This window comes from Pelodiscus sinensis, chromosome 3 (genome assembly GCF_052426305.1).
Source record: "Pelodiscus sinensis isolate ZL-2025 chromosome 3, ASM5242630v1, whole genome shotgun sequence".
Classification (NCBI taxonomy): Eukaryota; Metazoa; Chordata; order Testudines; family Trionychidae; genus Pelodiscus; species Pelodiscus sinensis.
The window spans coordinates 32,744,641-32,816,729 of NC_143054.1; the positions used below are offsets into that span (position 1 = coordinate 32,744,641).

At 42.8% G+C, this 72,089-nt stretch overlaps 1 long non-coding RNA gene and 1 pseudogene across 2 annotated transcripts; one reads left to right on the forward strand and one right to left on the reverse strand.

Moving 5' to 3' along the window:
* The first annotated feature begins 7,873 nt into the window (after positions 1-7,873).
* On the forward strand, positions 7,874-56,102 carry LOC142827578 (uncharacterized). Of its 2 annotated transcripts, none has more exons than XR_012902254.2 (3): positions 7,874-7,956; positions 28,383-28,489; positions 55,884-56,102. It is a non-coding gene; the product is annotated as an uncharacterized LOC142827578 (long non-coding RNA). The 2 variants fall into 2 exon arrangements; XR_012902253.2 differs by having other exon boundaries at positions 28,383-28,478.
* On the reverse strand, positions 40,031-42,745 carry LOC149524637 (uncharacterized; annotated as a pseudogene).
* Positions 56,103-72,089: the final 15,987 nt, after the last annotated feature.

Here is a 72,089-nt window from a genome sequence, read left to right on the forward strand (position 1 = left end):
ACAGGAGCTGAAATGTCCTATACCTGTAAAGGCACAGATAAATATAGCAGTGGTGGTCTGTCAGGGGTTAACCCCTGGTGAACCAGATCTAGCCAGAGGGTCAATTATTGCCCACCCCTGCCCAAGACTGACCCCTGTGGGACCTTCACTAGATATGTCCCCTGAGTTTGATAGCAAACCACTGATAATTATTCTTTGAGTATGGTCTTTCAAGCAGTTGTGTACATATCGTATAGTAATTTCATCATGGGGTAGAGAAAAAGGAGACAGCATGAAAATGACTGACTCTGTTGCTTGGTGGTTAGAATACTCCCCTAGGAGTTGAGAGAAGCAATATCAGTCCATCTGCTCCAATGGCTTTTCTTTTTAATCTCAAGCTTTGTGAATCCCAGTGACTTTCTTGATGCCTAAAAGTTAAGGGTGGTGATGATAACCACAACTAAGTTTCTTTGTGAATCTAGCCCAGAGACACACCAAGGATTCAATATTTTTAAAGGTATTAAGGTGCTCAAAAATGCAGATAGGTGGCACCTATCTGTGTGTTCAAATGCCTGAACACCTTTAAAAATCTAGTCCACGGTGACTTGCCCAAGGTTACATGGCAAGCCTTATTTTTAAGGCCAACAGCAGGTTTGTTTCAAGATTGGGCTTTGAGTGAACTTTCTGTTATAACATGCAATATATCTGAAAATGAAATATGATTTGAAAGGGGGATTTTTTTTTACCTCTATATATTCAGCATTTTCCTGCACTTGAAGTATATGGAGATACTGCTGGAAAAGGACCATAAACTCATCTCCCATTAAAAGCTGTAGAAAGTCAACCAAGTATCAAAGAGAAATTTTCAATTTTGTTTTCCTTTTTATGCTTAGGTTGGACTGTCTCCATATAAAGTTGATAGGACTATAACCTGTGCAGAAGTCTCATAATCCTTTAATTAAGGATTTCTTTATATATAAAGGTGTTGCATTGTGGTTTTTCCCACAAATTATAAAGCATTTCTCTGTGAAAATGAGGATATGATTAGCTGAAGTGAAAGAGATAAAAGTGAGATGAGAAACACACTAGCGGGTCCCCAAACACTGGGATGAATGCATAAAATAATGATGACCAGGCTCAAATAACATTTGTCTATTGCTTTCATTTTCACACACTAATTTTTAAGATGGAATAACTTGTTTGTGTGTTCAGTATTTTGCCTTTTTACTCTATTAATCCCTCCTCCCCCATTTTTAGCTACATCTGCCTAAATCAGGGGTGAGGAAGTTTTTTTTTTTTTTTTGGATCGGGGGCCATTGATCAACTGAAAATTCAGTCGGGGCTGCACACAAGTGAGAAGCAACCCCCCCAAACCCTCACTGACATGACCCCTGGCTGAGAAGGACATACCCCATCTTCCCTTCACACATCAGAGATGAGGAGGGGCAGGCTAGTAGAATTTGTGTACTCCAGCACCATGAGGGGATAATGGAGGGCCAGCTCGGGCTCCCCAATGCTGGGGAGAGTGGGGAGCCTGGAGCCTTAGGGGCCAGATCCAGGCAAGCCAGGAACCACATCCAGCAGCTGGTCTCCACCCGTAGCCTAAATCATCCATAGTATTTTATTTAGACAACATACTCTTTACCATCGTTCCTAACCTGTTGTGTTGTGTTATAAGGTGTTGAAAAAGCTAGCATCATATTCCATCCTAAAGATGGTTGCATTTCAGATGTGGGGTAAATTGTGTATGTGAAATCTTTTGCAACGAAAGGCACCGTGTCTATTTTAGGGTTTTGCACTGGCAGCAGTGTTCCCTGTAACCTGTGTTTGTGTGGCCACTCAGGAGAGATTCAGATACCATCCAGCTGATTAGCAGTGTTTTTTGTTTTGCTGGTGGTGCACAAGCACACATGCCTCGGTGCACATAAAAGTTATTCTGTACAAGAATGAAAAAAATCAGCACGTGGATGGAAAAGATTAGAGGGCAGAGCACATTGACTGTCCACTATAACTATAGTATCTGAGCATCTCAGATCATTATAAGGTTCCTGGGAGATCACTGGAATCTTTCAATGCTGTTATTTATTAGTAAAGCAGACACCGATTAATATTAACTGGGCATGGAATTCTTTCAAATTGTTATATATAAACTCTTTCATGTAGGATCTGACCCAAAGCCCACTGAAGTCAGTATGGGTATGTCTGCACTACCCTCCTAATTCGAATTAGGAGGGTAATGTAGGCATACCGCAATTGCAAATGAAGCCCGGGATTTGAATTTCCCGGGCTTCATTTGCATAAGCGGGGCGCCGCCATTTTTAAAACCCTGCTGGTTCGAACCCCGTGCAGCGCGGCTACATGGGGCACGAACTAGGTAGTTCGAACTAGGCTTCCTAGTTCGAACTACCGTTACTCCTCATTTCACAAGGAGTAACGGTAGTTCGAATTAGGAAGCCTAGTTCGAACTACCTAGTTCATGCCCCGTGTAGCCGCGCTGCACGGGGTTCGAACGAGCGGGGATTTAAAAATGGCGGCGCCCCGCTTATGCAAATGAAGCCCGGGAAATTCAAATCCCGGGCTTCATTTGCAATTACGGTATGCCTACATTACCCTCCTAATTCGAACTAGGAGGGTAGTGTAGACATACCCTATGAGTCTTTCAATTGACTTCTGTGGGTTTTGGGTCAGGCTCTTAATTCTTTTTCTTTCTAGTTATTAGGGTATTTGTCATCTAAATCAAAAGTCCCTAGCCTTAGTGGCTTGATGCAAAACCCAGCTTAGTTGTTTTAAGCTTTAGCTTTCCAGGAAAATGGTTGTAAGCTCTCTGCTAAAGCCAAGAATATATTTCATACCTCCCACCCTCTCTACTAAGTCAGAGATTTTCCTTGTTGTATCACACCTATCAAATAAACCTCCAGAATTGTTCAGCCTCCAGTGATTTTTATTTTTCACAGGAAGAATGAATAAATCAAGCCACTTGTAAGGTTCGGCTTCAGCTATCTGGGTCATCTTAGCCAAAGTAAGATTCCTAGTGTTCTATTCTGTGGAACTCCACACTTTAGGAAGAAATCAGTGGAAACACAGACAGCTTGAGCAGTTGCAAGTGTCCATTTTATTTCATAACATAGAACTAACTAGAACCAGCTCAAACCGGCTGGACTGACCCCTAGTGAACTAACTCAGTTACTATTACAACAAGATCTATATCTACAACCCAATACACAACGCCTAGGCTACATCTACACTGTAGCCTTTTTATGGAAAAGCTTATTATGCAAATGAAGCTTGTTGTGAAATATCACACATGCTTGATTTGCATACTTAATGAGCAGCCGCTTTTGCGCAAAAAAGAGCAGTGTATAAGTCTCCTTTTTGCGCAAAACCCCCCTTTTGTGCAAGAGCCATTCTTCCTCATTTTTTGAAGAACGGCTCTTGTGCAAGAGGAGGTTTTTGTGCAAAAAGGAGCAATCTACACTGTTCTTTCTTGTGCAAAAGCCTCTTGTGCAAAAGCAGCTGCTTATTAATTATGCAAATGAAGCATGGTGATATTCCACGCCAAGCTTCATTTGCATAATATGCTTTTCCACAAGCAGGCTATAATGTAGACGTAGCCCTAGGTAGCTGGTTGTCCTCTAATTTTGAGATCCCTTAGCTGATCTCCCCAAAACCCTTAGTCAGATCAGGTAGACTTTGAATGTAGCTAAGAGAGAGCAGTTTTGATATACAGGCAGTCCCCGAGTTACGTGGATCCGACTTATGTCGGATCCGCAGTTACGAACGGGGCTTTTCTCGCCCCGGAGGACTGGAGCGGCGGGACGCCCAGATACGCTGCAGTCCCACTGCCCCCGTCCTCCGGGGCGAGAAAAGCTGCTCCACGTCTCCCTGGTCTGCTGGGGGGGGGGAGCTCCCCCCAGCAGACCAGGGAGACGCGGAGTAAAGCCGCAGAGCACACCCGCAGCGGGACAGCCCGGGCGCGCCTGGGCTGTCCTGCTGCGGGCGTGCTCCAAGGCTTTGCTCCCCGTCTCCCTGGTCAGCAGACCAGGGAGACAGAACAAAGCTGTAGAGGATGCGGGCGGTCCCGCCACCCACGTCTCCCTGGTCTGCTGGGGGGGGGTGCAGCTAGTGCCCCCGCTTCCCCCCCCCCCCCCCAGCAGACCAGGCTTTTCTTGCCTACGCCTGGGGTAGAGCAGCTGGGGCGCTGCCGGGTTGGTCCCGCAGCGCCGCTCCTCGGCTCTACTGTACCAACCTGGCAGCACCCCAGCTGCTCTGCCCCAGGCGTCCTGATTCAGCCGCTGCCGGTCAGTTTCAGCAGTGGCTGAATCAGGACGCCTGGGGCAGAGCAGCTGGGGTGCTGCTGGGTTGCTCCAGTAGCGCTGAGGAGCGGCGCTACTGGAGCAACCCAGCAGCACCCCAGCTGCTCTGCCCCAGGCGTCCCCAAGTCAGCCGCTGCTGAAACTGACCAGGGGCTGACTACAGGAAGCCCGAGGCAGAGTTGCTGGAATCAGCCACTGATCAGTTTCAGCAGCAGCTGACTTGGGGACACCTGGGTTTCTTAAGTTGAATCTGCATGTAAGTCAGAACTGGCGTCCAGATTCAGCCGCTGTTGAAACTGATCAGTTTCAGCAGCAGCTGACGCCAGTTCCGACTTACATACAGATTCAACTTAGGGACTGTAGGTTTGTTCTTATCTTGTACATAAGCCGGGGACTGCCTGTATTTAACATGAGTCTGGGCTTCACTAGAAAATTAGGTTTGTTTAACTGTGTGCATCAGAAAAAATTCTCGTTCCTGAGCAGTGAAGTTAAGCCAGACAATGTCACCATGCAGACAGAACTAAATTGGAATAATTATTCAGTTGATATAGATATTCCACTTTCCCAAGAGGCAGTATAATATGACATTCTGGGGTGTGATACAGACCCGTGAGGGAAAGTGCCACTCCTGAAAACCTAGGTGCCACACAATGCTTTGCTGCTGTAGCTCTCACCTGGGCACCCACAAACAGCCTTCCAGCATGCTGATAAAACTGTGTCTGCGTGTAGCTGTTTGTTCCTGCTCCCTTTCCTGGTCAAAAGAATACCCACATGATAGATGATTACCCATCACCTTTGGCACTTGACTAGAGATGCCATCTTGTCCTGTTATGTCTCTGAGACCTAATTTCAGCTTATGTTTATAACTTTACATGTAATGTTACTACATACATTTCACGATGGTACTATTGACCAGCAAGTTACTAGTTTTCAGATGATGCCTTATAAGGCATAGTTTGTTCGAAGATTATTACAATGGTATGCAGGATGTACAGGATCCCTAGTCTGATGGGAGAATCCCTTCTGTTGAAAGAAGCAGTGTATATAAATAAGAGCTACAGCACATCTGTAGCATTTTAAATGTAGACAAGCCCTTCAACTTCTGCAAAAATATTCCCAGTAGCCAGGCTACTGCCTCTGCAAAGAGAGTTGGGGCCCATATTGGTCTCTCCCCTAAGCTTTTATGCTAAAAAATAAGTTGTTTGCACTAATCCATCTGCATTTCCTAGTTTCTTCATGTTTCCATTCAAACCAATATACCACTTGTCAGCTCTGATATGAGCATACCAGCTACATTGGCTTGTACATCTCATATTAGTTGTGAAGGCCACCTTTTCTTTTACAGATTATCGGGAAGGGGAAAGGTAGAATGGTGATGGTTGATGCATCGTAGTGGCTGTCAAGATCCTGGCTGCAGAACAAGTCTGGAAGTCCACGTCTACACTTGTGTCATGCCCAAGGGTCAGGTTGTAGTTGAGCTGTGCTAAGTCAGAAGCCCAGTGGGCCTGCCAGTGTTGGGATAGCAGAGCAGGTGTAAAGCAAGAGGCCAGTATGTAGCAGAATCTAGGTCCTGGAACCTGGAGTGAGGTGAGGCCTCAGGAAATGCAGCAGGGTCTTTTTGCCACAATGAATCAGAAGCTTCTAACTGTACAGATGGTCTCCAAGTGTTTATGCCAGACCTTAAGTGGCGTGCCTGAGCCAATCAGGGCACTAAGTAGGCACTGCCTATCAGGGAAGCCATATGTTGGGCAGCTGGTGAAGCCTGAGCCCACTGGTGTCCTATGCTGCTCTTCCATGCTCTGTCAGAGTTGTCAAATAGTGTGAACACAGCAGCTGCTAGAGAGCTAGCAGAGGTGAATCCTAGACCAGAAGATCCTCATACTGATGGATTCTTATGATCACATCTCCAGAGAGTCATGAGTCAACTTGTGAGAATCCAGTTATAGAGTAGTGCCTCTTTGTGAACTGTGGTTATATTTTATAACATTAAATTAAAATAAAGCACCCTCACACTGAGACCAGAGCTAATTTCTAAATAAATACTGTACACTACTGTAATGTACCTTTGTTGTTTAGAATGAAGATAGATTTATTTAAAACAAAATCTTCCCTGCAGCAGTTAATTGCTAACCTTTCTTTTAAAAGTTAAAGTCAGTTTCTTAAAGTGATTTTTGTAGGGTTGGTGAGTTCAGACATATTCTACCAAATCCAAGCTCTTTCCTTTAAAAAAACATCCGTAATGTTCAGAAATGCTGGTGTTTAGTATCTTTTAAAATCAGATTGCAGTGAGCTCCAGTAGGATGACTGCCATCTTGGCCAACAAACCGGAGATTGACTAGTAAAGTTCTCTAACTATGGCTATAATCCCCTTGTATACTTTGGCAATCAGGCACAAAGAAGGATTTTTCCACACTACAGTGTGTGTGGTACAAGTGTGTGTAGCCCCATTTAAGTCAGGGGTTTCCCAGAGTGAAACTATTTGTACTATCAGGTCTTTATTGAGACGTGAATCCCATTGGAACTGTGAGTTCTAGAAGCTTCCCTGGCTTCCAATTCATTTGTTGGTTCAGTGCCACATGTTGGTTTTGATCTGTAAACTGCTTCAGGGTTTGTGGCTTGTACAGTGTGTCATTCTCTCATTCCTTGAGTTTTATACTGAAAGTTGATATCAGCTGGGAATGTTCAAGAACCTGGGATGTTTATCGGGGTCTGGAAAAAGAGTATTCCTAGTGCAGAGCCCAAAATTCTAGGCCTTTCTCCTATTTTAATTCTGTCAGATCCCAAGTTTGCTGGCCTTTAGAGCTTGTTGCACAGTCATCTTTGTGGTGGTGTTTTATTCTGAGACAGTGAATGAAGGGAAAGGACTCAGACATGATGGAAATTTAAATGCATGTAAATATATATCATCACATTAATAAAAGCTGCTTGATAATTTTTTATTCATATATTTTGAATAAGTCAAGTGGTTGAAGTGATTTATGCAAATTGTCTCCAGAGCAGTTTTGGTAAGGTGACTGGGGAAATTGTTATTAGTGTGAGTCATTCTGAAACTGATAGGAGAATATAGCTCATAGAACATAAGCTGCATGATTTTCAGAGTTCAAATAAAACAATTGACGTAGATGTCCAATTTGTGGGGAGGGGAGGAATTGAAGATTAACAGACTTGTTTGTTCTTTTGTGTTTCATGACCCTGACAATCAAATCTGTTCAAAATGTGAATTTCTGAGTTATAAAGCGTTACTTTTAAAAAAAAATCAACATTTCACATCTTACATTCAAAAACCACCACATAATTCAGTAAAACCGAAACAGTGAACTGTGATTTAATCAGTACAGGATGGCATATGAAAACATATGTTTATAATAGATGAACTACTATGAAACAAAATACTTGAAACCTTTTTATGACTGTGATGAGGATGTCCACCTTACACTCAGGATTGGAAGGGTTAAGATAGGCAGACTGGCCAATTAACTCCCCAGGCTGTCTCTGAAAGGGAGCCAGGGCACAGTGAACTAATTGTTTGCATGCAGCTCACCTGTGCAAGAACATATGGGCCCTATAAAGTTTGGAAGCTGCCCACAGATGGTGTGTGTAGGCTATAGCTATTCTGAGTGAAGAGACTTGGAAGCATGGAAAACCCAAAGTGCAGGGCAGCCTGGTAAGTAGAAAGAAACCGAGGGAACCAGTAGCATGGGATAGTACTGCAGATTATGGCTGCTTGTTCTAGGGTCTCTGTACTGGAACTAGGAAGGCTGACAGCTTCTGTTGACCCCCTGAGCTGTGTGGGGGTGGGGAGGAAGCGCCACACCTATGGAAGGGATGGGGCCTGTGGCAGAGTGGATCTGGTATAGCCAGCACTGGTATAGCCAGCCCTATAGTGTTGCCTGGAGTGTGGCATTGCTTTAATGACCCACAAGTTCTCAGAGCTACATGCAGTATGGCATTTTGGTGGCAAATTAAAGGATCCTGGGATTCTGGCTGCCCTCACTGCTGCAGAAGGGGTGGTGATGGCTGGGAGCCATGGGTGCCTTGGAATTGCTGGCCCCCAGGGCAACTATCCCTGCTCCCTATTGGCAAACCTGGCTGAAACCTAACACAGAGGGTAGGCCTGGGTTCCCCTATCAGCCATTGGGAAATGGCAAGGGCATTGGCGAAGGCAGCCAGACAAAAGGCCTGGAAGGATTTTGAATTACGTGGAAGGGCAGGACCTAGGTGATCTGGTCAGAGGGTCAATCCATGAAGAAAAAACTGCAGTCTCTGAGTCAAAGGAGCTCCAGGGTGAGACAACATAGGGAGTGACACTGATGGAGGGGGAACATACATTTGGAAGAGCTAATTCTCAAGATGGCCAGCAGGAGGTGCTGCTAGTGATGAGTGAACACCATGATTCATGAATTGTGTGTGGATTTAAAAAAAATGGGATTTTAATGGTGGTGGTGGTAGTAACATGGTAACTAGGAACTGGGAAAGCATACTAGGCACCCAAGACAACCTGGAAAAATGCATGAAGAGGGAAATAGGCAGGACACTGTTACAAAAGAAGCACCAAGGCTATATCACAAAATGAATAGCACAAGGGAGAAATGTGGGGGTCACTCATGAAATTAATAGGTAGCAGGCTTAAAACAAAGGGAAATGTTACTTTACACAAACTCACACTAAGCTTGTGGAACACCTTGCCAGATGTTGTGAAGACCAGGACTCTAACAGGGTTCAAAAAAGAACTAGATAAATTCATGGAGTTAAGTCCATCAATGGCTAGTAGCCAGAATGGGTGGGAATGATGCCCCTAGCTTCTGTTTGTCAGAAGCTAGGAATGGGTAATAGGAGAGTGATCACTTGATTGCCTATTTGGTTTATTCCCCCTGGGGTACCTGGCATTGACCACTATCAGAAGATTGGATCCAGTATGGCTGTTATGTTCTTATGTAGTAGATACGAAATCTAAACTTAAGAAGTAGGGCAATGAAGAGCCAGAGAGAGGGTTCCTTCATTGATCTGAATGACAGACAAGAAAGGTCATTAAGGTATAAGATGACTTTCAGTTTTTTTGTTTTTTTTGGTCTTGAGTCCAGCAATTACATAATGGTAAGTGAGCAAGCTTTCCTGAGTGAGGCTAACATGTCAATTGCTGATTCTAGTATTTCCAGTATATTTTTAATAAAATTGCTCCCATTAGGGTCAGAACCAAAATAGACAACTAAAGGTAACTTGGAAGATCATTTTGACTTGACGATTTTTCTACTGCAAAACAGTGTTACAAATTATGAACTTTGTCAGATCACCCTAAATAAATACTTTAAAAATACATCTATTCTCTAAAGGTCAGCCCATCACAGATATATAGCACATCTTTAAAATTGTGTCCATATTAAAAGGCTTATTGCTTAAATATATGGTACTTAAATTGTGACATCCACATCACAATTTAGATGTCTCAGTTTCTGGGAATATATTAATTGGAGCATCTTAAAATAAAACAGTTGAATACCACCAACTTGACATACTTCCTCTACCCACAATAATTTGATGTGGTTTAAAAAAAAAAAAGCAATTCATGTGGTAAAAATTTTATATGCCTTATTCCCCCATTCCAAAAAAATGGATATGTATTGACACGGAGTTACTGTAGCTTGCTGGGGGGAAAAAATCCTTGTTCATTCTCATGTCTCTTTTCCTATTACATAATGCAGAGAAACATAAATAAATTATACAGTTGTTTTAAATACAAAACTCAAAGATTTAATATCATTTGGATGGAGTAAAAAGCATGAGACGCTCACCATGTCTAAAAGTGATGGAAAGGTCTAATTATTTTGAACCTAGCTTGCAACCAGGGGATTTGGAGCATGAGCTAAAAGACAGAAAATATTGAAAATAGAAGACCTCATTGTAAAACATGTAAACATGTGATCACTCATGGAATTGACAGCTACAAAAAAAGCAGTGACTTCATACTGTTTTCCTATTCTTAGCTAGGAACAGTTCTGGATCATGTAAGGATTTCACTAGAGGGAAACAGGAAAAGAAAGGGAGTAAATTAATATACCAAATGTTTTGGGATGAAGTGGAACACTTTGCTGAAATGCTGAGCAGAAGCATCTGACTAAATGAGATGGGACTAGCTATGATAGTCTAACTGGCTTAGTGTAGTTTTATTCTGGGAAAAACCCTGTTTCATAATATGGCTACTTTAATGGATATTATGTTTTCTTGAACTGGAATGTTCTCAATGAATGATCCTGGTCCAGCCCTTACTCAGGCAAAGTCCTATTGACCTGAAGTGCTCAAAACTGAAAGCTGCACTCAGGCCTGCTAATGGGGGGTAGAGGGAGAGTGGGGGGATGTGGCATGGGATAGTTTGCAAAGAGGGAAGTGATGGCTGGAGCCCTGGGCCCTTTGAATCACTGCTGGAGCACTGTGCAACATTCTCTGAGAGCGTATGTGTGGCTCACACTAGGCAGGGCTGAGGGCTCGCTGCCCCTGTCCTACCCCTTCCAGGAGCACAGAGTCATTGCCCAGAGGCCAGCAAGGCTGTCAGCTCCCTGGATATGGTATGGCTGGTCCTAGTTCCAATATCCACATTGGGCACACCCCCCAGGCTGCAACTAGGCTTTATTGCAGTCCTTGCAGGTTCTTGCATATAAGGCCAGCTCCTGAAATGTGTGCCCATACACGTGCATTGCCCTTCTCCCCATGTGCACCCAGGTGCTCCAGGAAATGCACCCTGAACTCTTGCTGGCTTGGTGCACCTTGACACTGTCATAGCAGTATGTAATACCTAAAAGGGGCAATTGATCTCCAGGTAATGGACCGTAAATTCAGGACCTATATTTTAAGGGCTTGTTTAAATTATATGTATAGATCAGAAATAAGTGTTATTCAGAACGGAAATAAAAACTTTTAAAAGAAAATACACAAAAGGAGTGGTGGATCTATGCCTTAATCTTGCTTTGTGGCACAGTGGCTTCAAGCTCTCTTGACCTGTATGTTTTGCTATTAGCTTTTAATACAACAGAGAAAATATATCTTTGTGGGCATCAATCCCCACTACAAATGGTAGCTCCATGTTTGGTTTCCATCTAGCCAATATCAGCAGCTTTTCATAGGATCACTTCTTGGCCTTGTCTTTACATTTTAAAACTGTTTCAACTGATTTATCTTTATTTGGTCACCTTCAAATGCATTTGTAGAGCAATGTGCCTCATTTGAACCTGCATCAAAGATCCAATCTTCAATTCTTCTTTTAGGGCCTAAAAATCAATGAAAATATCAGAATATCAAGTTTTCAATACACTTGCCCTATTGATGAATTAAGTGGCCATGAGCAGTTTGACTCCAGTGCCTCCAATACCAATATAAGTCCCCTTCTTCCACTTCTTGATTAAATTAGGAGGGAAAGTTGTGATTTCTTCAAAGACACTCCATACAATGTTGACTAACTTTTGAACATAAAACAAATTTCACCAACTTAAATATATGATGGAACAGTGATAGTTTTCCTTGCTTTCTCAAACTTTCTTTTTTCATTTATTCTTTCCCCGATCCCCTCCTTTTTAATCTATACCACTTTCTTCCCTCTTATGTATTGTCCTCTTTCACTTAATTTTTTGTTCTTTTATAGGCCAGTACAATGTTCCCTTTGTATGTTGTTATGCTCCTACCACTATTCTCATGTTTCTGTATTCTGACCAATTTCCTTTATGGGTTTCCCTTTTTTCCTCCTTCTTTCCATTCCTCCATCGGTGTGTTCTCCTTATATCTGGAGATCATAAACATCTGAGTTAGAGACCCTTATTTACAGTTTAACTTGCCCCACTGCTGTTCTTGCAAACACTAGTGTTGACATGGGCTGAATACTGTGAACACTGAACTCAAAACTATTGTTTAAATTTACTGGGGATTTTAAGTGTACATGGATTCCTGTATTAGGTCCAAACTTATGAACTGCTTCCTTAGAAAATATTTTTTGGGGGGAGCGTGGGAGCGGGGGCAGACAATGACAAGTAGGTAGCGTATTGTAACGGGCAGTACAGAACTTCAAAATTCCTCTGGAGCTGTACGTGAGGGAGGGTAATCTTTATAGTAATCTGATAGTCCTTTAAAGGGCATATCATATACCTTTTACAAGGAGCCCAGCTTTTTGGCCAAGTTGTTTACTAGAGAGCATCTATAGCAGTCCCATATTCTTCCAGTGCAGGAGCTGCAATTATAGTTTATATATGCTGCAATTCTTGCTGTCAATAATTTGACCGTAAAGATTACATTGAGAACAAAGCAACACATCTATGTTAACATTCGTATACAGAACTTTTAAAATCAGCAGTACTTTTATGGACAAACTTAATTATTGACACAGTTGTCAACTGATCATGAGGAGTCCAAAATTCTATAATAGAGTGGCTGAATGTGGTGTGGCAGGCTAATTTGAAGTAAGAGTGATGTGATTTAGTTGGAGTTGGTCTTGCTTTGAGTAGAGGGCTGGACTAGGTAACCTCCTGAGGTCTCTTCAACCCTAATCTTTCATGATTCCTGTGTATATTGCCAGAGTTTGCAAAGCTCATTCAGATCTGCCTAGATGAAAGACATTGCTGTATATAACTTATCCTGATACTAACAGTAGCGTGTTTTTAGTTGTCCATCATTCTTGTTCCCTTCATTGGTTGGTTATCAGTCTAAGCTTTTTTTTAACTGATTTGACCAGTGTAGGAATAATTCCAATTAGGCTGTGTCCACTTTTGTTTGCATTTTCAGAAGTATAATAAAATAAAACAAAACTTCCATTTAATTATAATACTGAAGACAGTTGGAATAATGCTAATTCCACAGTTATAACTTGTCTTTAAATCTCTAATAAAAGGTCATTAAAGGATACCATAATCATGTGCCCCCTTATAGTCTCTAAACATATCCCAGATTATGATGGCCTGTGTTACTGGCCCTTAGGATTTTTATAAGCAAGGGGTGCTATGAAGCATAATATTGCTGCTCAGCTGAGTAGACAACTAAACGTTCAAGTAGAGCAGACTCCTTATTCTCTGTAAGTGGCCTTGGTGCCAGTAGATAGGACAGTACCCTCCCCCCCCTCCACCCAGAAGGCGTTGGTTACACTGGTACCCCTAAGTGCTGACTTGACTTGAAGGCCCTGAATAATTGGAAGCTGTTTATCTGAATGTCCACCTCTTCCATTTCCTCATTGAAGCAGTTATCATCTCGCTTGGTCTTGGTGGTGATTCCTAGTGAGGTGGTGATTCCTAGTGAAGAGTTCTGGCAATGGTCTGATTCTGACCATTGAGGAGAGAACTGCAAACTTTTGAAGTAGCTCCTCGTGATGGGCCACAAACAGTGGTGCTGGAACTAAGGATACTATTGCACTTCCTGGCTTGATGTAGTAATAACAAACACCACATGGCTTCTGTTAATAGCTTCCTTACTACTATAATTGTTCCAGCTCCCTGGCCATAAGAACCTACATTTGGTAAGCTTTGGGGCTGTGATATTTCATGCCCTATCTACTGTGCTAATGGATGCTTTGTGGGCCAGATCTGTTAGTGTGTGCAACCCAGGTTTATTCTTCCCTTGACAGCCCACATATCTCTGGCTGATGCTGTGCTGTCCAAGCTCCTGTATAGGTTAGTCACTGGGCTATTCTGAATGATGCTTGCTGCCAAAAGCCTACAGAGGCCATTATAACAGATAGCAATCACTGGGGCATTAGGAAAACCTCAACTATTGTGTTAACTGTTCTGGAGAATAGATTTATTACAAGGGACAATCTGATTCAGTTCCTATTAATGTCAGGTTTGGGAATTAAAGGGGTACTGACAGAAAATATGTACCTATGGAATTTCCCCATCTTCTGATACATCTGCAGATAGTGGAGAGCTGCATTACTTACACAAGATCAGTTTGTCCACATAGGTAATTCAGACCCCTTATTATAGAGGGAGTGAACTTGTGGAGGGCAAATCTGAGGGGAGAGTGATGTGATTCCTATGTATACTGAACAGTTTGTAAATGTTTGGGTTTGTTGTCGCTCATGCATCTGGCTGAGGGAGGGGTATGTGTGTCAGGTGGGGCTGGTTTGTGCAGCATTCTCCATACATGGAGCAGTGGAAGAACTGTCTAATACTTACCTAAAAAAGTACTGAGAGCATCAACTAAACCTAAGACCAGAACAGAACAGAATCCAGCTGCAATGAAAGAAAGAACTTGTTTGCATTTGGTGTGCAAATAGAACAGTTTCCCTCAATGTGGCACTGTAGAAGAGTCTACCATGCACACGTGTATCATAACTATCTTACTGGCTTGAAATTTAAGGACTCTCTTCCTTACAAGTATAATGACATAGACATTGGGAAGCTATCCAACCCTGAGACTCTTAAAGTTCGAATGGATCTGTATGTGCTGTAAGATTGTCACCTCCTTAATTTCTAAAAAAAACAACAACAAATGGTTTTTTAGTTTATCCTGTACAGACTAACTCAGCTACCCCCGAAGCTCAATTTCTAGTTGGTCAGAGAACTCCCTCTACATTCATTGCAACAATTTAATCTGCACATGCTCCATGTAAAACCACTAGCAATTGCATGAAAACATAATGGATTTCATTTCCCCTCTACAGCTTGTTTGTTTGCTTTAGGTGGTAGTCTAAAATAACTGGGGTCTGAGTTTACAGAAAATTGGTTACAAATTTTTGAGAACTTCCCAAATGCTCCTCTCAAAAGAACTTTGACTGGAGTCCAGTACTGCTTTTATTGTAGCTTGCAATAAATGGGACAAATCCTGTTTTCAGTGAGGTCAATAGCAAGATTCTCATTAACTTCAGAACCAACAAGATTTGGTGCTGAGTTAATCAGCAATTTAGTTCTGTACTACTCAATATGTCATGTTATTTATCTCAAGTAGCAAATACCAGTAGTGTAACAGACACAACCACTGGATAAGTAAGAATTAGATCAAACCGTTATAGTAGGGAATTGAGAATCAAAATTCACTTTTCAGCTCTTTTGTGCTACATATCTATAAACACCAGCAAAACTGGTTTAAACCGGGTTTGTGATTGCTTTGCATCACTGGATGAATACAGTCCATTACTTTTTTCCACCACTGGCATACTCAATGGTCTTGTTTGAAAAGAGCAAAATATATGCATTTATGCTCATTCTTTTTGTTTCCAGCTGATAAGCCTGAGGTGGCAGTGCTGCTATTATGAATTAAATAAGATTCAGGGCATACACTGCCTTCATGAAGAATTTGAATGAAATAGAAAATCTCCTCCTCCTCCTTAGTTATAATTCAGAGCTTTACCATGCATAACATGGACAGTCAAACAGGAAACATTAAGTATTTTTCAGTATGATCTTTATTCTGCCTCTCCCTCTGAGGATTTCAAAGGATAGTTGCAATGTATAGGAAGGATTACTTATCTGAAGAGTGCACTGTGATGGAGCTGCCTTTTGTACAGCTGATCTTTTTGTGAGGCATGATGTGGTTTCCCAAACACAGTGCACAAGCTTCAGTTGGTGTAAATCAGCATTTCATATGATAGTTATGCCAGTTTACACCAGCTGAAGATCTGGCCTATAGATTTTAAAAGTTGGTTTAGTGGCACCAATAATCCATGATAACCTCATAAAGAAAGCTCTTTTTTTTTTCCAGCTGGCAAGTACCCCAAAACTAAGACTTGACTGTACTGGACAAAAGTTTTAGAAGGGGTAACCACTTTTTTTTCAATTAGACTAACACGAATAGTCCTGCAGCACCTTATTGACCTGTTTTGTTAGTCTCTGGTATCATGAGCTTTTGTGGGCACAAGCCACTTCTTCAGATGAATGGTGTTAAGGGGTCCAGGGTGCAAATAAATAGCAGAGAGGGGATAAGGAGGGAAAAGTGGTGGGGGGAATGGAGAGGAAAAAAATAGTGCTCATGCTTAATGAGGCTAATAGAGTGCGCTTTAAGTATTCTCAGTACCTGATGCTTAGCTTTTTATGTCATTAGAATGTGGAAAGTAGAGGCCCATCCAGGTCAGGTCTTTTTTTAAAAAAAAAAACAACAACCTGTAAATGAAACCAAGTTGTGCAGTTTCTCTCTCCAGGTAACTTTTGAAATAATATAGAGGCTTTTATATATGGAGATATACCTATCTCATAGAGCTGGAAGGGATCTTTGCGAGGTCATCAAGTCCAGTCCCTTCCTTCATGGCAGGACTAAGTACCATCCTTGACAGATTTGCCCAGATCCCTAAATGGACTTTTCAAGGATTGAACTCGCAACACTGTGTTTAGCAAGCCAATGCTCAAACCACTGAGTTATCTCTCCCCCGTTTTAGAGCTATTAGTGAGTGCCCAGGCAAGTTGAAATGTTCCCTAACAGGTTTCTGTGTTAGATTTCACATATATGACTTTTGTCCATTAATCTTTTGTTGTAGAGACTGTCCAGCTTGGCCAATATACATGGCAAAAGGGCATTGCTGGCACTTGGTGGCACATATCATATTGATGGATGTGCAATTATGAGCCTCTTATGTGGTGGTTTATGCGTTTAAGTTTTGTAAAGTTGCTTGTATAGATGTGTGGACTAAATTGGCACTGGAGTTGATTGCAGGGGTGGGTTCCTGGATGAGTAAGATGGTGTGCTGTGTGGCTGCTGGAAAGAATTTGTTTGAGGTTAGGGGGTTGTCTGTGGGCGAGGATTGACCGGTCCTCCAAGGCCTGAGGGAGAGAGGGGTCATTTTCCAGGATAGATTGTAGGGATCTAAGTTGAATGCTGTAGGTGATGACCAGTGGGGTTCTGTTTTCTTTGTTGGGCCTATCTTGAAGAAGATGCCTGGGTACTCCATCTGGCTCTAATCTGATTTTTTTCATTCTGAAGGTGGGTATTTAAGTTTTAAGAATGTTGATATGGATCCTGTAAGTGTTTGTGTCTGTCTGTGGAATTGGAGCAAATCCAGTTGTATCTTAGGGCCTGGCTCTAAACAATTGATTGGAAAATGTGTCTTGGATGAAAACTAGAAGTATGTAGGTAAATGTAACGGTCTGTAGGTTACTGGTATAAGGTGGTAGAAATGTTGCTGTTCTGTAATTGTACTGTAGTGTCAAGGAAGTAGATCTTTTGTGTGGCTTTGTCCAGGCTGAGGTTGATGGTGGGGTGGAAGTTGAAGAATTCCACAGGGATTTCAGCAAGGGTCTCCCTCCCATGGGTCCATATAATGAACATGTTGCCAATGCAGAGTGAGTAGAGTAAGTATGCTAGGGGGGATGAGAGCTGAGGAAACATTGTTCAAGGTCAGCCATAAAGATGTTGGCTTATTGTGGGGCCATGCAGGTGCCCATAGCTGTACTTCTGACTTGAAGATATAAATTGTCCCCAAAGTGGAAATAATTGTGGGTGAGGACAAAGTCGCAGACCTCTGTAATCAGGTATGCATTATAATAAGATAGTATTCTTGATGGCCAGTAATCCATCATGTGGAATGCTGGTGTAAAGAGCTTCTACATCCATGGTGGCCAGGATGGTGTTTTTAGGAAGATTACTGATGTTCTGTCATTTCCTCAGGAAGTCAGCGGTGTCTCAGAGATAGTTGAGTGCTGGTAGCACAGGGTCTGAGGAGAGAGTCAATATAACCAGATAATCCCGCTGTAAGTGTGCCACTGCCTGAAATGATGGGTCATCTGGGATTTCCAGGTTTGTGGATCATTGGTAGCACAGAACTCCTGGTCAGTGATTTGGGGGGGAGGGGGTTGTTGTATCAGGAAGCTTCATGAGCAGTCATTCTGGTGGGCAAAAGGGAGAATTACATTGATATATAGTTAAATAATTTTTCATAACTTATCCTAGCCACTGGAGAATTTGTTCTTATCATAAAGTATTTCAGTAATTTAAAAATGACTCGGTGGATTTATTTTTCATGATTTAGCTAAGTATACACATTCATACTTGGAAATCAAATATATGCATGGTGATCTCGGGCTGTAGGAGAGCTGATCAGATGGCAACAGCTGGAACATGTATAGTCCTTAGGAAAATAACAGCAGCCCTTTAATGACAAGATTTCATTTATATCACCTAAAATAACAATGTGCATATTTGCTTATCAACTTATTCATGATATTATACAACAGAACCCCTTTATACAGACCGAGGGAAAAGGGGTTGCAGCTAACATTTCTTAGTTATCCTCTACTCATTTCAAAATTTACCATGAGATCTTTAATTCCTAGCTGGATGATAACTCAAGGAAGGCTGAGGAGAAGTTGGGCTGGGGGATAGAACTTGTCCCCTCGTTCTTATGCCCAGCACTGAGTACTAATAAAAAGTACCAGGTTCAAGTTCCATCAGCAGTGAAAAGCAATCCCTGAAATTACAACTGTCTGGGAAACTGAATTTCAATTCCACAAAAAATGTTGTGTTCAGATTTTTTTTTCATTCTGATGGAAGTGGGGGGAGCCAAAATGCTAAATATGTTCACAGAACTCAAAATTTCCAATGTTTCATTCCAAAAAGAAATATGCTTCCTGGGACACCCCCAGCTCGTAGGGTACAGTAGAACTCAGATCCTGGAAGACAGGGGGGTGGGCTGCAGAGAAGCTGGGCAGGAATGCGGGCAGGTTTTGAAACTCACGTAGCAGGCTGGGTTGCGAAAAAAAGTTTGTTTGAAATTCTACTAATTCAACAACTTTGTGGTGGTTGTGTGTTTTTGTTGCAAATTCTGGTAGTGGAGGGAGGAATGGGTGACTGGAAATTTTGCAACCAGCTCTACTCAAGATAAGTTTATTAGCTACAGCTCTCCCTGGCTTCCTCCACTCCAGTGTTTTGCAAGAGGATATGTAGCCCTATCAGCAAGCTCCTGTCTGCTATTGTCTTAGTTGTGTTCTGGGGTTCTCCTCTAGGTAATACAGGAAGGTTTTGAGGGAAGATTCCAAACATTCTTTTCCAACTCTGGAACTCCTTGGGAAGGTGGGAGTGGAGGTGGGGGGAAGGGGCGAAAAGGAGATAGACTATGCATGGGGTCTGTGCACTAAGAATGTGTGGTATGTAGGCTTGGGTGCCCCAATCAGGATATTTCAAAGGAGCCAACAGTGGGTCAATAAATCCTGGCACAAAGGATGTAGCAAGGAAAGAAGAATTTGGCTGGTAGTTATCACAATCCAGGCACTACCTAACAAAGGAACTGATCAAAATTAAATATCATGAGTTCTTGATGGCATTTTTGACACAGTAGTTCTTTTTAATGTGCAGTTCATCAGGGAAGGAAACCAGAAATCAAACCAATGAGCTGGAAAATGGAAAGATCTAGCAGATGTCAGGTTGCCAAACAGCTTTTTCTTTGGAAAGGTCAGAATCCAGCTTGACCAAGTGCTCGTCTGCATCCCACTCAGGAATACAATTTTCAATCATATAATTGGATTTGCTGGCCAGTATCTCAGTTTAAGATTGAGCTGTGTCAATAAGGATTAAGGGACAGGAAAAGGCCATGTATCCAATCTTGCCTGTTGTCTCTTAGGGCACACCGCAGATTTATTTCGAAATAACATGAGTTATTTTGAAATAACTAGGTGAGCGTCTACATAGCAAGCCTGTTTCAAAATAATTTTGAAATAATGGGCTTCTTTTGAAATCTGTAAACATCATTTCACAAGCAATGACACCTATTTTGAAACAGTTATTTTGAAATAGGGTGTGTAGTCAGCTGAGGTTATTTCATAACAGCTGGTCTCCAGAGGGTGTCTCAGGTTCCCCAGTGACCGCTCTGTCCACTCTAATCAGAACTCTATATTTCCCCTTCAGACCTTAAAGCTGCAGCCATGATTGAAACAGTCTGTGGCACAATGCTAGCACCCGGCCACACAAGTTCCTAGCTTTACCTTCCCTGTTGCCATTGGAAACCCCAACATGTCTCCTGAGCACCCGCAGCTGCCAGCACTTCTTAATCTAGACCTAGCCTGAGACACATTCATTGGATACATGGCCTTTTCCTGTCCCTTAGTCCTTATTGACACAGCTCAATTTTAAACTGAGATACTGGCCAGCAAATCCAATTATATGATTGAAAATTGTATTCCTTGGATCTCACTGAGGTTTGGGAAGAAGAGGCAAACCTGCAAGAATACCGATTTCTAGGGACAGATGGTTGACAGCCTGGGTCAGAGGGGGAAAACTTAAGCAGGCCTACACCAAGGTCAGGGAGCACAGCTACTGTTCAGGGGCAGCACCCTAGACCTGCTCCTACTTTGACCAGCTCCACTACATCCTGGGGGGAGGGGTGTCAGTCCTTGACTCCCTCACTGTTGTGGACTTTGGGCTGGATATGACCACTGTCACCCTCCTGGAGGGCAGGCCTGTGGCTGAGGAAGAGCAGGACCAAGCCACTGAATCCATGATGCCCACCAGACAGGAGCTCAGCCTGACCCTAGGGCTCACTCCCCTCTCCCATGATGTTGCTCAGGGATCAGACAAAGCTGGGGAAGGCCCATCAGGTGAGCTCCATAACTGACACTAGACATACACGGGGGGAGGCAGTGGGTGGTGAGGGGCTACACACTCCTTGCTTGGCCTTCTTGGCCTCAGGGTCACACAGTAGCCTGTGCATGTGGAGTGCCAATCTAGAGCACACAGCCCCAGGAGGCTGCTATAGAGGATCCTTGTGCTCCTGCTCACAAGGTTTCTGGAGAGGCCTGCCTCCCTGCCACCACTAAGGAGGATGGGGTCTACGCGTGCGTGTGCACGTGTGCGCGCGCGCGCGCGCACACACAGTAGTGCCACGCATGGTCACGCCTGCATTCTCGGGGCAGCATCCTCTCCTGGGCAAGCGAGGCAGAGTACACTGAGCCCTTCCAAAGGGAGCCTGCTGTGAGGGGAAGGAAATGGAGGGGACTCCAGTAGCATGTCGCAACTGCTGTTCTCACACACCTTCCCCCATTTTCCTCTAGGGGGCAGGGATACAAGTCCTCTCCCTGCAGAATGCTGCCACTTCCAGACCTGGCATGTGCACAGCATGGAGGGAAGCTGAGCTGCCCTGTAGTCCCCTCCTGCCTGCAGGCTCCTGGCCTGGCTAGTACCTTCCCATGCCTGATTAACCCAAGGACATGGGAGTAGCAAGTCTCTCCCCAGGGACGTCTGTGACCCTGCAGGAAAGGGCCCACTGTGTAGGCCACACATGGCCTTGCTCCAAGCACATCGTCCATGTCACCGAGGAGGATGACCCTGTGCAGCAGGATGGCCCTCACCACCTGGAGAAGAAGACGGAGAGTAACAGGGTTGCCAGAGCCCTTGGGAGGCTCACACACCAAGACTAACCCCATCTCCTGGCAGGGCTTTGTGAGCCAGGACTGGAAAACCTTCCACTACCCTTCCCTAGGGACCCCCATTCCTGCAGTTCACCCCCTCCCAATAACATAGTAAGAGTCATACCTGCCCAAGCCCGGCTCCAGTAGTCAGTCTCTGAATACCAAACTGGCTTCCAATGGAGCAAGGCAAGCTTCTAAATGGCGATGGTGACCTGCTTTTGGAGGGAGATGGTGGGTTGTATGTGGGTGTTCTGTCACCTGAGGGCAGGGGCGAGCCACTCGCACCACTCCAGGAAGGTGGCCTTCTGCATGTGGAAGTTCTGGAGCCACTGCTGGTCGTCCAACCGCTCCATGATGATCCGGTCCCACCAGTTGGAACTGGTGTCCCGGATGCAGCGGCAGTGCACCGTGCACATGGGAAGCCAGGAGGGGCTCTTCTGCATGTGGAGAGAAGTGAGGAGGTGCCATGCAGGGAGAGGTGGGTCCTGGTTCTTCAGTGCCATGAGAGCAGCCTGCAAAAACTGCACCAGGAGGTGCATCATGATGCCCAGGATCTGCAGACTGCTTTTAGCAGGTACAGCTCCATGGCTGGAGCGTTGTGATGTCTGAAAGGGCAAGCAGGCAGTGGAATGGGTTTGCTGTCTCCCAAGGAGATAGGCAAAGAAGAGGAGCCTAAGGCTACGTCTAGACTATGGATTTTTATCGGAGAAAGGGATGCAAACTGCACTCCGCAATTTGCGTACCTTTTTCTGTCTTTTTTTCAGAAGAGGCTTTTCCGAAATTTGGCCCATCTACACTGGGCCAAATTTTGAAAACCTCCTTTTTTGGAAGAGCCCGTCCTCCCTGTGAAATGAAAAATACAGGGCCTTCCGACATTTTTTTGAGGAAGAGCAAATGTATTCTTTTGGGAGATGAGATGGGTTCCCTGGATACAGCAGAGTTTTCCCGGGAAAAACTTCTTAATCTAGACATAGCCTGAGATGCAACTATGCGGGGGGAGGGAGAGGGTCCCTTTAAGCACGAATTTCAGGCAGCAGCTCTAGGAAGTGACTGCTGTTTTGATGCCTTGCTTAAAGTGCTTGGGGAGTACGGGGGGGGGGGGGGAGAGGGCTTAAATGTGATTGAGGCTCCAATGAGTGTGGCTGCTTTATTTCAAAATACATCAGCACTATTTCAATGGGCATTTGCAGTGTAGTCCCACTACTTTGAAATAAGGTATTTTGGAATAAAAACTTCAAAATATCTTAAAATAATGCTGCTGTGTAGATGTATCCTTAGCATGGCTTAATTTTTAAAAGGAAGTAAAATTATGCTCCCAAATCCTTTCCTTCTCCAGAGAAGAGGAAGAGAAAATCACATAATAAAAAAGACAGGTGTCTCGTACTCCTTTACATGCTTCATTCTAATCATCTTTCCTAGTAACTTATTCCATATGTATGTTACTCTTTTTATGGAATAGTTCTGACTTGCTACTTTTTTTTTTTTAGTTCATTTCCAGTCTTTTTATGATTCAGAATACTTCTATTCATTCACATAGTAAAGTCTCTTACTTTCCCCTCCATAACCTTTCATTATAAGTATTAGATTTATTGTTAAGTTAGATTATTGAAAGATGGTATATGCTAGAGTCTCCTGTTTAGGGAGTTATTGTAGAAACATCATGTGTACTGTTATCACAGTGCACAACAGCAATATAAAAGCAAAGGACATTGCATAAACAATATTTTTTTAATTTGCTAAAGAGAACTTGTGAGGTAAGGATGCTACTAGGTATGGATGTTACAAGGTATGGATTCCCCCGCAAGGACTGTCAGATTTCAGCAAAATGCTCCAACGATATAATGAACGGTGCTGGATTTACATTAGAAGCTCTAATATAGAAGAGGTTGAAAACATTTTCTGAAATAAATTTCATGTTAGCCAATGCTCACAGATTTGAGGGTTTTTATTGGTAGGTCTTTTGCTTTTCTGACTACATGGAAATATTTTCATTCCTCCAAATAGTCTTTCCCTTTTCCTCCAAGGAAAAGTGGGATGGGAGAGAGAGGAAGTTTTGGGGACAGGGGAAAACTTAGAGTAGAGCAGGTGAAAAAATGTTTTCCAAGACCATTTTGGGTTAAAGCCTTTATTTGACAAATTTTGATGTAACTGCTCTACTCTACTCTACATTGTCTTACTAGCCTACTTCCTGTTAGTAGCTTCAAGTTTCACAGGCTTGTTCCATGTCACTCATTCCCTGACAACTCTTGAGGTAGGACACCTATGTGCCACCTCAAACAGGACTTCTACAAAGCCATTGACTAGCCCTATCCTTGCTTGGATTTTGGTTTGTTTTTTGTTTTAAAATAATTGTGGTTGGCAAGACCACAGTTACTTTGCCACCACAGCCAATGGAGGAGGTAGTAACCATGTACCCACTTTCCTTCAGAGCAACAATTCTCAATTAGGGTTCTGCAGATCTGTGGTCTGAAAGGGCTCTCCAGGCAATCATGAACTATAGCCAGGGCCGCCAGCCCTGCTGCTCAACTGCACGCCTTTGACTCTATGCTCAGCCCCAGGATCTGCACCTATGCCCTCAACAGATGTTCTATTGCAGGCAGTTGATCATCTGGTGGTAGAGGCAGCCTGGGTGATAACTTGCAGATTGTGTGGAGATGTGAAAATCAGACGAAAGCAATCCCTACCAATCTGACAGCATATCAGTGTGAGTTCTGCATTCAGGCCTACTAGCTTTGGAGGGCTGATCCTGCTCCTCCAAGAGTTGCAGAGTATGAATCCATGTGCCATGGGCAGCCAGCACTGGAGACTGGGCACACTGGAGCAGGGAGGGTTTGCCTGGGTGCTCAAAATTAAAAGCTGACACGTGTGCCTTGAAGCTCATGTTCATAACCTTGTGGTATGGCATTATGGATTGCTGGTTAAAATGTGAAAACGATGTTGACTCAAGTGAAGATGCATAATAATATTAGTGGTAACTTAACAGAGCTTTTCAAGGACATTGGTAGGCTTGGGAGTCTGCAAAGAATTTTAAATAAAAATGGGGGTCCTGGGGTTGCTAAGGTTTGAGAGCTTTAGAGCAAAGGAGACTTCCCAAGGCACTGGCAGGGCAGTTATAATCTGTGTTCCCTCTAAGATTTTTCCATCCATGAGTAGCATGAGTTTTGACCTGTGCACCAATATTGAGGTCACGTGTGCTTGTTCGGATGTGACACTGTTGCACCCACCAATTACTAACAAATCACACACGCACATGTAAATACAAAGAGCAGACTAAAAAATAATAGCCTTGATTTCCAGTATCTTGTTCTACCCACTAACTAGACACTCTCCATTTCTCCTTGAAACAATGTCCCTTGGGGATTGCACTTTTGAATGGTATAATGAAAGGCCATTCTTTCTATATAATATAAAGATCGCTTTTAGCTGTCTTGAGTAATGAACAGGCTTGATACTATGCTGATTTGTTTTTAATAACTATCATTTTTACAATCATCAGCAAAGCAGATCTATGATCTAAATCTGGACATGGGGTTTAAGGGAAGCTCCCTGTGAGCCCCTGGCACAGCAGGACCGTGCCTGCATCTCCCAGCCTGGGGGGTGCCCTGCACCCCACCCCCACTCCTGAGCTGAGCACTGCAGACTGGTGCCTTCCCAGCCCTGGAAATGCAGCCTGCCCCGCTACAGCTGTCAGAGCTCCTTCCCCAGACTTGGAGCTGGCCAGGGCTGCCGCTGCTGCCTAACATGCTCCAGCTTTGGCCCTGCTGGGTCCTCCACCACCGGACACATGGCTCGCCTCGCCTCTCCTCCCAGCAGTCCCAGCCCCCAGATCAGCCTCGCTCCATCATGCAGCCCTGCTGACTAGACCATGTGGCTGCCACAGAGCAGGAACCAGGGCCAGGGTAAGGCTGCCCCAACAGGGATCACCTCGCCACTGCCTGGTTCCAGCTACTGCACGCTGGACTACGTGGCATTCTGCCAAGCCAGAACCCACCACTCACCTTGAAGCAGGAAAGTGAGTGACGAGTGCTGCTTCACAGCTCTGCAAATGAGGTGGATGGACCCAGAATTTTTTGTGCATGGCCACGCATGCATCTTAGAGAGAGCTGTAGTTGTAACTGACATGAAGAGGTGGGGACATCATTATTTATTTGTATTGTGGCTAGAGATCTGAGCTATAACAATGTATGGTTTCAGACTCAGATCAGAATCAACAACTCAATGCAATTGACAATATTTGTGCAGTGGTTACTGCACATCTGCTACCTGATGCAAGTGTCTAAATATGGCTTTAGATAGGGAAGAGCTAATATTTTGGTCCAGATTTGTATTTGTAATTACATTCTGTGAATGTAGTTAGTACTCTGGATGGGTGTGTGCTTATAAAAATTTAAATAAAGAACAACTTGCCTGTACCAGAACTATGTAGTGTGACCATATTTATTTAGAACATTAGCCCTTTATCCAGTGCAAAGCCAGCAAATGCTGATACCTTCTTCAGCACTGAGTGTTTCCAGCTGGTGACACTGAATACTCTCCTCATGTGTAACACTCACCAGTTGTTTTCACCCCTCCTCCTCTGCATTTCGTTTCTGCTGCTGGAAGGATGTGGGTGGTGATTTATAGTGCATGTCCAATTGGCTCTGTTTGTCCGTGCTGGCCTGCTTTGTGCGGGCTGAGGTCAGTGGTGTATTTGTAGGTATCCATCCAAGGAAAACACCTCACAGTGAGCAAAAATGCTAACTAAGCAAAACAAACTCAGGAATGTGATCATCTGTTTAGCTAAGTTTTCAGCAGGCTTTTCCATCACAGTAAAGTTGCAGTCTGGCTCTAGAAATAGAGGAGTGAACTCAGCACTCAAATACCTGAGACTGCTTCAAGTATGTTGTGGAATTAGTTTCTTTGAGCTTGTTGGGTTGGGGAGGAGAAGATTATCTTAAAAATGTCAGGAATCAGCTTTAAGTAAATCAAATCCAATAAAATTTTTGTACCATACAAATTCTATTCTTTATACTTTAGAAGCCTATGCTTTTGTGTACAAGCTGAGAGGGAAAATCTCCCTCCCTCTGCACTGACTCCCAATCTGTTAACTGTTCAGTGGACCCATATTGCATATTTCATGGCTGATCCTCTGGCAGCTTACACTGCCATTACGGGGAGCTCTGCTTAGTCTGTGGTCCAAATTCCATAGCCTTCTGTATTGTGGATTAGAGACATGAATTTTGTCTCCAGTATCCTGAAGTCACACACAATATGGCTGAAACTGCCAGTTGCTCTTGAGTAGCTACCCAGGAAGACAGGTGTGCAAATCCCTTTTGCTATTTTTGTGCTCTGTTTAGAGCAAAGAACAGTTCCAGTCCTTGTTCCTGACGGTGTCCAGGGAATTACTACTTCTAGGATTCCTGGGGCACTGATCTTCAAATGTCAGTGGGACAATGGGAAGGAAGAAAGGCCCTGGCACATAGAGTTGTCTGGCCACATGTAGGGTTAGATTAATCTTTTGTGAATCCCCAAAGCTTGCATGGAGAAGAGTGCAAGTGGAGCAAGCAGCAGGCAATGCCTTGGGGTGAATATAGGAAGAGGCTGAGCATGGTGGGTGGCCATGGACTAGGTGACATGGTGCCTTCTGGGTGTGGGCCCAGCACCACTGGTGCCATTACATATAAACCTGGTACTGGTTAAATGGGTGCAGCAACTAGGATTCTGGGGATGCGGCTTGAGGTAGGTTCTACTGTATACAGAGTTTATAGCTTAGTTCAAAGGCCCCATGATATAAATTGTTCCAGTGACCTTGGCAGACTATGTGGCTTTCATGAATTATTTCTGGGAAGGAAAGGGGGGAAGCACATGAAAAGGTAATTTCATGTAAAGTTTTTATATGCAAATTTCACTGAGCATTGTATTGTTAAATCCCCTGCAAGCAGGTTCACACTTGCAATGTGTAGTGGAAGTGCCCAGAAACCGCAATATGATGGGAGCTAATTTAGCTACAACTAATCAGGAAAGATTTTGGAGTTATCATGGATAGTTCTCTGAAAACGTCCACACAGTGTGCAGCAGCAGTCAAAAAAGCAAATAGGATACTAGGACCTTTGGTCTGATCCAGTACAGCCATTCTTATGTTCTTAAAGTGACATGAGAAGTGCAGATACATGTTCTCTGAGATTTCCATCCCTTCCCCCACCATGTATTTGCTGTAACTGCCATAGGACAGGTTGAACCTTCCTAATCCATACTTCCCTGGTCTGGCATGAGTACTACAGTGCAATCTAACCCTTCTTACTAACTATCACATTCAAGCTACTAAAACATGAGTTGCTTAATTCTTTCATTCATGGGCACTTACTATACAAGTCCCTGCTGACCCCAAATGTCCATCCCTAGATCAGAAATTTCCTACTTTTTTTTTTTTTTTTTTTTTTGTGCTACTTACTTTGAGCTGGATGGCTGGCATTTGCCAATGAACACCTGGAGTTATAAAAAAAAAAAGCATATGTAATCAAGGAGGGTGGTTTTAACTGTTTTTGGGTTATAGAACGGAACATGCTGTGGTGCTATAGTAGTCAAGTCTCTTACCACTAGATAAGAAAGAAATGGATTAAACTTGAATGTTTACATGTGCAAATGAGATGTCCTAGGTGGGCTTTTCTGCTTGTCCTTGGTTTTTAAAGACACACTTTCTTGAAATATTTGTCAGGTGAATAAAAAGGATATTTCCAACTATAAATAGTGGAATTAACATAATGCATTGATTTATTATTCAATGATACACTGGGTTCTACCTTGTTTACAAAAACAGATAAAAGCATCTACATTCTAATGGGCTTTCTCTGAAGACGTGTTGCAGATGTTATTACTCTTCTACTTTGGTGGACTTCCTCCCTTCCCTGGAGCAGTGAGTATATGGTACTACCAGTTTAATTCTCTTCGTTCCTCTTTCACATACACCCACCCATGCGTGTGAACCTGCCTTTTGCCTCCGTGGTGCTTGCCATTATAGTGAGTGTAAGAAAATAAGAAAAACTGATATTTATGGAGTCAGCCTGTGAATGAATGGGCATGCCTGAATGTAGCCAGTCTCAAATAGAATTAGTCTGTTAGTGAAAATAGTACATTGCAAGGACAGTACATTCTTTGGACAGTATTTAATTTTTCTGACTATCCTTTTATATTTACTATCTGCTATCCTTAGCATATTGCATAATTTATTTTGGAAGTTAATATGTATATAATGAAAGATACATTCATTAGGCCAGATCTATACTAGCAGAAAAAAATCAATGTAAAACATGCAATTCTAGCTAGGACAACTGCATAGCTGGAGTTGACACAACCTTATATAAAGTTATCTGGGGCAGTCCAACAGTGGGAGGTCAATGGAAGGAATGCTCTCATCAACTTCCTTTACTCTTTACGAGAAGTACTGTGGTTGACGGGTGCTGTCAGAGTTCGATTTTTAGCAGGTCTTTGCTAGACCCACTAAATAGAACACCAGAAGATTGACCCCCACAGCATGTATCTCTGCAACACTGATGACTAAGAGCTTGTCTTAATAGAAGTAAACCTTGTTTTAAGGGAAGGTACCAGGGTTTGTATTAGTGTGGTATGTCCTGTGGTTGTTGGTAAGAATCATCTTGAGGTTAGGTGGTTGTCTATAGGAGACTATGGGTCTGTCTCCCAGAGCCTCTCGGAGTTTAGTATCCTGTTCCAGTATAGGCTGTAGTTTATTGATAATGTGTTGGACAGGTTTAAGTTGGGGGCTGTAAGTGATGACAAGTGGTGTTCTATTGTTGGTTTTCTTGAAAGTTGTTGGTTTCTAGTTATTCGTCTGGCTCTTTCAATTTGCTTTTTTATTTCTCCGGGTGGGTAGTTGAGGTTTATAAATAACATAAGATCATGTTAAGATACTTGTTACTATGTAACAAAGTAAAGTCAACCATTCCCAATATCATAACTTCAGGCATCATATTGAACTGATTAAACATGCTTTTAGAGGTAAATGAATCCCTGCTGCAACTTCAGTGACTTCAGTGTAAGTAGAATTGCAAGGTGGCTGTGAAGTTTAGAATATGGTTCTTTTCCCACATGGCTTGATCATTGTGAACACAGATTCCTCCTTTGAAAAATGAAGATTTGTCATTTGTAACCTGATACTTCATTTTGTGGTAATTGTAACTACAAATTAAGAAGATACTCAGCTTTCAAATCTGTCTTAGATTTTATTATTATGACAGATAATGAATGCTGCCAGATAAACATTGGGTCTCTGTTTGGAGTCTTGTGCTTTAACATCCAGTGATTTGCATAAAATTTAAAAAAAAATTATCTTCAGCTATGACAACTGAAACAATCATCATCTATATAGCAAGTCTGTGTCATCAAAGATAGGATACCTTGTTCTTTATTTGAGTTAATTGTTCTTACAGGAACATAGGAATTGCACACAGTTTGCATTACAAAAAGTAAGTTGTACTCTGGTGATGTGCTAGGGAATTATTTATTTATGCAGGGTCCTTGTTATGGAGTCCCTCTCGGTATTTGTCAGAATAGCTCACAAACATTGGAGCTGAGACACAGAAACTAAAGGTGCATCTACATAGTACCCTAGTCTCCAAGTAAGATACACAATTTGCATATCTTAATTCAAATCTATTTGGAAATTTGGTGCATCTACACGGTGCCAAATTTTGAAATAATGCACTGTTTCAAGCCATCCCTTGTGCAATGAGGTTTACTGGGATGGCTAACTAGCATGTATCCATTACTTGAAAAAATATTTCAAAATAACACATGGCTTGTGTAGATGTGGGGTAGCTATTTGGGGACATCTCAGGTATCCTGAAATAGCTGTGCAGTGTAGACATACCCTAAGGGACTTTCTCAAGATTACAAAATGAGTCTGTGGCAGGGCTAGGAACTGCACACAGTTCATAGAATCATAGAACTGGAAGAGACCTCAGAAGGTCATCAAGTCCAGCCCCCTGCTCTAGGCAGGACCAATTCCAACTAAATCAACCCGGCCAGGGCTTTGTCAAGCTGAGACTTAGAGGTGTTTAGGGATGGAGACTCCACTAGTTCCCTAGGTAACCCATTCCAGTGCTTCACCACCCTCCTAGTGAAATAGTTTTTCCTAATATCCAACCTGGACCTTTCCCACCACAACTTGAGACCATTGCTCCTTGTTCTGCCATCTGTCACTACTGGGAACAGCCTCTCTCCATCCTCTTTGGAACCTCCTTTCAGGAAGTTGAAGGCTGCTATCATATCCCCCCTCATTCTTCGCTTCTGCTGACTAAACAGACCCAAGTCCCTCAGCCTCTCCTCATAGGTCATATTCTCCAGCCCCCTAATCATTTTGGTTTCCCTCTGCTGGACCCTCTCCAATGCTTCCACATCCTTTTTGTAGTGGGGGTCCCAGAACTGGACACAATACTCCAGATGCGGCCTCACCAAAGCCGAATAAAGGGGAATGATGACATCTCTGGATCTGCTGGCAATGCTCCTCTTAATGCAACCTAATATGCCATTAACCTTCTTGGCTACAAGGGCACACTGACTCATATCTAGCTTCTCATCCACTGTAACCCCCAGGTCCTTTTCTGCAGAACTACTACTTAACCGGTTGGTCCCCAGCTTGTAACTATGCTTGGGATTCTTCCGTCCCAAGTGCAGGACTCTACACTTGTCCTTGTTGAACCTCATCAGATTTCTTGTGGCCCGATCCTCCAATTTGTCTAAGTCATTTTGTACCCTATCTCTGCCCTTAAGCGTATCTACCTCTCCCCCCAGCTTAGTGTCATCCGCAAACTTGCTGAGGGTGCAATCCATCCCCTCATCCAGATCATTAATAAAGATATTGAACAAAACCGGTCCTAGAACCGAACCTTGGGGCACTCCACTAGAAACCGACCGCCATCCTGACATCAAGCCATTGATCACTACCCGCTGGGCCTGGCCTTCTAGCCAGCTTTCTATCCATCTTACCGTCCATTTATCCAATCCACAATCCTTTAACTTGCTGGCAAGAATATTCATAGAATCATAGAATAATAGGACTGGAAGGGACCTCAAGAGGTCATCGAGTCCAGTCCCCCGCCCTCAAGGCAGGACCAAGCTCTGTCTACACCATCCCTGACAGATGTCTGTCTAACCTGTTCTTAAATATCTCCAGAGAGGGAGATTCCACCACCTCCCTTGGCAATTTATTCCAATATTTGACCCCCCTGACAGTTAGGAATTTTTTTCCTAATGTCCAATCTAAACCTCCCGTGCTGCACTTTAAGCCCATTACTCCTTGTCCTGTCCTCAGAAACCAAGAGGAACAAATTTTCTCCTTCCTCCTTGTGACACCCTTTTAGATATTTGAAAACCGCTATCATGTCCCCCCTTAATCTTCTTTTTTCCAAACTAAACAAGCCCAGTTCATGAAGCCTGGCTTCATAGGTCATGTTCTCTAAACCTTTTATCATTCTTGTCGCTCTTCTCTGTACCCTTTCCAATTTTTCCACATCTTTCTTGAAATGTGGCGCCCAGAACTGGACACAGTACTCCAGCTGAGGCCTAACTAGTGCAGAGTAGAGTATTGTGGGAGACCATATCAAAAGCCTTGCTAAAGTCAAGGTATATAACATCCACTGACTTTCCCATGTCCACCGAGCCAGTTACCTCATCATAGAAGCTAATCAGATTGGTCAGGCATGACTTGCCCTTTGTGAATCCATGCTGACTATTCCTAATCACTTTCCTCTCATCCAAGTGCCTCAATATGGATTCCTTAAAGATCCCTTCCATGATTTTTCCAGGAACCGAGATAAGACTGACCGGCCTATAGTTCCCTGGATCATCCTTCTTCCCTTTTTTGAAGATGGGCACTACATTTGCCTTTTTCCAGTCATCCGGGATTTCCTCCGATCTCCACAACTTTTCAAAGATAATAGCCAAAGACTCCACAATGACATTTGCCAACTCCCTCAGTACCCTCAGATGCACGAAGTTCTCTTGTGTGTCCTGAAAGGATTAGGCACCTGATATGCAAGTCTCACCATTATAAATCTTTCATTCACTGTTGTGGTCTTTGTTTAACACTGAAGTGTCTCAGGGATCATAGTAGCTCGTTATGCTGAGTACAGGAAACAACTGTTCCCTCTGGTACTGTAGTAGGGTGATACTAATGTCAGCGGCTGCCATTTCTGAAAAGTTGGGTGGGATGCAAACTTGCATATCATTCCTGTTTCAGCCTCCCTGCTGTCTGGGAATGGAGTGGTGGAAATATCCTGGAGGGTGGAATGGTATAGGGAGTGTTTCAGCCCGGTCTGGGCAGGGATCAGTACCTACCTTGCTGTGCACATAGACCCAGACCAGGTCTTTGCTGCTTCTTGTCCAGCCAATAGGGAGAGAGGGTGTGGCACTGACAGTGTGGTATTAGGAGCCCTGGGCTGTCTGGCCAGCCTCATGGTGGTCTCTGTAAGCCTGGGGGAGACACTGTAGCACTGGCTAGCAAAGCTGTGAAAGTTGGGGAGGAGGGCATAAGAAACAAGGCCACATTCCCGAAAGTGTATGTGTGGAGCTTGCCCCAGTTCTTGGATGTAGTAAGAACTGCACTGGCAGTGGAGAAGTGAGTGGTGATCACTGAAAGCTGGCAATGCCAGATAACTATTGATCAGTCAGGAGTCAATTTGGAGTTGGGAAATCCACTGTGGTGGTTGCAGTGATGCAAGTGTGCAGGGCCACTAACTACATCTTGCTCTGACAGGCTGGCTCTGGGAAATGTGCAGTACATAGTGGATGGTTTTGCAGCAATGGGATTCCTGTACTGCAGAGGGTGATAGATGGCACACACACCTTTATTTTGGCATCAGAGTACCTTACCACAGAGTGCATCAATGGAAAAGGCTATTTTTCTACAGTATTGTGAGCACTAGTGGATACCAGGGACATCTATGTGGATGGTCAGGAAAGGTGCATGATTCATGCATCTTCAAGAATTCAGGCCTGTTCAGAAAGCTGGAAGCAGGGACTCTTTCCAGACTAAAGGATTCCCACTAGTGATGGTGAAATGCCAATAGTGATTCTTGGATACTCAGCTTTCCCTTCTCTTCATGACCTCAGCAAGGAGCACTTCAACAGCAGGGGCGGTATGACAGTGGAATATGCTTTTGGTCATTTGAAAGACCACTGGCAATGTCTAATCATGAGATTAGCCTTCAGTGAGGAAAATATCCCAATGGTTATATCTGTCTGCTGTGTGCGTCAAAACATCTGTGAAACAAATGGAGTGAGTTTCTGCCACTGTGGAGAGTGAAGGTGGAATAACTGTCTACTGATTTTTGAGCAGCTAGATACCAGGGTTAAAAGACCTCAACAGGGAGTTATATTTCTCCAAGAGGCTTCGAAAGACAAATTTAATCGTGATCCACAGTAGTGTGCTCTTGCTGGGCATTGATTTTAGCACCCTGGTATGAATCTTGTAAATGAGTGCTGAGTGTGTAGGAATATAACATTGCAAATGCACCTATTGATATTCTCTGTAAATGATGTCCGCTCCAGCCAGCACATGTTGTGAATTAATCAAGATAAATTGAGTTTCCACAAATACATGCAAACAGATATTTATAACTGAATGAAACATTATAAATACAGGAAAGAACCATTGGAGGGGGGGGAGGGGGGGAGGAGTCCCTTCTGTTTCACAAACACATACTGACCTGTGCGACACGGTTGGTGTATATATGGCTGCAGTTTCTTATACTGTCTTCTGTCTTGGAGTGGCAAGATAGGAAAGTGGACCAAGATACCACATGAAGTGTGTGGGGGGGAGAGGTACTAGAATGCAGCTATCTGTGGACTTCAGAGAGAGGCAAGAATGGGTATGTTGTCGACCTTTAGGTTCAAGATAAGAATATAAGAATGGGTCAGACCAAAGGTCCATCTAGTCCAGCATCCTGTCTGCTGACAGTGGCCAATATCAGATGCCCCAAAGGGAGGGAACACAACAGGTAATCCTCTTGTGACTCCTCTCCTGTCAACTTTCCAGACAGAGGCTAGGGACACCATTCCTACCCATCCTAGCTAATAGATTCATGGAGGTTAGATCCATCAATAGCTATCTAGCTCTGTTTTGAACCCTGGTAAAGTCCTAGCCTTCCCAACATCTTCTGGCAAGGAGTTCCACAGGCTGACTATACACTGAGTGAAGAAAAACTTCCTTTTATTTGTGTTAAACCTGCTGCCTATTAATTTCATTTGGTGACCCCTAGTTCTTATATTGTGAGAATAAGTAAATAACTTTTCCTTATTCACTTTTTCCACACCAATCATGATTTCATAGAGCTTTATCATTTCTTCTCTCCCCTTCCTCCCCCTCTAGTCTCTTCTTTACTAAGTTTAAAAGTCCAAGTCTTTTTAATCTCTCTTCATATGGGACTCATTCCAAACCCCTAATTATTTTTGTTGCCCTTTTCTGAACCTTTTTCCAATGCCAATAGATCTTTTTTGAGATGAGACAACAACATCTGTATGCAGTATTCATGATGTGGGCGTACCATGGTTTTCTATAGAGGCAATAAAAAGGGATACAGAATAAGAGAGAATATCTTAATGATTCCTAACATTCTCTTTGCTTTTTTGACTTCCACTGTACATTGAGTGGATGTTTTCAGAGAACTATCCCCAATGACTCCAAGAGCTCTCTTGAGTAACTGTAGCCAAATTAGTTCCCATCATATTGTGTATAAATAGTTGGGATTATTTTTTCCAATGTGCATTACTTTACATTTATCAAGATTAAATTTCATTTGCCTTTTTTTTTTTTTTTTTTTTTTTTTGTCCAATCACTTGGTTTGGTGAGTTCTTTTGAAGCTTTTCCATCTGCTTTGGTCTTAACTATCTTGAGCAATTTAGTATCATCTGCAAATTTTGCAACCTCACTGTTTACCCCTTTCTTCAAGTCTTTTATCAATAAGGTGAATAAGATTGGTCCCATGACAGACCCTTGGTTACCAGTCTATAATTGCCAGGATCATCTCAAGACCCCTTTTTAAATATTGGTGTCATGTTAGCTATCTTCCAGTCATTAGATACAGAATCTGATTTAAAGGATAGGTTACAAACCACACTGAACTGTTCCACAATTTCACATTTCATATTAACAAGGTGACTTGTTAATGTTTATCAATTTGTTCCAAAACCTCTTCTAATGACACCTCAATCTGGGACAATTCCTCAGATTTGTGACCTAAAAAGAATGGCTCAGATTTGGGAATCTCCCCAATATTCTCAGCTGTGAATACTTAAGTGAAGAATTCATTTTAGCTGCTCTGCAATGGCTTCATCATCTTTGAGTACTTCTTTATGATCTCGATAGTCCAAGGGCCCCACTGGTTGTTCAGCTGGGTTACTGCTTCTGATGTACTTAGCTGTTTAGACACACTCAAAATATTTATTTTGAAATAACAACTGTTATTTCAAAATAACTTTACCAACGTCTACACAGCCAAACTATTTCAAAATTAAATTGAAATTGGCATTATTCCTCATGGAATGGGGTTTACCAATTTTGAAATAAGCCCTCTGCTATTTTGAAATAAGCGCTGTGTAGACGCTTATCATATATATATATATATATATTAGTAGCCCAATGTCTGAGAGTCTATAATGCTGTAGAATTACAGTCTTGCCTGTGGGGGGCACTCTTGCCTCCTGCCGAGGTGCTTGGCTGAGTTCTGTGCCGCTCAGCCAGGCTGCAGCGGGAGAGCAAATGGCCGTCTGGTGTCCACAGTCCCCATGCAGCACCCCTGTGCTGCATGGGGAGTGCAGACCTCAAACGGCCGCTTGCTGCCACTTGCTTCCCCCACCGTGGCCCGGCTGAACAGTGCAGAACTCAGCCGAGCGCCACGGTGGGAGGGGAAGGGGCAACATGCCCGGGAGAAGCACCAGGGTGCCCGGGGCAGCTCCGGCTCCTTGCTGCAGATGTCCTGAGTGCTGTGGTGTCCTGATTGAGGGCAACCAGAGCACACAGAGGAAAATAATGCTTTGCTATCCCTCAGCGAGGTAAGCAAGCAGGGAAACCTTAACTGACTGTTCAGTGTGTGTGTGTGTGTGTGTGGGTGGGGGGGGGGGAGTCCCTTTCAGCACAGGTCTCAGATACCTTGTGTGGCTGCTGCCTGAGGCTAACTCCTGTCCTGATGCCCTGCCAGAACTGGTTCTGTCCGGCCTTAAATGGGACACAGCATCCTATCAGTGTGGACATGCTATTTCGAAATAACAAAACGCTATTTCGAAATGCATTTTGTGTCTAGACACGTTATTTCAAAATACAGGCAGTCCCTGGGTTACGTACAAGATAGGGACTATAGGTTTGTTCTTAAGTTGAATTTGTATGTAAGTCGGAACTGGTACATATTGTAGGGGAAACTCTAGCCAAACATTTCTCCAGAGCTCAGTTTTATTCTCCCACACCTCACTTCCCTCAGTCCTTTATTCTCAAGCTGAGGTGTCTGCTGAGAAAAGCCACTCTGTGTCTCCCTGGTCTGCTGGGGGAGGGGGGGTGCTAGCTTCGCGTCTCCTTGGTCTGCTGGGGGGAAGCAGCTAGTGCAGGGTTGCCTCACCCCATTTGTAAGTAGGGATCCGATGTAAGTCGGATCCATGTAACCCGGGGACTGCCTGTAGCCGTCATTTAAGTTCTCAAGACATTTTATCTCTGCATCCCATCCTGAGGTGATGTGTACCTAGTCAATATGAGATTATTTGAAATCCCCTGCTATTATTGAGTTTATTTTGATAGCCTCTCTAATCTTCCTTAGCATTTCATAGTCACTATCACTGGCCTGATTGGGTGGTCAATAATATATCCCTATTGCTATAGTCTTATTATTGGACCATGGAATTACTATCCATAGAACAGTTTGTCTTATTTAAATTGTTTACTTCAATTGTTAGATTTTACATTTTCTTTCACAGTGCCACTTCTCCAACCACATGACCTGATCTGTCCTTCCCATATCTTTTTATACCCTTGTATGACTGTCCCATTGATTTTTTTTCCTCATTCCACCAAGTTTCTACTATATCAATATCCTCTTTTAAAATGAGGCACTCTAGTTCACCCGTCTTATTATTTAAACTTCTAGTATTTGAGTATAAGCACTTTAATAATTTGTCACTATTTGTCTGCCATTTCCTGATATTAGACATTTTCATTTGATTGTCTCATCTGATCTCCCCGACTAGAACAAAGCGTATCTCTATTAATAGATCCTCCCCTAAGAGATGTCTCTGTCTGATCCATGTGTTCCTCCTGTAGACTTTTCCCCAGCCCTTATTTTAAAAACTGCTCTACAACCTTTTTAACGTTAAGTGCCAGCATGTTCCTTGTTGGTTTAGGTGGAGCTCATCCTTCCTGTATAGGCTCCCCCTAACCCCAAAGATTCTCCAGTTCCTAATTAAACTAAATCCCTCCTCTCTACACATTGTCTCATCCACACCTTGAGCCTCTGAAGTTCTGCCTACCTGGCTGTGCACATGGAACTGGAAGCATTTCAGAGAACGCTACGCTAGAGATCCTGGATTTCAATCTCTTTCCTAGCCACTTAAATTTAGCCTCTAGAACCTCTCTCTTACCCTTCCCTATGTCATTGGAACCTACCTGTACCACAACCACCGGCTCCACCCCAGCGCTACACATACGTCTATCTAGATGTCTTGAGGGATCCACAGCCTTCACACCAGGCGGGCAAGTCACCATATGGTTCTCCTGGTCATCACAAACCCAGCTATCTATGTTTCTAATAATCAAATCCCCCATTACTAACACCTGCCTTTTCCTAATGACTGGAGTTCCCTCCCCTGGAGATGTATACTCAGTGCAAGAAAATACCATAACATTCTCTGGAAGGAGGGTGCCAATTGTGGGATCATTTCCCTTTTCTCCAGTTGATTTTTTTCCTTTCCTAAGCCTTTCGTCCTCCTTAACAGCACAGGGGCTGTCTGACTGGAACTAGAACAGTTCTTCAGTGTCCTGGAAAGCCTCATCTATGTACCTCTCTGCCTCCCTTAGCTCCTCCAATTCAGCCACCCTGTACTCCAAAATCTGTATGCAGTCTGAGGGCCAGGAGCTCCTGGCATCAAATGCACACATACTCCTCCTGCTCCTGGAGTAGCTGCCCTTGGAATAGCTGCCCTGTCTTCAACGCTCTCTAGCATGTCTGTTGTTTTCTTGAAAAGGTCTAACATCCTCTGGATGTCTCTTGTTGTTCTCTTCTCTACTCTATCCTTGTCCATGCTGTCAGTAGGGGTGATTCTCCAAGCTCCATGATTGGTATACAAAGTGACTTGCAGGATCATTTGGAACATACCATCCTGTGTCCTCTTCCTTTTCCTCCTAATCTGACTAAGCTGCTCCACTATTGTGGCTGGAGAGATTCTTCAGATCACATTTCCAGCAGCAAAAGATACGAGTACTCCTATGCATGGAGTGTATTCACAAGATAAAATGGAAAGTTGGCATACTGAACTCCTTTTAATGCACATACATCACAAGCACTACATCTCACTTCTCCTTGGGATTCATGGGGCACAGCAGCAGTTCCAATCATGAGTACAGTCTCAAGGGCCAAGTTAGGACAGTAAGGGGAGTTGGCAGGGTAGCTCATGGGCATGACTACAGCCATAGGGCACTATTTTCTACAGTCAGTGGTAAATTTAGCTGATATTTCACTTCTAAGGGCTTAAGTATTGTCTTTGTGGGTGCTCTGGGTGTAGAGAACCCACAGGGAATAATTAGTAGGTGCAGCATACCCACCAGCAGCTAATCTCCCTCCTCTGCTTATCTTATGACTGCTGCCTGGTGGCCCCCTTGACCTACTCCCTCCCCCCCTCCGTCCTTTCTAGTACCTTCCATCTTCTGCAGAACAGCTGTTCTGTGGTGTTCAGAGGCTCTGGTAGGGAGCGGGAGGAGTGGGGACATGACACTCAGGGGAGGGTATGGAAAGGAGTATGTCTGGGGCTGGGAGTTGGGGGAAGGGGTGGAGTAGGAGCAGGGCCTGAGTCAGAACAGGGGTGCTAAGCTTCCCCCAACTAGAGCAGAAAGTGGTGCCAATGCATGAGAGTAATGGATGCTGACAGGGAAGTCTCCTGAATGCATCTGTCTCACTGTTACCTGTGTGCTGCAATGAGCACTGCTGAAATAATTGCTGACTAGCATGGGAAGTATCCTACCATCAGAAGACATGTCAGCTCTCTACAGAAACCTGTGGCTGGGGATTGAAGCCTACCCTCAGGATGGCTTTCTCAAGATCAGTAGAGAAGATTTACTGCATATCCCGGTGTGCATAAATTGTTCTGCAGGGCTCCCTTTGCTGAACTGTACAGGGGAATAAGAAGTAGACAGTGGTTATTTCACTACCTCTTCTAGCATGAATAAAACTATGTAACAGTTGGATCCTTGTAGTATCACAGCAAACTGCACATTCCTTCCCCTTCATCAGGCTCACTCATGTTGGATTGTAGGGACTTCCTTGACTGTTCGGGAGTCAAAAACAGGTCTCACGCCAGTCCCCATACTATTCCTCTCTCATCCAACAACACCTTACTGTTCCCTTTGAGAGCCTGTGACTTCTGCTCCACTGAAGTATCCATGGATCTCTTGGGCATGGTGGTAGTAGTGTCTCTGCTGAGGATATCATGCAGCTCATTGTAAAAGCAGCAGGTCTGTAGCTCCAACTTTTAGCCTCCCTTGGCTACGGGTACACCTACCACAGCTCCTTCACGTTCACATGGCACTGCTGTGGGTCCTTCTTGTAGCTCTCCAGTCCCATGCCCTTAGAGATCTGCTTGTAGATATCAGTGTTTCTATGGCTGGTTTGGAGCTATGCTTGCACAACCTCTTCTCCCCACATACCCAGTAGATATACCACTCCAGGCATGTGTTTGCAGTGTGGAGCTGGCATGGACAGCTGGGCAGCTGCTAGATGAGCTCTCCACACTGAGCAAACAAAATGAGGAATTTCAAAAATGTGTGAGGCTATTAAAAGAGGAGGGACATGTACTTGAGCATTGGTGTTCTAAACTGTGACCAGAGCAGTCATAATGGGGCATTGTGGGACATTGCCTGGAGGTCACTAAAGTTGCTGTAAAAGTGTCTACATTGATACTGCATCGGCCTAAGCACTAGGTGCCCCAAAGTAGCTAAATTGACATAGCATGAGGGTTATATCAGCAGGATTTTAGGGTGGATGCTTAGAGTTTGACTGATGAAAACTGCCTTTTGTCTGTAGGAAAGGCCAGGCCTAAGCTTCTGTATTTTGCAACATTTCCTGTCAGCCCCAGTAAAATACATTTTTTCCCCTTAGTCATATATATAGTAGCCCAATGTCTGTGAGTCTGTAACGCTTGAAATGCTGGCTGTTCCCTCTAGGCAGCCCGTGCTGCATGGAGAGTGCGGGGCCCAAACGGCCGCTTCTGCCGCTTGCTCCCTCGTGGCAGCAGAAGCCAGCCGAGTGCCATGGTGGGAGGGGAAGGGGGGCGTGGCGGTGATGTGTATATGGCCAGGGGCGGGGCCTGGAGCCGCAGTCACACTGCACGTCACCACCCTGTCCCCCTTCACCTCCCACCATGGCGCTCAGCTGACTTCTGCGCCGCTCAGTTGGGCCACCATGTGGGAGCAAGTGGCACAAGCAACCGTTTGGCCTCCGGCCTCTCCATGCAGCACAAGGAGCATGGAGCCCAAATGGCCATTTGGGCTCCATGGTCCCCCGAGTGAGAGGCAGGAGAGGGAGGAGAGCTAGGAAAAAACTTGAACAATAAATGGTACTGCAGCACTTTAAGACTAATGGAAAATGTAGATGGTATCATGAGCGATCATTGGCACAACCCACTTCAAGCACCGATGGTCTTTGCCTCTAGTACATGGAATGTTACTGCCAACCTAGGGGCCTGGAGTATAGAGTTGCCTCAATATGGCTTTCTCTACACTCTATTTTTTTGCAGAAGAATAGAGGCATAAGGATCTTGCGCAAAAAGGGGGTTTGTCCACACTGCTTGCTTTTTCTCAAAAACCTCTTGTGCAAAATGGATTGGAAGAGATTATGCAAATGAAGTGTGAGAAAATGCTAACGAGTGCTTCATTTGCATTGCCTCTTCTGCAAAAAGTTCGTAGTGTAGACATAGCCTATGGGTTAGACATAAGTTACTGAGCAAGGAACTGATTTTGATTTTTCCCTTGGATCAGGCTGGGACGCAGATTGAACCAATTCACAATATGGGCCTAAAGAAAGTTTTCTTTGGAAGACATCAGTGGCTCTCCATTGGGTTCTCAGCTATAATGAAAATCTGCCCCCCCCCCCGTAATAATACATACATAGCTGTAATGTGCTTCCTCTATCCATGAATAAATACCCAATATAAAAACCCGTGTCTTTAGAAAAACAATTGGGCTGCGTCTAGACTGGCATGATTTTGCAGAAATACTTTTAACGGAAAGTTTTTCTGTTAAAAGTATTTCTGCAAAAGTGCGTATAGATTGGCACGGATGCTTTTGCGCAAAAAGTGCTTTTGTGCAAAAGCATCCGTGACCAGTCTAGATGCGATTTTGCACAAGAGAGCCCCGATCACCATTTTCCTGAGGGGGAGCATGAAATATTTGTGCAAGAAGCACTGACTTTGTACATTACAAAGTCAGTGCTCTTGCGCAAATTCAAGTGGCCAGTGTAGACAGCTGGCAAGTTTTTGTGCTTTTGCGCAAAATCTTGCCAGTCTAGACGCACCCTTGTTGTCCACACCTGTAAATTCAACTACTGTATTTTTTTTAAAAGACTTTGCTTTTCGTGGTTGCTGTGAAGCTGGAAAAAGCCAACCCTAGAAGCTCAAAATAAAAAGCAATTTAAAATATATTATGACTTTTTGGGGCACAAGTCATGATTTTTTTTCAATGTTGAGATTAGAAATATTCATAACAAAACACACTAATATTCACACATTCAGCTCTTACAATCTGATATCTTTATCATGCATGGTTTAATACGGCATAAAGATTACAGAGCAATCTGTGTGGATCTGATTTGCTTCTTTGGAAATCAGTGGGAGCCTTGTCAGTCATTTTCAAAGGCAACAGAACTGAACGAAAGCCAGCTTCTTACTCTGCTCTTTGTTATATCCATTCAGCCTCATTGATTTATGTGGATGTGCAAATTGTTACTGTAGCTTAGTGTCTATTCATCTGTAACTAAGAACTACAGGAGAAAATATATTTATAAAAGATGTATTTTATGCTGTTTGAGAGAAACAAAACATGTTTTAAAAATATCAAACTTTCCCATTCAACTCTACTGGTCAAAAAAACCATTTTTGAGAAGCTCTTTCACTACCTGGAAAAACACCAGCCTTTCCTTTTGAGCTCAGGATTTACCAAAGTCTGCTTTTAAAAAAGGTACTCTAGGCTATTTTTAAAAAAAAAAACTTTACGACTGCAAATAGCTTCACAAATCATTCATGGACCTGATTTCAGAGGTGCAGAAGGCTTGCAGCTCTCACCAGCTATATTTGAGTTGGGGGTGACCAAAACATCTGAAAAATCAGGCCCTCTACACTCATTTCTTGTCCATGCATCTGATGAAGTGGATCTTAGCTCACGAAAACGCGTGCCCAAATACATCTGTTAATCTTTAAGGTGCCAGGGACTCCTTGTTTATTTTACATACTTTTGTAGTCCCTTTGTATTGAGGGAAAATAGTTTTTTTTCTGGACTGTTTCAAACTAAACTTAAGAACGCTGAAAGGAACTAAAATAAAGGAACCCAAAGGGTTAGTTTCTCCTTGTCTGCTTAGCTATTGCCTTCATAAATCAAAACTAGACCCCAGATAAAGAGGCTGCACTTCTGGTAGTTGTTTGCAAAGCAGTTATGGGGCCATGGCAAACCAAACAACATGTTCATTGTTTCAGCCAGACCCAGTGCCTTTTAGGCTGATCCTCTGCTGCCTCTTCCAGCTCTCTGGACAGAGTAGCAAAAATGAGGCAAAATATATAGTTTGATTGCTGTTTTCTCTTGCTCACTAATCCCTGAGTAACTCAATTTTGAGGATTGGAGTGCTACTTTGTTAGGACTGTTTTTAGGAAAAGTTACATATGGCAGGAGGGGGTCTTGTAAATAGAGGGGTTCTTTTAAAAAAGGGTCAGACGCAGCAGGCACTGTTTTGAGCTTACAGGGACCCTTAGGGGTTTTGTTTCGTGTTTGCATTTTCAGTGCAATGGGTCAAATGGACTGTTACACCTGTATAGACTTGCTATAACATAATTGCTGCATGATGCTTTAGGCAGGAGCGATATTTAAGGTTTTCGGTGGTGGGGGGCTGATCAGTGCATGCTGTGAGGCCCAGGAGGAGAAGAGTGAGAGCATGTGTGGGTGGACTGAGGACAGATGCTTCAGCAGTGTTACCGAGCATGTTCAATATAAGCCAAGCACCAGCTGAGGTGGGGAACCATCCCATCCACCCTCCTCCTAGCCTGCACACATCATCTCTGTCCAGGGTCTAATAAGGCACTAGAAAACTCTACTTTTTGACAGACAACTTAGCCATTAGATGATAGGAGCACTGTATCTAATTCCTATATAAAAGAAAAATTGTTGGGCCCATTCGGCTCTAACACTAACACATTCTGACATCTTGTGGTAAGTCACTTAAAGGACACTGAGAATAGTGATAGAAATGTAGCCGTGTTAGTCTGGTGTAGCTGAAACAAAATACAGGACTATGTAGCACTTTAGTCTTTAAAGTGCTACATAGACCTATATTTTGTTTCAGCTACACCAGACTAACACGGCTACATTTCTATCACTATTCTACATGCAAGGAACTACATTTAGCCATTTGGAATTGAAATCTATCAACCATATGAAGAAACTTGCACAGATACAGACAGACATCATCTTTCTATCCAAGTGAAAGAAGATGGACATCATACCCAAAGGACTGAAAGTGAAATTGTTAGTCTTTAAAGTGCTACGTAGTCCTGTATTTTGTTAAAAGACACTGGTTAGCCTTAAAATGTTAATGTATAATCTGACTTTGTTGCTACCTCTTTGGAGAAAGAGCCCAGGAGTGCTGACGGCATCTGTCTATCTCCACTCTGGAACGGGAGTGGAGGTCTAGTGTATTACAGAAAGGGGGCAGATACATTTTATCTCTATATAAGAACATCAGAATTACCACACTGGGTCAGACCAATGATCTTCCTAACCCTGTAGCCTGTCTTCTAATAGTGGCCAATGCCAGGTGCTTCAGAAGGAATAAATAGAATAGGCAATCATCATGATATCATCAGCCCTTTCCCAGTTTCTGCGAAACAGAGGCAAGGGACCTCATCCCTACCCATTCTGGCTAGTAACATTGATGGACCTATGCTCCTTGAACTTATATTGTTCTGATTGGAACCCTGTTATAGTTTGGGCCTTTGCACCGTTACATGGCAAAGAGTTCCACAAGCTGACTGTAAAAAAAAAAAAAAAATGGTTTTAAATCTGCTGCTGATAAATTTAATTTGGTCAACTTTTTGTGTGTTAGTGAAGAAATGAATAACATTTCCTTATTCTGTTTTTCCATGCCATTCATGATTTTCTAGACCTCTAACATATCGCCCCACCCCTTTAGTAATTTCTTTTCCAAGTTGAAAAGTCCAAGTCTTGTTGCTTTCTCCTCATATGGAAACTGTTTCTTACCCCCTAATCATTTCTGTTGCCCTTTCTGTACCTTTTCCAGCTTCAATATATCTTTTTTTAAGACGAGGTGACCAGATCCGCATACAGTATTCAAAATATGGGCATACAATGACTTCATATAGAGGCAATATGGTATTTTGTTATCTTAGCTATTCCTTTCCTAATTCCCAACATTCTGTTAGCTTTTTAGTTTTTAGACTGCCACTGCACATTGAACAGATATTTTCAGTGAACTATCCACAATGATTCCAAGGTGGGATTTTTTTTTTTAGTGGTAACAGCTATTTTAGACTCCATGATTTTTGTATCTATAGTTAGGGTTATATTGTACATGTGCATTGTGTTGCCGAGTCGCACAGTTTTGTGAGATCCCTTTGTAACTCTTTGCAGTAAGCTTTGGCTTAGTCACTGTTCATCTTTTTTTTTTTTTTTTTTCAAGAACATTTATATGATTTAACAGCAGTCATCCAAATGCAAATCCCAACAGCACAACACTCATTCCTACTCTTCCCCCCGCCCCCATCTTTTAAGTGGAGTGCCTGGCAATGTTTTCATGATGATCGAACAATCCTGAAGTTACTGGAATGCCCACCCTTTTGTTTTTAATCACCTGCCTTCCTCTTTTTGTAAGACTCCCTGTCCTAAAGGCAAAGCTGCAAGCAGCTCAAACTCTGTTGCATTTAAGCACTGCCTCTGGAATCAAGTCATGGGCTTTAAGCAGACCTCGAGTATGAAATACAAGAGTTCCAACTTCAGGGGGGCTACTGCCCTCCTAATTCCCTATACATGGTGGTTTGTCTTTAGGTATTTAAAATGAGAGCTGTTTAACCAGAGCAGAGACAGTTATGACACTAACATTTTCCTCTTTGTAAACTCAGGCTCCATGCAACATTTTTTAAAACAGTCTTTATTTACTTTGATAAAGAAGAAAAATCATGACTTTGCCATGAAGAATTAAAGCTCTTATTATGACTCCAATCCTATGCCCACCTGCTGGGATTTTTGTGCTGTCTGATAGAGGCTAGTTGGGCTCCTCGGGAGCTTATTGCAGGAAACCTCATTTCATAGTAGGCACATATGAACTGATGGGCTTAAGAATACCTAAATGGGGTTAGACCAAAGATCCATCTCGTCTAGTATCCTTTCCTCATAAGGAACCTGTTTCCTATCCCTAATCACTTTTGTTGCTCTTTTCTTCTAATTCCAGTTTATCCTGAGGCAACTGGTCGGTGTGAACCCAGATGGCTTCTGGCCAGGTGACCCCCCCCCCCCCCCCACACATACCTGGGAAAGGGTTGGGGCAACCCTCCTTCATCCCAGGACCTGCCTCTCTCCACTCCTGCTTTGCTCCTTCCCACCTTGCTCTGCCGCCTTCTTCCTCTTTCTTATTCTTGTGCCACCCCTGCCCCACCTCTGGCCCCAACTGAGATGGCCCTGGGACTAGTGGGGCCAGCGCCAGCAGCAGGAGTCTGTCACTGCCCACCGCCTGCACTCGTTGGCAGTGGCAGAGTAAGCCAAGCAAGACAGTCCCAGTTGTTTTGCTCTCCGAGTGGAGTTGCTCCACTTTCCACTGGGGAGTGCAGAGGTGGTCCTGCCCCCTCCCCAGAGCAGCATGGCCAGGAAAGCAAAGCAGCTTGGGCCATCTTGCTCCGCTTCCTCTGCTGCTGCTGGTGAGCGGGAGAGCGGGCAGATGCTAGCCCCTCCCATTCACAGCATTTGGGAAACATGTAACCCCTTGTGCCCCCCAAATGTTGCCCCTGTCTTTATCTTCTCCTTTGTGTTGACAGTGTTATGGGTGGGCCCTTGCTGTGAGTTTACTTTGAATCTAGTAAGACTCTCTATGATGTTTGTTCAACAGTCAATCATAATGGCCCCCAATTCTCTCTCCAGTTCTGAAATTTCAAACTGAATATTAAGTTTAGAAAATTATTGGTTCTGTGGCCCTTCTTGCTCCCCTCTTACTCTGGCATCCCTCATAAAAAATTAATTATAATCAGCCTTAATGATACTCTCCTCTGCCTGGGTTGCTTTTTCCTTGTTTAGTGCAGTTCCCTTTTTGAAGGCTCTCTATCCAAAGCAAATAAACTTGTATCAAAATCAAACATGGCTGTAACAATCTGCCAGGTTCAATTCAGCCTCCTTTAAGCTATTCAGTAAGGAGGGGAAGGGGGAAGAATGTGATGACTTCATAATAATGAAGCAGTGGGTGACATACTGAGGGAAGAGGAAGTGGTTGCTTTTGTGCTCTTATTTAAAGTAGAAATGTAGAATAAAATCCTAGGAGCAAATTCTGTTTTGTTTACCCTGAGTTAAATACAGAGATAATGCCATAGTCTAGAATTGCATTTCTGAGAATTTTCAACTGGAGTAAGCTGCAATAGATCTGGGCCTTTAACAATAAAGGTTGTTTATACCTTCAGGCATTTATTCCATACCTGGACCAGTACATTGGACCATATAGTGTCTTCCGCTTACTAATGTATGTAAACAGTACAGAACAACATTTTCTCTTGTCCAGAAAAATCGAATTTTGACAAAACAAACTCTAAAGATGTTTCCCAACCCTGAACAGATGCAATGAAGTGAGAATGCACTGTCTTTGTATTAGAAACTGTATTGTGCCTGTTAAAATGTGAAGTGTTTTTGCTGATGAATCAGGTTTGATGGGCACAGTCATACATACATACATTTCAAAACTTTCTCCACTGATTTGCATACTTAGAATCATAGAACACTAGAACTGGAAGGGACGAGAGGTCATCGAGTCTAGTCCCCTGCCCTCATGGCAGGACCAGTACCATCTAGACCATCTCTGATAGATGTCTATCTAACCTGCTCTAATACTTCTCCTGGGTGGTTTTTATTCCCCCCCCCTTCCACTCCTCCAAAACATACTAAATTTATTTTTTAGGAAGACCATGAGGATCACATCCCCAGGAGTGTGAATTATTCAACAAAACAGACCAGAGCTCATGCAGTGGGAGGTAGAATCTTCCCTGCCCTCATGAGCTAGGGTGGTATCCCTGTTCATTCAGGGTTGTGAGCTAGTGTGCTTTAAATGTAGTGGACAGTCTCACATCAACTTCACTGGGAGCTAGATCAACATCCCAGCCCTTGGCTGCTCTACTAAGATGTAGCTGTGGGGTCTGTGGTGTGAGCTCAAACTATTCAACTTATTTCACTTAGGTCACCAATCTCTTTCAGCTGCTAAGGCACAAAGCGGCTGATTCACCCCAGGCTGAGCTGTACTTGGGGGACTGCCACATTGCTTATAGCAACAGCCCACTGATATCACACTGCTCAGCTTCAGGGTAAGTGGTAACAGATAAGGAGTGGTTTGACTTAGAAGCAGAGACTTTGCATAGTTAAAGTTCAGTGCTAGCACGCCATCATTAAGTCCTGGACCTATTTCCTTCCCTCCTCCATATTCCCCGATGGAAATTGGAGCTAGGGTAGGCTGGCAGACATGGACTCCTCTACTTCATGTGCAAGGGCAACTCTCCACTGGTCCCTTCAGGAATCAACACCGACACTTTTTGGCCCTGGAGGATGAGTGGCACCAAGTGCATGTAGCAGCCTGGAGAATCACTAGCTACCCATGGTAGGTTACTGCTACCCATGGTAGGGTACTGCATGGGTTTTGTGCTGAGGGGCCCCAGCTAATGTGGGACCCTTGAAAGATTGTTGCACCTCTGGCCCCACTGGCCTGCCCCTCCTCTTCCCCCTGAAGCCAGAGCCCGACTGGTGGTAAAGCATATTCTTCCCCTCTGACATGGAGCTGGGCAAGATGTTTGGCAGAGTCCTCCTCCTCCCCTGCTATGTGGAGGTGGCTCAAGCCCCCATCTATACTGATGTGGGGCTGGCCCAACCCCTGCCACTTCTCCTCACCAGCTCCTTTTTGGCAAAACTGGGCATTTATCCCATTTGCTTTTGCCAACTGATCACCAATTGGCAAGAGCAAATGGAATACATGCTGGCTGTGTCTAGACTACATCCCTTTTTCATAAAAGGGATGCAAATTAGACATATCGCAATTACTAATGAAGCAGAGATTTCAATCTCCCCTGCTTCATTAGCATAAAAACGGCTGCCGCTTTTTTCCGTCTCGGAGCTTTGCTGGAAAAAAGCGCCAGTCTAGACGCGGATCTTTCGGAAAATAAAGCCTTTTCCAAAAGATCCCTTATCCCCCTTAAATGAGGGATAAGGGATCTTTTGGAAAAGGCTTTATTTTCCGAAAGATCTGCGTCTAGACTGGCGCTTTTTTCTGGCAAAGCTCCGAGACAGAAAAAAGCGGCAGCTGTTTTTATGCTAATGAAGTGGGGGAGATTTAAATCCCCGCTTCATTTGCAATTGCGATATGTCTAATTTGCATCCCTTTTACGAAAAAGGGATGCAGTCTAGACACAGCTGCTCAGTTTGGCTACCAAAAAAACCCCAAGGTATCCAGGGTGCAGAGATTGGAGGGGGGAACAGGAAGTGGGGACTGGTGGCACGGAGTGGGGTGAGAGACCCAAATGTTCGTTGTGCCCAGGGACACATCATGGCCCTGTGCTAGCTACTTACCTGTAACTTTGGAGGTGAAATGCTCTAAACTCAGTTCCCAAATCTGCTTTTAATTAAAATTTAAATTAGGAAAAAGTTTACAAACTGTGCTTATCTTTATTATGTATGTGGTAAACAGTAAACCTTTAATTGAAGTTTGTGTTTAAAATGCTCAAAGAGTGCTAAGAAAATGCCTGAGTAAGAACACTGAGCCTAATTGTCACCTCCCAAAAAACCTCTAGGCAAGGAAACAAATGGCTGGAAACTCAGCAAAGCAAAAATCATGGAGTTTCCTTTCCATTCTCCCTTCCAAGGCGAGGGATTTAAAATTCACCCTTTGTGGAAGAGGCGTAGCACTGAAACCAGCGTAGCCCCAGGCTCTGTGGGGGAAAATGAGGATTGATGTAGAAACCCACATTCATGTATTCTATTCAGTAGCTGCTCCTCGTCTCCACCCCTAATGGCCCAGATGGTCTCATCCCCAAAGTAGGCCTCAGGCTGGGCTTTTTTGGGCTTCAAGGGAGGATGAAGCATATTGTGGAGCCCTCCCTCTTTTGCACTGTCCGACCCTGTTTTCTTCTAATAGACAAGCTATAAGCAGGGGGGAGCATCAATGGATCTTTATTGCCTTCCTTTGAAATATCCATTTGTTGCTAGCTTGTGATAACAGTTGATGTAGCAAATAGGAAGAGAGTACCACTTTTTTTGTTCTTAAAGCTAAATCCTTGGGCACCACAAGCACATGGAAAACAGTGCCTGTCATTCTCAAATGCTGGTGCTTAGAAGCCTGGAAGTCTGAGAGTGTGTCTACACTATGCAGTTTTTAGCAACAAGGCTGTCAACACAGCCCTGTATCTATAAGTCGGGGTAAGCAGGTCTTTACTAATCAAATGTTGAGTGTGCCTCCATTGGCGCTGGTACTCCTAGTCTTTATGGGGAGTAAGGGAAGTCAATGGGAACATTTGATCTTTCACTGTGAGTCTGGTACCAAAGCTTGGCTTAAGGTATGTTAACACCAGCTACATTTTTACATAGCTGGAAATGCGTACCTTAAGCGGAATCCCCTGTGGTGTGGACCTGGCCTTATGAAAACATAAGAATGGCTATACTGGGTCAGACCAAAGGTCCATGTAGCCCAGCATCCTGTCTGATGGCAATGGCCAATACCAGATACCCCACAGGGAGGAAATACAACAGGTAATCCTCTTGTGACCCCTCTCCTGTCACCCATTCCTAGACAAAACAGAGGCTAGGGACACCATTTCTACCCATACTGGCTAATAGCTATTTTGATGGACCTAACTTCCATGAATCTATCTAGCTCTTTATTGAACCTTGTTAAAGTCCTAGCCTTCACCACATCCTCTGGCAGGGAGTTCCACAGGCTGACTGTGTGCTGGGTGAAGAAAAACATCCTTTTGTTTGTTTTAAACCTTCTGCCTATTAACTTCATTTGGTGACCCCTAGTTCTTATATTGTGGGAATAAGTAAATAATTTTTCCTTATTCACTTTTTCCACATCATATAGACCTCTATCATATCCCCCCTTAATGTCCTCTTTTCTAAGCTGAAAAGCCCACGTCTTTTAATATTCTCTTCATATAGAATCTATTCTAAACCCCTTATCATTTTTGTTGCCCTTTTCAGAACCTTTTCCAATGCAAATATATCTTTTTTGAGGTGAGGCCACCACCTCTGTACGCAGTATTCAAGATGTGGGTATACCATGGTTTTATATAGAGACTATATGTTATTCTCTGTCTTATTCTCCATCCCCTTTTTATTTATTCCTAACATTTTATTTGCTTTTTTTGAGTGTCACTGCACACTGAGAGGATGTTTTCAGAGAACTATCTACAATGACTCCAAGATCTTTCTCGAGTAGTTTGTAGCTAAATTAGTTCCCATCATATTGTGTGTATATATAGTTGGGATTATTTTTTCCACTGTGCATTTCTTTACATTTATCAACATTACATTTCTTTTGCCATTTTGTTGCCCAATCACTGAGTTTAGTGAGATCTTTTTGAAGCTCTTCACATCCTGCTTTGGTCTTGACTGTCTTGAGCACTTTAGTGTCATAGGCAAATTTTGCCTCCTCACTGTTTACCCCTTTCTCTAGATTATTTATAAATAAGTTGATAATAGGAGGGGTCCCAAGCAGACCCTTGGGGGAACCCCGCTAGTAACCTTTCTCCACTCCCAAAACTTACCATTTATTCCAACCTTTGTTTCCTGTTTTTTAACCAGTTATCAATCCATTAAAAGATCTTCCCTCTTATCCCATGACAACTTACTTTACTTAAGAGCCTTTGGTGAGGGACCTTGTCATAGGCTTTCTGGAAATCTAAGTATACTATATCCTTTGGATCCCCCTTGTCCACGTTTGCTATAATGTAGCTTAGGGAATGGCTACACCTCCGTTTTTTGTGGAAGATATGCAAATTGCATTTGCATTTGCATATCTTGTTCCGATTCTTTTTGGGGAAGAGGTTTTGCCGCTATTTGGCCCCATGTAGATGGGGCCAAATGTTGGAAAAATAACCTCTTTTGCAAGATCCCTTATTCCTCATAAATTGAGGTTTACAGGATCTTGCAAAAGAGGGTTTTTTCCCCCCAACATTTAGCCCTGTCTATCCGGGCCTAATAGCAACAAAACTTCTTCCTCAAAAAGAACCGGAGGAAGATATGCAAATGCAAGTGCAATTTGTATATCTTCTTCCACAAAAAATGGCAATGTAGCCGTAGCCTTTCTTAGGTGAGATAAATTTCTCCCTTCTTTAAGAACAATTCTGCATGTTAATGTGAGTAAAGTGCATGGAGGTGCCAAATTCAACCTCGAGGTAAGTTTTAGTATTGCTGCAGGCCATCTTTTACTCCAATTACATTGTCATTTTGATTGTGTACCGCAGTAATGGGCAACCTAGCCTAGTGAGTGGGCTGTATAAGTGGCCCCCTTTTCATTTCAGTGAGCCACATGATTGTTGTAACCAAACTTTCCCAGGATAGGGTAGTTTTGCTAACCACTTTTACATACCTAGAATTTGTGGGGTGTGCCTATTGAACTGTAGCAGTGCTTTGATTGGACACAGAGCACACTGCTCTCACAATCAATGTTGTATGCAATCAGCATGCACCTCACCTTAGGAGTCCTTGCTCTGTGTGTGCCACTTTAGTAATACCGGTAAGAGAAAACTATATAGGTGAAAACCAGTGGAATCTGGTAACGCTGTGGTTGGGCAATGGTAAACTAAATGTCTCGTGGCCTACACATAAAACCCTGAATGGGCCGCAGGGTGCTCAGCAATGATGCAGAGTTTGGACTAGTATACCTAGACCTTCTTTGCCACATATAGGGGATATTAGGGACCCTGAGCTGTCACTTGCTGCTCCTTCACTGACTCTTCTAGGCTACATCTACACTGCAGCACTATTTTGGGATACTGGAGGTATCCCAAAATAGCTATTCTGCATCTTTTGAGCTTGCCTGTTATTTTGAAATATAATGGGCTCACTAGTCCGATGTCCCTGTAAACCTCATTCCATAAGGAGTAAGGGACCTTTTGGAATAGCGATGTATTTCAGAATAAGTGCTGTGTAGACCCTGCCAAATTTTGAAATAAGCTACACAATTTGAGTAGCTCAAATTACGTAGCTTATTTTGAGCTAGGGGCGTAATGTAGACACACCCCTAATGTTGTCACTCTCTCAGTACAGAGGTCCCTCTGCTATTGACTTCCTCTCGTTCAGCTCCATTGTGGGCCACGGTGGGTAGAACACTAGCCCTTTGCACCAGGATAAGCTACACTCTTAATAAATGCATTTGTGCCACTAATTAGAGATGCTGTTGGGCTTGCGCTGAATCTTCTTTCTAAAATCCCATGTAACCTCAGCCTTATTGCCCGACACACAACAGAAGGGAAGAGTGCTTTAAAACCAAAAATCATTCCAATATGTTACAGCAGCTTTAAAGGCAGGGTACCTGCAAACCCAAAACTGACCGTATGCTTGAAGTATCATGTATTTCTTATCCCTGTGGGAATGATTTTTCTTTTACACATGAAGTGGACTGTATTACAAACAGCTTGTTAAATGTGTGACAGATCAGCTAGAAACTATGGTTCCTGTACTCTACAGACCTGCACATTTGCTAATAAACTGACTACATATACAAACAGTCTGTCCTAGGGTTTAAGTTCCTATTACACGGGTTCATGTTTCAACATGCAGCCACTCTGTAGTTTGTGCTTTCAGCAGAACAAGTAAGTGAATGCATATGCATTACAATTCCAGACATCATTTCATACCAGATGTGGTGCCTTTATTTTTAGTACTGCAGGAGTGTCTGCTGACCCTTTCTCACCCCATGTCTAATGAAAGATTGACTGCTCTGGATTTTCTTATGGTAAATTATATATTAGAGGACAGAGAATTTAAAAATTAATTCAAGATTAATTTAAGGATGACTGCACATAGAATTATTTGGCCAACAGATGAAAAATTAAAATTTCACTACAAAGAGGAAAAAATTGTAGAAGTGTCAAATTTTAATCCAATTTACTATAAAGATTGATCATGTCCTGAGACCCTTCTCAGAACCACAATTAATCAGAGTGCTACCCCTTTTCACTTTCTCTGCAAGCTCCCCCAAGCCAAAGGACCACTCCTGCTCTTGAGTAAAATAAATTAGCACTGTACCAAACTGCTCCAAATGCTTGAAAACCTAATGACTGAAACATGCATTTAGGTGAGGGAGAAAAAATAGCCATTGCATGGACGAAGAAAGGGAGGGAGGAGAGAGGAAGTAGCAACCGCTTCTAACCAGATTTACAGGCTTTTTGAAGGGTTGTAACTTTTTTTTTAGGCAAATGAGAAATGAATCTGAAGCTAGAAAATCAATCTTTCATTTGGGACTCACCCTGTTAAGTTTTAGTGGCAGCATTAGATGTAATACAGGCACTTCTGCTTTACTAAATCAAAAGGAAAATACAAAGTCTACTAGGTTTTATCCTATACTTTTACCCAGTGTGGTAGTATTTTAATTAATTAGAATAGAAGGAAAATAATGAAAACTAAAAAAAAAAAAAATGACTGTAGCAGGTCATTTAACGTTACAGATAACGATGTAAATAGTGAATAAAGAGTTCACTTAAACTAGATATAACATGCCCTATAAAGGCTGCAAACTAAAAAAATGCCAGTTATGAGATCTTGGACTATTACTACAGGTTGAACCTCTCTAATCCAGCATTCTCTGGTCTGGCAACATCCATGGTTTGGCATGATTTTAGTTAGCTGGATGTCCACTTATCATGTGTGTGGCCAAGTTTCTTGTGGTCCCCTAAAGCAGGGGTGGGGAATCAAAGGCCTGGGGGCCAGGTGTGACCTCCCCCCCCCCCAGCTTGCTTGGATCCAGCCCCCGAAGCTCAGGGCTCCTGCCCAAGCATTGGGGAGCCTGGAACCCCCTAGGTTCTGGTGTGCAATGGGACTGTGGGTCAGTGACCCTTGATCCAAAAAAAAGTTCCCTGCCCTAAAGTTTGTTTTCAGCTACCAATGCTGAATCTCAGTGTTCTGTGCTATTGTTTAGCTCTATTTTACCCTTAAATGTCTAAGTTCCCAGTAAATGGTGGAAGTGTTGGTAATGTTGGTAGACAATATTGACCTCTCATGGTCCAGTAAACTGTCTGGTTCAGCATTAATAATGTCCTGTGGGTGCCAGACTAGAGAGGTTCAACCTGTAGTTTTATTTCATCTCAGTTGATATCTTTTACTGATAAAAATATATTATGTGAATGAGTCTCCTTTACTGGCAGCATATATGGAGTGTGCAAAGGTTATTCTGCACACTCCTTATATGCTGCCAGTAACAATGCACCATATTGTTTAACCAGCAGAATAACCTTCAAAAAGGTGTTTTCATCCCTAATTTGTCACATCCACAGTTTGTCTTATTTATTCCTCATATTAAACAATGACTGTTTTTTTAAAGCAGTGAATATGCAATATAGAAAACCTCATGCAAATGAAACTCAAATGTGCTTTCCATTGTAGATCATAGGAAAATTTAAAGGACTATCTGAACATATACAATTTGTTAAAGACAAATTATTTGGGCAACCATGGATGGAGGATAAAAACTGTGTGAAATCAAGAGTTGCTGGCTGCAGGAGCAGAGAGGCTAATCTGCATAAAATCTCCTTACCCTCTTGTCTCTTTTTGTATCTCTCTCTGGCTTGTTACCTTATTAAAGAAGAAACATTTGAAAAGGGACTTTTGCAGGCTGGTTTAATTCTTGCTGAATCAGCCAGTTTGCTATTGAATCAATTTTCTCAGCTTTCACCTCATGAAAGCTAGAAATGCTTTTATTTGATCATTCTCTTAATTTACAGGATTTGCTAGAGCACAGGTATAGGAAGGGAAGATAAAAGACTGACAAAGGAAATATGCACTATATGCCATGCATAATATACCTATGTAAACTTATGTACTAGAAGAGCCTGACCATTTAAGATATTTATTTGCAGTATTTACCAGAGAATAAATAATGCATATATCATATGCATCAGTGTAATAACAATTGTATAATCCAAGTGGAATTTTAGAATTTGGGATTTGTTGAAATATAGTCCCATACTCTGTATCATGCTGAAAATGCATGCTTAACAGGACCAGGCTGGAAGAAATTATTTTCCATGATTGGACCCTAATGAATCCTGAAATTGCTCTGGTGATAAAGTTACTAGCTCTCCAACCTGGTGAAAATCTGAAATAAATGTCTTCATTTTACTGGCAAGACAGAAGTGATTTTGGTAACTTAATTTTAATTGAATTTTTCATATTCCGTGCAGAACCCTAAGTGCCATTAAATTAAATTACAGAAAAAGTCTTGTTTGAATCTTATAAATAAAGATTGTGACCCTAAATCTTTCCTGATGCTGTAAATGGTACAGGACAGCTGTTGTCACTAGCCTTCAGCAGGCCCATATGCAAGGGGGATGCAAAGTGTGTGCGAACGCGTACCTTACATGGTCCCCCAAGTAAGCATGAAGGGACTTTGTTAGGGGATGGGAGAGTGCTGTATTGTGGGGGAGGAGCGGTATGGGTGAGCAGGGTTGGTGGCAGTGTGGCAGGGCTGGGGCAACGACACCCCTCATCCACAAGGAGTGGCTCAGGCCTGGCCCCGCTGGCTGGAAGCCCTACCTGCACTCACCTGGTGCTGGCCTCTCCAAGCAGGTAGAGCAGTGGCAGGCATAGGTGACTGAGGGAGCAGGGGCCATGGCATCTGTGCTGCCCGCCATGATCCCAGAAGATAATTTCTATAAATGTATGTTATAACAAATTCATTTTACCAATCACTGTTTCCACTCACATTTTTCATTAACCTCTCTTATGTACACTCATTGCATGACTATTTTGAACTTTTTTATACTAAAAACAATTGCAGTACACATTTACCAAAAAAAGCGCACACAACCAAATTCCTGTGTACGGGCCTGTTTGGGTACCTGTATTAGTAACAAGAGCATTTGTCAAACATCAGGAAAAGTAATTTTCTTCATGGAAAAAATTAATTCTAGCAAGGATTTAAAGGGCATGGCAAAACAAAAACTACACTGTAATACATGAATCTTACAGTTTAAATTTGTAATAAATCCAGTGTTTGTCCATTATTGAGTCTCTGTGCTTGGGTGAAATCACAGATATTCATTTTGGAATATGCTTACTTTAGCAAACAACTCCAGAAAGAAAAATTAATTAGTACATACCCCGTCTTCTCAGATTTACCACATTTGAAATGATCACCAAATGAAGTGAACTCAGGGCTTGGAGCCAGGAACCCCTGACTCACTCTAGGTATGTCAAGTATCATAGGGGTAGTATTGTTAATCTGAATCTGCAAAAACAACGAGAAGTCCTGTGGCACCTCGTAGACTAGCAGATTTATTGGAGCATAAGCTTTCGTGGGCAAAGACCTGCTAGCCGGAAGCCCCGTCTGCACTCGCCTGGTGCTGGCCTCTCCATCTGATGAAGTGGGTCTTTGCCCATGAAAGCTTATGCTTTAGGTATGTCTACACTACAGAAAGGAGAGGAAGACATTTCCCAGGTCAGGAAGATAGATGCATGCCAACTCAGCTTGAGTGAGCAAGTGTAGGTAGGTGGCTCTTGCTAGCCACTTGAGCATGCACCCATCAGGTCCAGATGGGTTTGTAATTTAGGTGTTTGTCCTAAGCCACTGCCCTTGCTCCCCCAGCTACAGAGCAAAGCTAAGGAGCATGTTCATAGCTATAGTGTTGATGTACCCTGTGCAGCCTTCAGAATTTTGTACTATTGGGATAATGCTTGAGTATTTTGGCAAGACCCAACAGCCGAATATCTGGCAAAGGATTCTCTGTGGGAACTCAGGGCTCTCCCCATCTAGTGTCCCATCACCGGCTCTTAGAAATATTTCTGACTAGTGGTAAAAGATCAGCTACATGCCATTGCAGCCCCTCCAGAAATGTACCAGCCCCTCCAGAAACTTATCAAGCTCAGTCTTGATGCCAGTTACTTTTTTGCCTCCACAGCTCTCCTTGGAAGGCTGTTCCAGAACTTCACTGCTCTGATGGTTAGAAACTTCTGACTACAAGCCTAAACTTGTTGATGGCCATTTGTTCTTGTGTCAACACAGGCACTTAAATAACCTCTCCATCACTGAAATTTATCTCTGGTATATTTATAGAGAGCATAGGCATTGTCTTCTAAACTTTCTGTGGCTGAAGGGGCAGTGCTCAGCCCCCACACAGGCCCTGCCTCAACTGTACCTCTTCCCCTAAACTCTTCCATCCATCCCACTTCTTCCTGCCCTTGCTCCAGCCCCACCCCAAGACTGATGCCATGAGGAACTCTGCTCGTAACCTTGCTCAGGTGCTATTTCAGAATGTAATCTGTGGGCAGCAGGGACAGTGTCTTTTTTTGTTTTATGAGCAAGGGTTTTGGAAGGGATATGAACTCTCACATTTCAGATTTGAAGCCAACTGCTGACTATTTGCATTTAGGAGAAAGCTTTACTTAGGGGCAGGTTGTTCCATATCTGACTGCTGCAATGTTTTTTTTTCCTCTGAAGCAGCTGGTACTGACCACTTTTGGAGGCAGGACACTAGACTAGATGGATCACTTGTATGATCCAGTGTGGCAACTCCTAGGTTCCTGTACACTGCCAAGCACATTGCTGGCAGCCCGTAACAATAACAACATTACTGAGAGGAATGTAATGAGGTCAGTTAAAGAATCAAAATTTGGGGAGCTGCTCTATATGCCCAACATATGCCAAATTAAAGGATTTATAGAAATACTTTACCAGCTTTTCAGCTTTATATATGACTCACTCTCTATATGCTTCATTTATGACTTCAACTTTATATATGACTCATCTTTTGGTGAAGGGGAAACATAAAGTAAAGCTCAGTAAGAAAGGTGACGTATAATTAATGGAAGCGAGGAAGGAAAAGAGAGTTTATGACTAAAGGCATGCAGGGTGAAAAGTGATGGCTGACAGAAGGAGCCATGAACAAGGAAGTAGGAGAAAGAGGGAAACTTGATGCACTAATCCAAGAAGAATACAATGGATCTGACATTCTTACAAGTAACAGTGTGTCCTGGAATAAGACACACCACATCAATACATGAGCCAAATTCTGAATTATGCACACACAGCTCCCACTGGCGTGAATGGGAGAGCAGAGGGTCTGAACAGCCAAATGATTTAGCCCTAGACTCTCCACAACAGTGCTTGCTCAGATTCAGTTTCCTTAATAGTCTGCTGGTGGTGGTGGAGAAGGGAAGCATTGGTTCTGTTGGAGCTGCTTTAGTCCATAAATTAGAATATTGTCATCCCAGATGGTTGAAGCAACACCAGCTGGTAGCACTTGGACTGAGAGCTCAATCTGAGGAAACAGCCAAACAGCTGGTATCAGATACTGGAGAATTATAAGTTTCAGTGTATTTGTTGGGGTTGGAGCTCTGACAGTCTTTCAAGGAAACAAAGGCAAACGTTAATGCTTTAAAGAATTGTGGAGGATCCCATTTATACATAGAAGAAGAAGTCAGTGGAATGATGCTGATTTACCCCAGCTTCTGAGAGCCAATGTACACTACACAACTGAATCAAGGGATCATATTACAACTTGCAGTACAGATGAGAGTGTATTTGGCTTTGTTCCAAATTCAAGCTTTTATCTTGGATGTGCCAGGCCCTTAACTTCTTTACAGAACACTGTTCTTGACCCAACCACATTGCAAACTATTCTTGAAGGTCCTCTGAGTTGTTAGTGATTATAGCATAGATGGGACCTACAGTAGCCAGCAACAAAACTTTATGGGGGTTTATTAATTTATGCCAGATCTTTGAATTGCACCTAGAAATGGGCTTTCTAGTCTCAAGTGGCTTCCGAGTTCATATACTCTCTGTGAGTAAATCTACTAAGTAAGCAGATGACTGCATTCTGCAGTGGCTGAATTCCGAGTGATCTTCAGGTGCAGTGCCAAGTACCATCTATTTCAGTGAAAAAGTATGGTAACAAATATGTCTGTAATGGAGACAATGATTAACCCGTAACCACATAGTCTTATTTTTACTACAGGCAGTCCCCGAGTTACGTGGATCCGACTTATGTCGGATCCGCAGTTACAAACCGGACCCTCCCTCTCCCTAGTCTCCAGCAGACCAGGGAGAGGAAGCAAAGCGGCAGAACACGCGGGCAACGGACAGCCCACGTGCTCCACGGCTTTGCTCTGCTTTGCTCCCCGTCCCCCTGGTCTGGGCTGTCCGCTGCCCGCGTGTTCCGCCCTTTGCTCCCCATCCCTCTGGTCTGCAGACCAGGGGGACGGGGAGCGAAGCAGAGCAAAGCCGTGGAGCCTGGGGTTCTTAAGTTGAATCTGTATGTAAGTCAGAACTGGCATCCAGATTCAGTCGCTGTTGAAACTGATCAGTTTCAGCAGCGGCTGAATCTGGACGCCAGTTCCGACTTACATACAGATTCAACTTAAGAACAAACCTACTGTCCCTATCTTGTACGTAACCCGGGGACTGCCTGTACTTGAGTCTTTCCCATTTCCCTCATTGTTTGTCACACTCACCCGGTGAGCGTATCTTAGACTAAGATCTTCAGGGCAGGACATGTGTCAACCCAGTGGACTCTTTACTGGGCCCTTTGGAAGCTACCTCAATAAAAATCTCATGACTCAGCATCATTCTTGTGATTGTTTCAGCATGAATAGAATCAGGACACTGTTTTGCTTCTCTCCCCAGTCATCCTAATCATTAAGATTAAAATGATAATAGCTGTGTTATAGGCAAATAGTTCATTTATGGAAACTGAATATGTATGTAGTTTAACATGCAAAGTATGTATAATTCTCCAACGCAGAAAGCCTTCTGTACATAGAAGTGCCCCTGCATTAGATACACTTAAAATAGCTGTCATTTTTCTTGGAAATTGGCATCAAGTTGCTCCTTGGAAAGGTGACAGTAAAATGCATCATTGACTAGCACTTGTAATAGGTGCACATTTCCCAAAATCTGAAATGAATGAAGTGACAAAGGAAAGCAAAGGGCTGAGCAGAAATAGCAGAAACCAGCATCCATGCTCTGTATTGCTAATAGTCCCAGTAACATAACATGCAAAGGACCCAGGAATACTCACATTAACCTCACATTTGGACGGCATTCATGGCACATTGGAAATGCATTATCAGAGAAAACAACAGACTGCAAGCAACAGCAGGAAATTCAACTTGGGTAGATTTATGAGCAGTGGTATCCAGAAACCTAGGGAGAAACCTCTTAAAAGTGCACAGTTGTGTTAGAAGAAGCTTACCACTCCTTCTTTCACAGCATAGGCACTCAGGGCAGGTGCGAGGGCGTTCTAATGTTCTCTCCCTGACTTATGTCTTTGATAGAAAATAATTAACAGGATAACTCTCAAGAGTCCTTGGAATTCCATTAACTCTAAAAATTGGGTGTATTGATAAGTCAGTGATTATTTTGAAATGAAATGAAAACTTGTAGAATGGGCTTGTTTAATGTGCAGAAATGTTAAAGTCTAGGTAATATTTCAAATGTATCAAAATACCGTATAAAGACCAGAGGTTAATTATACTGGCATAGTAGTAGGAAACACATTATTATAATGCTCTTGGAAAGCATTGTGCAGCATATGGAGTGAATGAAAGGTCTATGTATGTGTATAATAGGTTTTGTATGGGGACAAAGTGAAGGAGCAAGAGATCTCCTCTTTGTGTAAGAGGCACTAAATAAGGGGAAGAAAATGATTTAACTGCTTGATGGAACCAACTTGTATATAGTAACAAATTTAAGGTGTCTCCTACATTAAGCAATAACATACACTAAATTGACTATTTGTCAAGATTTAGCCTCATTTCGTGCCAAAGATTACTGTAGTAAATGCTACTGCAAGTATTCATAAAACATATTCTTGAGGCAAGTTTACCATTCATAGATCAGTAAGAGTGTCACAAAGAACTGGATATATTGTGTAACGCAGACCCACTCAACACGTCTAAGGGTTTCACTTCTGATCTGGGAGGGTTGGACCTCCTATCTCTCTCATAAGGGAAAACAGTGCCCCAGCACAGAAAATATAAGTAGATAAAACCACTTATATTGAGACTTGACTAACTTCCACACAGCGTAACCAGTGTCAAACAGAGTGAAGTGCATACTTTAAAAAGGTGAACGCTATTCATAAATGTGAATTAATGTAGAGTTAACGTGAAAGTGGCATAGTTCTGTGGGTAGGGCACTGGCCTAGCACACCAGGAGACCTGAGTGCTATTCACTCCTCTAGACACTCAATGAGGAAGAGATCTTGTGGGGGGAAATAGCATTAAACTGTTTCATACTTCATATGCACAAGGGGCATTAAGGTTTCATGGGCAAGTGTATAAGGACAAAATGTTAATCAAGCTTCTTAGCTCAGCTTGGCCAATCCTGAGATTGGGAGACCAATATGGCAGTACACAGGCAACCCAGGAAGTTTTTGGAGAATGTTGGGGATAACTTCTTGGTACAAGTGCTGAAGGATCCAACTAGGGGCCGTGCGCAGCTTGACCTGCTCACAAACAGGGAGGAACTAATAGGGGAAGTAGAGGAGGGTGACAACCTCGGAAGCAGTGATCATAAGATGGTAGATTTTAGGATCCTGACCAAAGGAAGAAAAGAGAGTAGTAAAATACACACTTTGGACTTCAGAAAAGCAGATTTTGACTCCCTCAGAGACCTGATGGGCAAACTCCCCTGAGATGCTAACATGAAGGGGAAAGGAGTCCAGGATAGCTGGCAGTATTTTAAAGAAGGCTCATTAAAGGCACAGAAAGAAACCATCCCAATGCATAGCGAGAGAGGTAAACAAGGCAGGAGACCAGATTGGCTTCCAGGGGAAATCCTTGGTGAACTTAAGCAAAAAAAGGGAAGCTTACAAAAAGTGGAAACTTGGACAAATGACCAGGGAGGGGTTTAAATGTATAGCTCAAGAATGCCGGGGGGTTATCAGGAAGGCAAAAGCACAAGTGGACTGGCAAAGGATGTGAAGGATAACAAGAAAGGTTTCTACAGGCATATGAACAAGAAGAAGGTGATCAGAGAGGGTGTGGGGCCCCTACTGGATGAAGGAGGTAACTTAGTGACAGATGATGTGGGGAAAGCTGAAGTACTCAATGCTTTCTTTGCCTCTGTAGTCACGGACAAGGTGTGCTTTTGGACTAAAGCACTAAGTGACGCAAGATGGGATGAAGATGAACAGCCTTTGGTGGGTAAAGAACAGGTTAGGAACTATTTAGAAAAGCTAAACATACACAGATCCATGGGTCTGGACTTAATGCATCTGAGGGTACTAGGGAGTAGGCAAATGTCATTGAGGAGCCTTTGGCAATTATCTTTGAAAAATTGTGGAGATTAGGAGAGATTCCAGATGATTGGAAAAAGGCAAATGTAGTGCCCATCTTCTTCAAAAAAAGGGAAGAAGGATGATCCAGGGAACTATAGGCAGGTTAGTCTTACCTCTGTTCCTGGAAAAATCATGGAAGGGATCCTTAAGGAATTCATTTTGAGGCACTTGGAAGAAAGGAAAATGATCAGGAATAGTCAGCATGGATTCACAAAGGGAAAGTCATGCCTGACCAATCTGATTAGCTTCTATGATGAGGTAACTGGCTCTGTGGACATGGAAAAGTCAGTGGATGTGATATACCTTGACTTTAGCAAGGCTTTTGATATGGTCTCCCACAATATTCTTGCCAGCATGTTAAGGGAATGTGGATTGGATAAATGGACAGTAAGATGGATAGAAAGCTGGCTAGAAGGCCGGGCCCAGCGGGTAGTGATCAATGGCTTGATGTCAGGATGGCGGTCAGTTTCTAACGGAGTGCTCCAAGATTCGGTTCTAGGACCTATATTGTTCAATATCTTTATTACTGACCTGGATGAGGGGATGGATTACACCCTCAGCAAGTTTGCAGATGACACTAAGCTAGAGGGAGAGGTAGATACGCTAGAGGGTAGAGATAAGGTCCAGAGTGACTTAGACAAATTGGAGGATTGGGCCACAAGAAATCTGATGAGGCTGAACAAGGACAAGTGCAGAGTCCTGCATTTGGGACAGAAGAATACCAAGCATTGTTACAGGCTGGGGACCAACCAGCTAAGTAGTAGTTCTGCAGAAAAGGACCTGGGGTTACAGTAGATGAGAAGCTGGATATGAGTCAACAGTGTGCCCTTGTAGCAAGAAGGCTAATGGCATATTAGGTTGCATTACGAGGAGCATTGCCAGCAGATCCAGAGATGTCATTATTCCCCTTTATTCGGCTCTGGTGAGGTCACATCTGAGGTATTGTTTCCAGTTCTGGGCCCCCCACTACAAAAAGGATGTGGACACATTGGAGAGGCTGAGGGAGTTGGGTCTGTTTAGTCTGCAGAAGCGAAGAATGAGGGGGGATTTGATAGCAGCCTTCAACTTCCTGAAGGGAGGTTCCAAAGAGGATGGAGAGAGGCTGTTCTCAGCAGTGACAGATGGCAGAACAAGGAGCAATGATCTCAAGTTGTGGTGGAAGAGGTCCAGGTTGGATATTAGGAAAAACTATTTCACTAGGAGAGTGGTGAAGCACTGGAATGGGTTACCTAGGGAAGCAGAGGAGTCTCCATCCTTAGTGGTGTTTAAAAGTCGCAGCTTGACAAAGCCCTGGCTGAGTTGATTTAGTTGGGTTTGGTCCTGCCTAGAGCAGGAGGCTGGACTTTATGACTTTCTGAGGTCTCTTCCAGTTCTATGAACTATTAGACCCAACTGCTAGTATTTATCACACTTTATTTTTGCATTTCTTTATACATCTAATGAATGGTGAGTGCTGATTTTAGGACTTTTACTGATCATCACTAGATCTGTGGCCTTTTCATTGCTAATCAAGTAAGAACTTGACCCTGTACTTTAGAGGTCAAAAGCTAGTACACTACTAACTCATTGCACTTCTTATTTTAACCTCAAGGGAGCTTTCAGAGATGTTTACCTGCAGTTACCTTTATCCCCCTAAAACAAAGAAGAAGAAATGAAAGTGGCTTGCAAGGGTATACAAAGTAGAAAAGCTACTTTCAACCATTTATGTGAGCTGCTTTAAGGCTGCAAGCCACTTGCTTTCCAGCATACATAAAAAGGTCATTTTCTGTTCCAAAACCAAGGATGCACTTTGTGGCTAGTAATTCTTGTCTTCATATTTCTAGTTATAAAATCAATCTGCTTCCTTCATATGAGCAATATGTTTGCTTTTAAAAATGTGTTTTAAAATAATTTAAAATAATGGGACCGATAATAGGCCCTGCCCTGGCTCCAATATGTTGATATGTCTATAAAAGGGCTGCTACAGCCTGGGGGAAGAATTCCAATAGCACAGAACCTGTGCAGGAGCAGCACACACAACCCTATTCCAGTTCTTGTATGTCCCCTTATGTGGCAAGGTGGAACCAGGGGAGGGAGCAGCTGTGGAACTGAATTCTATAGCCATTCTGTGCTGCAGAGCACAGGCTGCAGAAGTCACTCTACATTCAGAGTAATCCAGGGGTGTTCTTACTCACCCCATTTGTTCCCTTTGCCATTGAGCCCAGCCTCACAGCTACTACTTTCCTTCTCCCTTTTTCATCTTTGTGACTTCTGTGCTGTCCCCCACGTTTGGAAAAGCTTCCTAATGCCAATGCACTTGCCCCTCCATCCTTCTAATTCATTTCTGTGAGATTTACACACACTCACCCATAGATCAACTGTCTTTTAAACCCATTATTATGTAAGATAAGACTTCAAAAAGAATAACTTTTAAAAGAGCATAAACAATTGAAGTAAATTAAATATCTCCAATCTGTAGCTCTTTCAGTGCAGCTTGGCTTTCTTCTAGATTGTCACTTCTAGCAAGCAAGGACCATCTTTTCATTAATATCTGGGATGCTGCCAGACACACCATGGGTGCTTAGGAAATATGTAGTAATGCAAATAGATAATGTGCCACTGGCTATAGCCACTTAGAATGAAAACCTGAATATGTTTTGGGGAATGACAAGAAAATCCTGCATTTCTACTGTAAATTAAGTATAAGATTGCAAACATGTTTTCCAGTTCAGTGGCCTCTGTTGGTGAACATTCATTGCTTCCAGTTTCTGATTTTTTTTATAGGACATCATTTAGCAAATTGTTATATAATCGTCAAACCATTGACAATTAATTGGTCCAGAAGTTCAGTTGAGTGTTGCTCTATTGATGTCAAAGTCGTTGAAGTCTCAGCCATCGTTGCAATGCTAGATTTAAAAAATACGTAGTTTATAGCGTCCTTTTTCAATCATGTGTATTACTGAAGATCATAAAAGAATATAATATTTATAATATAAAAATGTTAGTATTTGTTCACTTAGGAAATATTTATTTTTTTTAGCATGAGTAGATTTAGGGTGCTGTTTTTCTGCTTTCATTATAGAGTTTGTCAACATGAAGGCTTAGGGTTTGGCAAACCATGGTGTAAAGGTGCAGTTCTATTGCCTGCCACATTGCAGTATGTCAAAACATGCCATGGCACTTTTAGGGTGTGTCTAGACTACATGCCTCCGTCGACGGAGGCATGTAGATTAGACAGATCGGCAGAGGGAAATGAAGCCGCAATTAAAATAATCGCGGCTTCATTTAAATTTAAATGGCTGCCCCGCTCTACCGATCAGCTGTTTGTCGGCAGATCGGAGCAGTCTGGACGCGCCGCGTCGACAAAGAAGCCTTTCTTGATTGGCACAAGTATGCCTCGTGAAACCAGGTTTACCTGTGCCGATCAAGAAAGGCTTCTTTGTCGACGCGGCGCGTCCAGACTGCCCCGATCTGCCGACAAACAGCTGATCGGTAGAGCGGGGCAGCCATTTAAATTTAAATGAAGCCGCGATTATTTTAATCGCGGCTTCATTTCCCTCTGCCGATCTGTCTAATCTACATGCCTCCGTCAACGGAGGCATGTAGTCTAGACACACCCTTTGTGTACAGTCCACAAACAGTCTCTGTGCAAGAAGCCAGAGCACTGGAAGTCAATGCTCCACTTGCCACACACTAACTGAACTGATTGTGTAGATAAAACCATAGTGATCTATATTTGAATACCCATGGTATGCTCAAGTAATTCATTTTTATAGAACCACAACAGCATAGAAATATAAATAGGCACGGCTGTCTGAGGAGCCTCTGAATCCTTCAGAAGATAGACTTCTGTGGATTGTCTGCTATAGTTGCAGAACTGCTAGTCCCACCAGTTGGTGCCCTCTGGGACAGGATTGAGCTTCCTAGGTCAAAAACTGCTGCAGGGGATGGGTGCTGGCCTCCATTTTGTTGGCAGGGAGCTGGGACATAAAGCTGATGCTCCCCTGTCATGACAATGAGGGTTAGCCAGCAGCCTGGAGACTAAGGGGTTAACTATGTCCCTTACCTAAGCCAGGTAGAGTCAGCCAATAGGAATGTAGGTAGGAATTTCAAACTGGGACAAAAGAATTCTGGGGTTTTTCTCTCCTTTGTCCATGTGCAGTTTCTCTCCAGCTACTGAGGGAGACAAAACATCTCCCTCCAAGAAAAGACTCTTTACTATCTGTAAGTAGGGTAAAGTTTAGTTAAATCTGTTAGATTTTATTGTTTTAAGGTTTGGGAAATGGAATCTGATGTCTGTGCATTTAAAAAAATGGGTTTTGCTCTCCTTTGTAATTAAGTTTTGGCCCATGGTGGGGTTTCCCCCATAAGTATATTAATTTGTGACTTTTCCATCTAGTCATTATGCTTGCAATAGGAATATTGTGGTGATAATAAAAGTCCTTTCTCTTTTCTTTTATTAACCTGGTATTGGTTAATGTTTGTGTCCTGGTTTTTACTTTAACGGTGAGATTTCCCAAGTGGTCTCTCCCCTGATTTTTCTTATCATTACATGGGTGATGGCAGTGGATTTTATCACCAAAATCTAGGTGTTTTAATTTTGGGGGGAAAGTTTTATACCAGAGCCTAGAAAGATAAGGTTTTGGGGTACTTTTGCGGGCCCCCACTTCTGCATTTATCATGCCAGAGTGAGGAAGAAGCCTTCACATCACCTTAGGGGTAGAGCTGGCAAGAAGCTGTGAACAAGTTTTCTGGCTGTGTTGATAGGTTTGAAGACACATGACCAGTGTTAAAACTGCATTGTAACTGACAACTTGTTAGTGCTGAGCCCTAGCTCATGGGCTCGTCTTCACTGCTAAGCATTGAGAACAGCAGCTGGAGATTGTTTGAATCCCAAATTCAATCAAGGAAATAATATGTTACCCATGGCCTATGTCTAATATCACAACTGTTACTGCCAGCTAGCACTGTGCAACCTAAACTGGTCACATTACAAAATAGCCTCACTGTTTCTTTTATATTTATTGCCTTTATCATTGGACTTCCAGAGTCCAATGGCCTAAACAACTGCTCACCTAGTGCACCAATGCAAGAGAGGGTCCTTAGTTCTGAGCTTAAGGGAGAGTGCACCTCAGGGATAGGGTGGATCTCTGTATAATGCCAAAAACATCCGTTAGGATTTTTGTTGCAACTTGCTGCTAAAAGCTGTGGCCATTAGTTTAGCTACTGCAGCTCTATCTTCTCATCTGATAGAGATACAACTTAATCTACATTAATTTGTAGCATTTTCTATTATATATTGTTAAGTTTACCTAAAAGTTACCCTATGTTGGTTTTATTTTGGGTGCATAAGAGCCACAATATCACTACTATATAGTTTAGACTTAGAGTATTTGTCTGTTTGATCAAGAACTCCTAAACAGCATGTCTACACAGCAGGGCTTAACTTGAAATAAGCTACATAAATTGAGCTACATCAATTGCATAGCTTATTTTGGAATAGCTTATTTCTAAATTGGGAGCATCTACACAGCACTTATTTCTAAATAGAGCACTCTTTCTCTGTCTTCCCTTACTTCTCATACAATGAGGGATACAGGAGTTGGAAGTCCTCCAGCTTGAAAGTATTTCAACATTATTTTGAAATAATGTTAGCTGTGTAGACATAGCCTAAGATTTGGTATACTGCTTCCTCTTATCATAACTTAAAGCAACCTAAGGGTTTGGTTGTGTCAGGAAAATGAGATGTGCCTAGAATGGGATTGCTTCTTATAAAACCAAATAAAATCAGAGACAGAATCACCAGAACAACTGAGTGAATATTGAAAAAGTCTGAACCAAGATGATTCAGAAAAATACGATGAACCTGGAATACGATTGCTTCTCAATAAACCTTACAGAAAAGAGATAACACAGAGACATTTGGAATAGTGTTCTAGCTTGGCACAGCCAGCTCAATGCTTAAGGTCTGAAAACTCAAAGACAATGTTATTGAAAACCAAATTGACTATATCCCATCTTTATTACAACAGTGAATAATAAGAGTTGATAGGCATGAAGAAAAAACATTTCTTGATTAAATTTCCATCTTCAAAAATTTACTAACAAATTAAAAGGAAAATTTTTAACAATACCTTTTTAAGAAACCCGAAATAAAAAATAACAATAAAAACAACACTATTTTTGAAAAATACAATCATTTAAACGTGCATTTTCCTTTTATTTTTCAAAAAACCCATACCTTTCATTGAGATAAGGAACTGAGTAATATCAGGTAAATCTCCTAAATACATATTTTTGTTCCTGGTGGCAACTGAGGTAGCCCCACTGGTATGAACAGTGCTCGTCCAGGCAAAGATACTGCCAACTATAAATATTCCTAGAAGTAACAGGACTGCTGCAAGGCAGTGACAAGAGAAGACCTACGTACTCCCCATCTCAGCTGGGACTCCCAGAATCTCCATTATCTCTAATGGTGTAAAGTGCCTAGAGAAGGGGTGGGGGGAGTTGCCTACTCCTGAGTAACCTGGAAGGGAGAGGAGTTTCCCTTAGGATATATCTAAACTGCAGGCTTCTTTTGGAAGAAGCTTTTCCAGAAAAGATGTTCCGACAAAGCGTCTTCTGAAAGAGAGCATCTGCACAGCAAAAGTGATTGAAAAAGTGATCCGCTTTTTCTAAAGATAGCATCCACACTGAATGGACGCTATCTCACATTTAAGCTGTGATTACTATGGACGGAGTGGCCACCAGGGCACCTGTGCTTTATCCTCTTTCCTCTTCTTTCGAAAGAACTTGCTCTTCCCCGCCCATACATGCCTTTTTCCAAAAGAGCGCTTTTGGAAAAAGGCTTCTTGGTTGTAGAAAGAGGTTTAGCAATGTCGGAAAAACCCCTCTGTTCTTTCAATTTTTTTTCCAAAAGTATGCAATTGCAATGTGAACGTATCTGGAACGTTTTTGGAACAATGGCCATTTAAAAAAAAAAAAACCTCTGCAGTGTAGACATAACCTCAGTTAAACATGCAAATTAAACTCCGGCATATCATACAGAAAAATTTCTATACATAATGTGTTCCAGTATTAGAACAATTAAAAGAGCTATCATTTTCCTCACCCCTTGCCAAGTGTTGGCAACAAGCCACTGCCCGGAAAGATGGTAATAATATGCATCATTGACTAGCACTTGTAGCTGGTATATATTTTCCTAAGTCTAAAATGAATGAGGTAAAACTGAGAGTGAAATGCTAATTGGAAGTGGTATGTATTTGTATTACAGTAGCACCATGAGGCCACAACTGAGATCAGAACCCCATTTTGCTGGGCAGTATACAAACGTATGAGTCTATCCCAATCCTAAAGAATTAACAATTTTAACAGAAGATAAACAAAGGAGGGTAGGAGAAGTGAAACAGTTTGCCCAAGGTTGCATGGATGGTCAGGGACCAAGGAGGACATAGCACACTGGCCGCCTCCTGACACCCAATCCAGTAGACTATGCTGTCTGACCAATAATCCATCTGACCTATACAATTTAATCACATTTTTAGCTACAGTGTATAGAAAATAGCTGGAGAGTACATATTCAAAATTTACATTGGCCAGTTTCAGAATCTGAGCCAAACATCCATTACAAGCAACAGTAACGATTTGTGACTAATGACATGTTGATGTCATAAATACTGTCAATGTTTTTTAGTCATAATAGAACTTTGTCCTTCCCCAGCTTTATTATTATGACAATTCCCTTTCCAGTATTCTTAATTTAAATGTCAGATGCTATACTCTAAAAGCTTACATCCTAAACAAGTATATCTGTTCAGTGGATGGGAGTGTGTACAAAGGCTTCGGATGTTTCAGTGTGCACTTCCTGTCTTGGTTATGTAAAAAAATTAAAAAGAGGCAACAATAAAGAAACCAGTTCAGGAGACCGAGGGTTTTCAATTATCCTGACTGAGCTGTATATCCCTACTCAGTTCTAATGTACAAGAACACCTGTCTACTCTCTCAGCCAAGGTTAGCTCTGGCAGTTGCTCTGAGCATACTGTAATGAGCTGCAACTCTCTGAGAGACTGAGATTGTCGTCTTTGTGGCTTTGCTGAACCAGAGTTAATACTGGAATCAAAAATCCTGCCAGCCCTCTGGAACTCGGAATTCTTCCTCTCCTCCCATCTTCAACATGGTGAGGCACTTGTCCAATGGACTCTGAAGCCTTTGGTACTTTAAAGGTAAAATTTCTCATTTCCTTGTGGAGTTAAAATATGAGTGGTAGCTGGCTGGTAACTTGTGAGCATTTTTGGACTACACTGTCTTATAAGGGAAACTATTAAATTGTTACTGC